The sequence below is a fragment of the Mobula hypostoma genome, chromosome 10 (assembly GCF_963921235.1).
Source record: "Mobula hypostoma chromosome 10, sMobHyp1.1, whole genome shotgun sequence".
Classification (NCBI taxonomy): domain Eukaryota; kingdom Metazoa; phylum Chordata; class Chondrichthyes; order Myliobatiformes; family Myliobatidae; genus Mobula; species Mobula hypostoma.
In genome coordinates this window covers 29,388,090-29,453,896 of record NC_086106.1, presented here as the reverse complement: position 1 = coordinate 29,453,896, position 65,807 = coordinate 29,388,090, and the positions used below count along the sequence as shown (strand labels likewise).

General features: G+C 43.6%; 1 protein-coding gene across 1 annotated transcript; it reads right to left on the bottom strand.

Moving 5' to 3' along the window:
• Positions 1-46,913: 46,913 nt before the first annotated feature.
• Positions 46,914-47,432, bottom strand: LOC134352471 (gastrula zinc finger protein XlCGF17.1-like). Its single transcript, XM_063059749.1, has 2 exons — positions 47,166-47,432; positions 46,914-47,093 (listed from the first exon to the last, which is right to left on the bottom strand). Exons 1-2 carry the CDS (start codon positions 47,430-47,432, stop codon positions 46,914-46,916), a joined length of 447 nt encoding a protein of 148 aa, XP_062915819.1.
• Between the last annotated feature and the right edge of the window lie 18,375 nt (positions 47,433-65,807).

Genomic DNA, 65,807 nt, shown 5'->3' with positions numbered 1-65,807 from the left:
GCCACAGTGTGGGCAGCAACGTCTCTAGTTCCATTACACTGAGCACTGGCATTCCCCAGAGCTGTCTTCTCAGCCCGCTGCGTTTCACGCTACTGAGTCTTGACGGTGTCGCAGGATCTAGATCAAACCGTCACCACGTTTGCGGATGACACAACAGTGGTTGGCCTGATCAACAACGATGACAGATACAGATAGGAAATGGACTTTCGAGAACAACAACCTAAGTCTGAACGTGGAGAAAGCCAAGGAAATGATTTCAGGAAGGACTTTAGGTAGGTGCAGATGAACCATTCCCCTGCGCATACATGGCTCCTCCGCAGAGAGAGTTAGGTGCACCACGATCCTGGGATGATCTCGCCTGGTCCCTCAATATCTCCTCCCTGACTAAAAGGGCACAGCAACGCCTCCACTTCCTGAGGAGATTGAGGTTCCATCCACCGCCCCCTATCGTAACTGAACTTTTCAGGGGCACTGTTGAGAGCGCCTGGCAAGCTGCAGCTCCATCTGGTATCGGGCCGGAAGAGCCTACAAAGGACTGTGAACACGGCTAAGAGGATCATAGGGGTCTCCCTACCATCCATGGGAGCATTTATCAGGAGCGCTGCGCACGCAGGCCCTTAGTGTTAACAAGGATCCCACCCATCCACACACCATCCTCTATGACATTCCACCATCAGGCGGGAGACTACGATACATGAAAACGGTCAGGTTGCGAAACAGCTTCTACCTTAAGGCCATTAGGTTTCTGAGCTCCCTGCCGCATCGCATTCGAAGTGTCACCGAATAATTTGTACTGTACCCTACAATACTTAATTTATGTACTTGACTTTGTTTATCTATGCGTAATTCATTTGTAGGTTTAATTCTTATTTTCTCCAGTTATTGTGTGTTATGTGTACAACTGTGCTTTACACCCTAGTCTGGAAAAACATTGTCTCGTTTGACAGTATGCGTGTATATAGTTAACTGATAATAATCTTGACTTGAAGTCAAACACACACTTATATACGTTATGCTGACAGTGATATCCTAAATATTTTCCACGTTAAACTGTGTCTTTCCCAAAGATCTCAATTCAGCAATTAGATGTTTCCTTTGCACCTCATAAGATCTGCATTCTGACAATATATGCTGCACCAGTTCCTAACAGGTACACTCCCTACAAATAGCCTGTATCATGCATATTATTTCTGAACAAGTATGTCCAAAATTCAACATGGTATGTCCAATATATAAACGTGTAAGAATAACTTCTTCCCTCATATATACCCATCTCCCAGCTGAGTTCTCACCATTCTCTGAATTTTGTATAAATGCCGTCCTTTCTTTTCCTTATCCCAACTTTGTTGCTAATGTGATCGAATAGACTATTTAATTATTGCTTTCATCTCCCCCTTATACAAAAGCACCACTTATATCAAGTTTTAAATGATTGCTTGTTCTGAGACATAGTTTTCTTTAACCCCAACATGGGCAGGGACCTATATGAAATTATGTTTTTCAATTCTCTAGAATTTTATTTGCATGCACCTTCCATGTAACCTTGCGTCATCTCCCATCAGTTAATCAATGAATCCCTCAGCTACTGCCTCCTACTTATCCCTGAAGGAGCATCCTAATACGCTCCATGATCTCCTCACTACAGCTTTCAACCTCACTTCTCGCAAGCCCTGCGCTGTTTCTACCTCCTACTGTAAATCTACAAACCTAACTGCCCTAGTTAGCCTATTGTTTCTGCAGCTCCTGCCCCGTTGAACTTGTATCCATGTATCTTGACACTGCCTTGTCCCTCTTGGTTCAGTCCCTTCACATGCACTCCACTTCAACACATCCAATGCGCTGACCCCGATTTTGCACTACAGATGTCCTGTCCCTGTACAGTTCTATTCACTATCAGAAAGGCCTTTGGGTTCTCCAATTTTATTCTGGGTAACAGTCCCAAACACTTCCTCTCCACCATCACCTTCCTCCGCCTGGCTGAACTAGTACCTGCCCTCAAGAACCTCTCTTTTGGTCCCTCTCACTTTCTCAGAACCAAAGGTGTAGCCACTGGCACTGTCGCTGGCTCCAGCTATACTGCTTTTACACTGGCTATGTGGAGCAATTCATGTTCCATGCCTGGACCAGAAGTGCTCTCCAACTTTCTCCGCTACATCGACAATTGTATTGGCATTGCCCTCGGTAGCAGTTCAGAGCTTGTCAATTCTATCAACTTCACTAACATCCACCCTGGTTTCAGGATCACTCGGTCCATGTCTGACATCTCTCCCTTCATTCTCGCTTTTTTGGTCTCCATCTATGGAGACAGATCTTCTAGCATCTCCTACAAAGCCACTGTATCCACAATTACCTTGACTACGCCTCTTCCCACCCAGTCAGATGCAAGGATGCAATTCCTTTTCTGAGTTCCTCTTCAGAGTTTAGAATAATGTTGGGGGGGGGGGTGGATGTGGAATCCCATTAAGAGCTATTGAATATTGAAAAACCTAGACAGAGTGGACATGGCGAGGATGGTTCTACTGTGGGCAGGTCTAGGACCAAAGGGGACAGGCTCAGAATTGAAGGACGTCCCTTTAGAACAGATGAGGAGTTATTTCTTTAGGATGGTGAATCTGTGGAAATCATTGCCACAGACAACTGTGAGGGCCAATTCAATGGGTATATTTAAAGTGGAATTTTAAATACTCCAGCCATTCTTAAGAACATCACTTGTCAGCCTCATGCATAATTCCCGCCCTCTTTTGTCCACCCCACCCACCTGCCTATCACACCATCCAACCTGGATCCATCATAAAACAGCCAGACTTTCCCCACACCATTTTATACTAACTATCTCCTCTCTTTCTGTCCAATTCCTGAATGTCAGCTATATTTCCCTCTGTAGATGCTGCCTGTCCTGCTGAGTTCCTCCTGCTTTCTCTGTGTTGTTCAGTGGTGAGAGATGTTGGAAAAGGTGTGATATCACACATCAGTGACTGCAGGAATCTCAGGATGAGTCAAGGGACAGGCTGGTGGAATTCCTTCTGCTTACAAATTATCCATCTCCTTCCATTCTCTGCATATCCAATGCTCTAAAAGATCAATGCCTCTATCACGTTTGTTTACACTGTCACTCTGAGTAAATAATGTGCCCCACACCTCTGTTTTGAACTTGCGCTCACACTTTAGATATCTACCGTACCCTGCAAAAATCTTAGGCACAAACTGGGATGCTGAAGACTTTTGCACAGTGCTAGTAACTTAATGTTTTGCACTGTACTGCTGTGGCAAAAAAAAAACTAATTTCATGACACATGTGAGTGATGATTAAACCTGATTCTGATACGGGTCTCCATTATGGACTGAGTGGGAAGGGAAGCAGGGAGAGGGGAATCATTGTTAGGCAAAGGGAAAGAGGAGGGAGCAGGAAACACCAGAGAGACATTCTGTAACCAGAATCGGGTTTAACATCACTGGCATATGCCATGAAATTTATTGTTATGTGGCAGCAGGACATTGCAATACATAATAAAACTGTTACAGTAAGCATATATTTCAAAAGTTAAATAAGCAGTGCAAAAAGAAAAACAAGTTGCAAGGTGGTGTCCATGGGTTCGATGTGCATTCAGAAATCAGATGGCAGAGGGGAAGAAGCTGCTCCCTGAATTGTTGAGTGTGTGTCTTCAGGCTCCTGTATCTCCTTCCTGATGGTATCAATTAGAAGAGGGCAGGACCTGGGTGATAGGGATCCTTAATGGTGGATGCTGGATCATTTTGACCTAAGGCCTTCCTGATGGGGCATCAAAGTGAATAGGGATAGGATGCCAGGACCAAGGGGGACAAGATGGAGCCAAAATGAAGATCGAGGATAGTATAAGGAACAAGACAGTCTCCGCAAAACTTGAGTGCAGCATTGTCATTTAACGCTATTTTACCCTTGATATATTTTGAGTTTTCCAATGCCATCCCTGAAAATTACAGTATCTTTCTTAATTTGCTTTCGGTTGTCTCTGCTTCAGGGGATGTGGCATGCCGATGGATGAATCGCCAATCTAGTTGTAGTTGTCTTAGCCCATCACACCCACAAGATGCCTGTCCTTCTCTTTTTACTACGTACAGGCTCAAAGCGGCTTGTTGGTTGTGTATTTCACAGTTATGGATGTCATTCCCACAGGAGCAATCTAAGTTCTTAGTTGAATAACTGCAGGCTTGAGCTTGGTATCTTTGAAATGCTGTTCAAACTCATTTTGTGAAATGACTGAAACAGCTTAACGAATGCTATTTACTCTTCACTTCTGGTATAAACCAGATTCCTTGTCTATTATTATTTTTCACACTGTAAATCTCGAGGCTGCACAATCCAGAGTCACTCTCATCATGATCAGATCTTTAATCAATAGCATGCAGATTATTACTCTTTTTGAAACTCAACTTGAACTTTTATGTTCTCTTATTTGAGAAGTCCATTTATCTTTCTCTGTCCGATATGGTCTTTGCTTGTGTCCTGCTTTGTTGCATTTTCTGCATTTTGCCTTTCAACCTGCATTTGTTTGGTGTATGTGAGCCCCTGCCACAACAATAATGCAATTTGTTTGGCCAAGCCAATTTCTGTTTAGACAATGCAATTTTCTTCACACTCACTTTCATTTCTGACTGCAACTTAATTGCCTCTCTGTCTGTAGTTTCCATTGAAACATCAATTTCCAGTGCTCTTATAAATGTAAGCTGTTCTTCAGTTAGGAGCTGGTTTTGAATGCTTTTGTTTAAGATTCTGCAAACTAAATGATGTCTTAGTGTATCAATAAGCCCATTACCAAACTGACAGTGCTCAGACAATATCTTCAATTCAGCCACATACATGGAAATAGACTCCCCTTCCTTTTGATTCTGCTTATGAAACCTAAAGTATTCTGCAATCAACAATTGCTTCAGTTCTAAGTGTTCCTGCATCAGATTTTACAACAGCAGCAAAGGTCATTTCTGATTACTTCGTTGGAACAGTCAAACTTGAAGCAAACTGTATGCCTTTAAACCCATGAACTCAGCAAAATTGGCACTCACTTCTCATTGGCTACTTCATTTCCTTCAAACTACTGTTCCAGTAGTTCAGTATACATGAACCAATTATCCATTGTGTAATCAAACTCAGCAATCCTTCCGACGTAGTCAGCCATTTCTCCTGGTACTCACTCTTAATGAACCTGGAATTCTTTTGCTTACAGCCTTTTTAAAATACTTGTAGATGCATTCCCTTCTGAAGAACACGTGCTGCTCTGTTTCAACATTCCTAGCTGCGCTTTTATTTAAAACTTGAATGCCTCGCTGCATTTCAACAGTTTGATAGCTATCTTTGGTTCATTTTAAAAATGCCTCATCAGCAGTGTTATATTTTGAAACTTTAGAACATTAAACTAATTCAACAAAGACATGGGAGCCGGGGAATTTGAGTGAAACTTTGAGTTTACTTTAAACGAAGCGCACATGGTAACGTGATGACGCATGCCTTTCATCTATTTGTACATATAACCAATAATGAACTATTTAACCAATGAGAATGCTTATATGACATATGTTTATATACACACAAGATTACTCAAACATTACTGAAATATTATATACACATCAGAAGGTTGTAAACTCAGCCAGCTCCATCATGGGCGTTAGCCTGCCAAGCATCCAGGACATCTTCGAAAGGTGATGCCTCAAGAAGGCAGCGTCTATTATTATGGACTGCAAGGCATGTCGTCCTCTCATTACTATCATGAGAGAGGGGGTACAGGAGTCTCCACGCATACTGAACATTTTACGAACAGATTTTTCCTTCCACCATCACATTTCTGAGCAGACAATGAACCCAGGAAAAAGAGAGAGAGAGGGGAGAGAGGGGGAGACCTTCCTTTCCCTTATCCTGCAAGGTACTTCCACACACTTGAGGGAAAGCAGATCTCATGTCATCTCTTGAGCGCTAACCAGGTTCAGGAAGGACAGAAGCAAAGGAATGGTGATGCATAAAAGCCTGTTTCCAAAAATTCTGTGAACCCCCTAAACATTCCTTCTTGCAGAAGCCCAGATCCTACATTGTTCCTTGTTCCGTTCTCACAAACAGAGGAGGCAGTGTGAGAACACATCGGTCTTCTCAGTGTGCACTGATTATGACTGAGAGGAGTTTTTCACCAGCAGATTTTATTCATAATGATCCTATTTCAATCTTTAACACTTAGTTGGAAAAGTTTTCTCTTATCATGGGTGGCACAGTAGCACAGTGTCAACCAAATGCTTTACAGCACCAGAGACTGGGGTTCAATTCCCGCCACTGTGTGTACGGGGTTTATATATTCTTCCAGCGACTGTAGGTGTTCCTTCCTAAATTCCAAGATATACAGTTTAGCGTTAATATGTTGTGAGCATGCTAGATTAGCATTGGAAGCATGGTGATAATAGAGGGCTGCCCTCTGTACATCAGACTGTTTTGGTCACTGAAGTGAATTTGGCATTTCATGGTTATTTTGGGGTGGCGTGGTGGCATTAGTGGTTGGCATAATGCTTTACAGAGCCAGCGACCCAGTTTCAATTCCCTCCACTGTCTGTAAGGAATTTGTACATTCTCCATGTGTCTCCTCCGGGTGCTCCGGTTTCCTTGCATTTCCCAAAGATGTATGGGTTAATAGGTCATTTTGTCACATGGTGTAATTAGGCAGTGCAGGCTTGTTGAGCGAGAAGGGGACCTGTTGGGCTGGTAGGACCTGTTACTGTGCTGTATCTGAAATAAATCTCCAAATAAATAAATAACACCCCCCACCCCCGTTACAGCAGTCTGGGGTATAGAAATTCACCCTTCTGGAATTCACAAATCACTACCCAAACATTTGAGATACAGGATAAAACATTGCCCTTACAGAACCTATGGTAGAAAGAATAACCCACATTTACTGAGTTTTCAATTTGCCATTTCTTGACGTGTGTCCTGATGACACAGATGTGCATTACAATAAATCACAATATGGACCATTTTCTGGGATTACAATCCCACCATCAATATTAGGGGTTGTCTGCTCACATCACTATTATCCCTCCTTAACTCGCTCCTTCTTCAGCTCTCTCTCATGTTGTAATGAGGTCACTTAGAACATTTGGCCCACGATGTTTTGCTGACATTATAACCTACTCCAAGATCAATCTAACACTTCCCTCCTACATAGCCCCCCATTTTTCTACCATCCAGTGTCTATCTAAGAGTTTCTTCAATGCCCTTAAGTACCTGCCTCTACCACCATTCCTGACAGGTTGGTACAAACTCTCACCATTATCTGTGTAATAACTTACAACCTACACCACTCTGTCCTTTCCTCTAATCACCTTAAAATAATGCCACCTTGTATGGGCCATTTCTGCCTTGGGAAAAAGTCTCTGGCTGTCCACTTGTGGCGTTACTGTGCACATGGACAGTGTACTGTGTTGATGCTCAGACCACAATTTCATTGAACATGTGAGTCAGGTGGTGTGTTGACCTACATTGACGTTAATGCAAAGCCTGCGCTCCTTCAAGATCCCTTAATCATTTTAAAACTGGACGGAAAGTTCCTTAATTGTGCCATCAGATTTCCAAGCTGGACAGAAGGGTGAAGTCTTGGACTGAACATTTTCCAGGTGTGAAAAGACCACGGCCATTGTGTTAGTCCAGTGCTGATTATGGGGAAAGACCATTAGACATAGGAACAGAACTGAGCAATTTGGCCCACTGAGTCTACTCTACCAATCGATTATGGCTGATACATTTTACCTCCCAAACCCACTTTCCTGCCTTCTCCCCATAACCTCTGGCGCCCTTACAAATCAAGATCCAATCAACCTCCACTTTAAATGCACTCAGTGACATGACCTCCTCAGCCATCCCTTTCATTGCCACAGATTCACCACCCTCTGGCTAGGTAATTTCCTCCTCCCCTTTCTTCTAAAGAGATGACCCTTGTATTCTAAGGCTGTGCCTTCTGATCCTGGACTTCTTTACTATTGGAAACACCTTCTCCATGTCCACTCTTTCTCGGCCTTTCAATATTCCATAGGTTTCAATGAGATTACCCTCCTCATTCTTCTCAACTCCAGCAAGTACAGGCTCAGAGCCATCAAATGCTTCTTATACATTAACCTTTCATTCCCACGAACCTCCTCTGGACCCTTTCCAATGCCAGCACATCCTAAGGGGCCCAAAACTGCTCACAATACTCCGAGTGTAGAATGACCAATGCCTTATAAAGCCTCAGCATTACAGTCTTACTTTTATATACTAGTCTTCTCAAAATGAATGCCAACTTTGCATTTGCCTTCCTTAATATGTTACTCCAAAAGGATCAGATCTCAAAAATTGAGAGGTAACACCATGCTAGCAGCTAGGGGCTGCTGCCTCGTTGCTCCAGTGATCGAGGCCAGTAGGAGGTTAGAGGAATTCTTTTGGAAATGACACAAAAATTGGACAGTGAGTAAGGTTGCCTGTGGTCTAGGAGAGGACACAGATAAATTAGAAAGCTTGGTGGATATTGACAGAAAAGTTTTACCTAAACCAGCGATGTGTTACAACGGAGGAAAACGCACAGCTGGTGCACATGCGGGCTAAGGAGTTGGAAGACAAGGAGACTGACCTGTTGGCTAGTATGGGTGTAGCAGTTAGAGACTGTCTGCAGGACTAACTGGTGACCAAACCCCATTAAGGTTTGAGCCCTGACATTGTGGGGAGGCAACTCTGATATGCGGATGGGGGCATTTTATTAAGAATGGTGTAGAGAGTTTAGAAGAGAGCTTTGGGAGTGAGCACCTCCCCAGCATGCAGCTGTGCCACTGCAGGCTAGAATGGAGGCCACCCGCTCCCAGGCGTGGCAAGGGTCCGCCAGCCCGGAGCTCCTTCAGCCTCCACGGAATACTGTGAGGACATGCAGCAGGCTGGGGGCGAGCAACAGGGTGAAGGAAAGAGATCTGGGGTGGTTAACACAGCAGGTCACACCGAGATGACTACTATCAGAGAGTTCTCTGTTAAGGAACTGGTGGAGTTGGGAGACAAGTACAGGCTGAAGCCAGGGAAGCCTTTGCCCATTTAGTTGCTGAGGATCTGGGATGCTGGGGGTGCTGGAGTGAGTTTATCCAACAGGGAGAGGGGTGTCCTGGCGTGCCATTTATCCCACCCTGTGATTAATAACACCCTAGGTTTCAGTAACCCTGGTGGAGTATGTGGTTTCAGGGCTGGTACTTCCATACATATGATTTGTCTAATCCCAACGTCCTTCTGCCAACAAGGAAGGGGGAGGATGTTGGTGCAGGTGGCATGACGAGCTCAGGAGAGGCACAGTGAGTGTGAGCAGGTGCCCGGGATGACTGTGTCAACGCTGAATAATGCTGTGAAGGTGGTCACTCCCTGGACACCTGATAGCCTGGAAGAACACCTTGCCCATGAGGGTTGGTGCAGTAAAAGATGCATCACAGAGGCGAGAAGGTTCTGAATGCCAGCCTTTCCCCTGTATGGAATGGTCAGGCTGTCATGGGAACGGATACGCATGGCCACTATGATGGAGACATTGGCCGACGAGACGATTTGCATACAAAGGATGCACTGACTGGAGTGGCATTTTAGATTATGGCTATTCGTTGGTGGCCTTGGACTACCTGATCACAAAGTAAGGTAAAAACTGTGCTGTGGTTAATCAGGAGTGCTGTACCTACATCCCCAGTGATTCTGGGAACATTACACACCAGGCTGATCATATCTAGCAGGCAGTAAATAAAATCAGGAAAGTGTGTGTCCAACATATCTGCTATACCATGGGGAAGTTGGTGGCATTTTGGAGTATTGGGAGGTTGGTGGCCTACTGTAGTAGACAGGGTAGCAACTGGCTGATAATTCTAAATAATTCTAGGTGTCATAGTATTATGTTTTGTGTATAGTAAGCCTGTGGGTCAAGAGCCATGGTCTTGCGTCTTTCAAGCTGTGAAATTTTCTAGTAAGTGTCAATCTTACCAGTTCTTTGAAAGCCCCTCTCCTGTGCTACTACTAATGTTTAACGGTGGTTGGCAGACCAACATAAGGTGCTTTACTGCCACCTACTGGACAGCATTCAAGCACAACAAAATACTTTTCTTCCAGAAAGTCTTCCACCACTGTTCCTTTCACATTTGTGTCACTACAACTCTGAGCATTAAAATCTCCTGACCTTTAGCTGACTAACTTCTAGCATTCCACTGTATGATTTAAACAAAAGAAACAAGAAAAAAAAACATTAACAGCCCTTCTCTGATTATTAGCGAATAAACATCAAACATTCCATTGTAAAAAAGGAAAAAGAAAAACATTACCAACCTTTTTTTGAAGTCTGAACATTACCTCTCATTGTAAAGCATCATTAATAACCTATAATTAAGTATTTTTTCTCTGAATGCTTCTGCAGCTTTTAATATAATTTTAATATTTTTCTGTCTTACTTTTAGTTAGTACTGTACAATTGACCACTTCTGCCATGACAGTGACAATTTGTACTTTATCAACAATCACTGATCCATTTGTTATAAAATCATGCATCTTACACACTGACTTTAATCTGTCTGTAGTCTGGATATTACTAGGTCCCATTGACACTGTGTAGTGAACTTTCTGAAGAGTCTCTGCATATGAAATGCCCAATTCTACCCAACCACACTGCATATCCATAACTTTCTTATATACAGGATGCCTTGCATAAGCAGAGCTATGTTCCCTCCACAATTGCTATATTTTAGCCTAATGCTCCTCCACAATACCATACTCATGTTCTGCACCACATCGCTCTTTATCCCTACACACACTGCTACATGAGCAAACTTCTGGCATCGAAAACATCTCAGAGGGGTCAGCACATAGACTTGAATGATATTACTCATATAACCAAAATTAATCCCATCCGGCAACTTTTTTTCATTAAATTTAATCAACACCAATATGCTATATGTTCTAACTCCACCATGAAACAACTTTAAAGATTTAGCATCCACAACTTTTTCCCGACTAAGTTATGTATAACTTGCTCTATGGACACATCTAGAGGCACTCCTGTGATTACTCCTCCAAACCACTGTCATTTAATATAATTCCTTGGTGTTACTTTCCTTCCTCCCACAGCTTTAAACCCTAACACTTCTCATGTTGTTTACTATCTTTACAAAACACTGAGTGCCCCATCTTCTTTTCAGAATCAGAATCAGGTTTATTATCACTGGCATGTGACGTGAAATTTGTTAATTTAGCAGCAGTTCAATACAATACATAATCTAGCCGAGAGAAAAATAATAATAAATTAAATAAAAACATAATAATAAATAAATAAATAAAGATATACTGAATAGATTTTTTTAATAATGTGCAAAAGCAGAAATACTGTATATTAAAAAAAATGTGAGGTAGTGTCCGAGGCTTCAATGTCCATTTAGGAATCGGATGGCAGAGGGGAAGAAGCTGTTCCTGAATTGCTGAGTGTACCTTCAGGCTTCTGTACCTCCTACCTGATGGTAACAGTGAGAAAAGGGCATGCCCTGGGTGCTGGACGTCCTTAATAATGGACACTGCCTTTCTGAGATAGGACCTGACAGGGTGTTCCCTCGGACCTTGAAGGAGACTAGTATTGAAATTGCAGGGGCCCTGGCTGAAATATTTAAAATGTCGCTGTCTACAGGTGAGGTGCCGGAGGATTGGAGAGTGGCTCATGTTGTTCCATTGTTTAAAAAAGGATCGAAAAGTAATCCGGGAAATTACAGGCCAGTAAGTTTAACATCGGTAGTAGGTAAGTTATTGGAGGGAGTACTAAGAGACAGGATCTACAAGCATTTGGATAGACTGGCACTTATTAGGGAGAGTCAACATGGCTTTGTGCGTGGTAGGTCATGTTTGACCAATCTATTGGAGTTTTTCGAGGAGGTTACCAGGAAAGTGGATGAAGGGAAGGCAGTGGATATTGTCTACATGGACTTCAGTAAGGCCTTTGACAAGGTCCCGCATGGGAGGTTAGTTAGGAAAATTCAGTCGCTAGGTATACATGGAGAGGTGGTAAATTGGATTAGACATTGGCTCGATGGAAGAAGCCAGAGAGTGGTGGTAGAAAATTGCTTCTCTGAGTGGAGGCCTGTGACTAGTGGTGTGCCACAGGGATCAGTGCTGGGTCCATTGTTATTTGTCATCTATATCAATGATCTGGATGATAATGTGGTAAATTGGATCAGCAAGTTTGCTGATGATACAAAGATTGGAGGTGTAGTAGACAGTGAGGAAGGTTTTCAGAGCCTGCAGAGGGACTTGGACCAGCTGGAAAAATGGGCTGAAAAATGGCAGATGGAGTTTAATACTGACAAGTGTGAGGTATTGCACATTGGAAGGACAAACCAACGTAGAACATACAGGGTTAATGATAAGACACTGAGGAGTGCAGTGGAACAGAGGGATCTGGGAATACAGATACAAAATTCCCTAAAAGTGGCGTCACAGGTAGATAGGGTGGTAAAGAGAGCTTTTGGTACATTGGCCTTTATTAATCAAAGTATTGAGTATAAGAGCTGGAATGTTATGATGAGGTTGTATAAGGCATTGGTGAGGCCGAATCTGGAGTATTATGTTCAGTTTTGGTCACCAAATTACAGGAAGGATATAAATAAGGTTGAAAGAGTGCAGAGAAGGTTTACAAGGATGTTGCCAGGACTTGAGAAACTCAGTTACAGAAAAAGGTTGAATAGGTTGGGACTTTATTCCCTGGAGCGTAGAAGAATGAGGGGAGATTTGATAGAGGTATATAAAATTATGATGGGTATAGATAGAGTGAATGCAAGCAGGCTTTTTCCACTGAGGCAAGGGGAGAAAAAAACCAGAGGACATGGGTTTAGGGTGAGGGGGGAAAAGTTTAAAGGGAACATTAGGGGGGGCTTCTTCACACAGAGAGTGGTGGGAGTATGGAATGAGCTGCCAGATGAGGTGGTAAATGCGGGTTCTTTTTTAACATTTAAGAATAAATTGGACAGATACATGGATGGGAGGCGTATGGAGGGATATGGTCCGTGTGCAGGTCAGTGGGACTAGGCAGAAAATGGTTCGGCACAGCCAAGAAGGGCCAAAAGGCCTGTTTCTGTGCTGTAGTTTCTATGGTTTATATGTCTGTACAGATTTGGTGACTGAGGGCCTGCTTCGATGGTACATGACTATGCTCAGGATTTAGACTCCTCAGCCAAGGTAGCTTCCTCCCTGCATTCACCACATTGAGCCCTGTAACAAAGATCAGTTTCAATTAGATCAACTCTCAGTCCTCCTACCTACAGGGAATACAGGCCCAATCTACTTAATCTGCCCTCGTCTTGCAAACCCACCATCACTGGACCCAGTTTGGTGAATTTTTGTAGAAAGGGTTTAGAGGAGGAGACCAAGACTGTACATGATACAGACTCATAATTGGAGAGCTTCATCTTTGAATGCAGATAGAGTTATAGAATAATACAGCACAGATACAGGCTTCTCAGCTCAATCAGTCTATGCCAACCATAGTGTCCATCAATGTAGACTCATTGCCGAGATTTGACCCTATCCCTCTAACCCCACCTATCCAGGTACTTATCCAAATGTTTTCTATATCAACATCAGGCAGGAGATACAGAAGCCTCAAGTCCCACACAACCAGGTTCAAGAACAGCTACTTCCCTACTGAACCAATCGACAAAGCCCTGATTGCTACTGTTTAACAACACTATGATCACATTGCTCTAAAATGGACTTTTTGTTCTAATTATGCTATTTCTTGTAAAAGTTTGTGTATAGTATATGTTTTACTTGTGAATGCTGTTATTGTGCCTGTGATTTTGTTGCATGCAAGTTTTCCATTGCACCAGTGCATGCATGTAGTTGTGCACCAGACCAAGAACTTGACTTTGCCTCTTTTCATACACACTTCATCCTCTGTGTGAACAAGTTGCCTGGCGGCTCAATTTTAAACCCTTCAGCTCTCAATACATGCCTTTAGTTTTTAGTTCCTCTTCCCTGGAGGAAAAGATCGTATGGATTCACCCTGCCTCCACCCCCTCATGATTTTATTCACCTCTGGAACGTCACCCTTCAATTTTAACTCCTGTGCTCAAATCCCCTCATCTCGAAGGCCAATGAATTCTTGCTGCCCTGCATGACAGCTTTCAGCAACTTGTGCACAGGCCTACGAGGTCTCTTTGAACATCATCATTTGACAGTCTGTTGCAGTTGTAACATTATACTCTGTTTAGGGGCCATAAGGTTCTCTTCATAGTCAGGGAGTGGTGAAGCCTGCAGTTCAACCCCTCACATACCTGGCCTGGCCTCCCTGTACCTATGGCTGCCAAGGTGAAATTCACTGATTCACTGGGTCAATATTTGAGTAACACAGAGCTACCCACCAGTGAAGTGTGTTGGGGTAGGTTTTAATGCTCTTAAAACAGAACAATACATGATATAATTACTTTAAGTGTAGTCATCTCAGTTTTTTTTTGTTGTTCTGTCGAGGTGGCATTAGCACAGTTCACAGTATGCACTGAACACCAAGGTTCTCAATATGTAATCTATAGAATCATGTCTGGTGCATCTACAAGTCACTCAGTGTCAAATATTGACCGTTCTTTCATATTCATACATCTCATGGAGGTAGGCGGCCATTCAGCCAATTAAACCTGTGCCACTCTCAGAACAGGTATACCAATCCTGTTCCTAATTCCCCCAATAAATTCCTGGTAGTCTGATGTCCCAACATACATAATCTGCCCCTTGATTCTCTACTATCCACATATACTTGGAGCAATTTAAAGTGGTAACTAGCCTACCAGTTAGTATTGCTTTGCTATGTGGGAGGAAATCTGAACAACTAATCCAGTAGGATGGTGGTGTATTCAATGGCAGCAGCTTCTGGTCAAACAAAGGTGTTATTGTCCTTTTTAAATGCATTTTTTATGACCACAAGGTTCTGCTGAACATTAGGAACTTGGAGCACTGCAGGTTTACCTCAAATGCGAGCTATTTGTTGGCAGAGAAGGTGAAGGAGCTGGACTTGGTGTGGATTGGCGGAGGAGTCAGTACGCAAAGACAGTGTGCAGTCCAAGAACGAATGATCATCTCAGTTGGTTTTCTTATGATCGCAAGACTCTGTTGGATAGTGTTAACGTGGAATGCTGCATGGCCAGTTGGCTGATTTATTGGCGGGCAGATGGCAGAGGAGCTGCATGGCCTTGGTCAAGGTGAGGACTAGGCTTCGAGCCATGGTGTCGCCTGTTTACAGCCACTCAGGAGAGGGGCATCAGAATCACTAGAGGTGGTGTGATGTGGTGTCCAAGCTGGAATCAGTGATGCCCCCACTGTTTGTTCAACAGAAGACAAGCTGTATTTGTTAGTTTGCAGACTCCTGCAACATTCACGGACTCAGGGCCAATCCCTTCAGCAACAAGTATACTCCTTGGATAATGTTGAGGGGATGACCTGACAAGGCACAGCAGTAACAGAAAGGCCAGTGGCATTATGGCCAGCTCTGAGGATCGGCAGGAAAGGCTAAACTCAGGCAGGGCAACAGTGATAGGAGAATTAATAGTCAGGAGATTCTGTGGCTGCAAAAATGATGCCAAGATGATGTGTTGCTTCCCAGGTGCTCAGATCCAGTATGTCTCACAGCCGTTGCAGAAGGTTCTCATGAGGAAGGATGAGCAGTCAGAGATTGTGGTGCCCATAGGCACCGATGACATAGGAAGAAAGTGGGAAGAAGTTCTGCACAGTGAGTATAGGGAGTTAGGAAAGAGGCTGAAGAACAGGACCTCCAAGGTAGTAATCTCTGAATTACTCTAAGTACCATGTGCTAGACAGGGGAGCAATATGATGATAGTGCAGGTGAATGAGTGGCTGAGGGAGGGAGGCAGGGATTCAGATTTCTGGATCACTGAGATGTCGTCTGGGGAAAGTATGACCTTTATAAAAATGACCGGTTATACCTGAAGCCAAGTGGGGCCAATATCCTTGCAGAAGGTTTGCTAGAACTGTTGGGGGAGGTTTAAACCAATTCGGCAGGGAGATGGGAACTGAAGTGATGTTAACATGGAGGCAAAAATTCAGAAGTTTGATAAATACAGGACTGAAGGTGTTATATTTGGACGCATGTAGTATATGGAATAAGGTCTTGTAGAGCAGTTAGGAATCAGCAGGTATGACGTTCTGGGCCTCATTGAGTCACAGCTGAAAGATCATAGTTGGGAGCTAAACATCCAAAGATACACATTGTATCAAAAGGACAGGCAGGTAGGCAGAGGGGATAGGGTAGCCCTGTTGATGAAAAATGAAAACAGATCCTTAGAAGGAGATGACATAGGATTGGATGGTATATAATCCTTGCGGGTAGAGTTAAGAAACTGCAAGGGTAAAAAGAACTTGATGCAAGTTATATACAGGAGTCTGAATAATATCCAAATTACAATGGGAGATAGAAAAGCTATGTAATAAAGGCAATGGGGGATTTCAATATGCAGGAAATTGTGAAAATCAGATTGGTGCTAGATCCCAAGAGAAGGAACTTGTAGAACCTACAAGATGTGTCTTTGGTGCAGGTTGTGGTTGAGTTCACTAGGAATAAAGGCAATTCTGGATTGGATGTTGTGTAAAGAACCAGATTTGATTAGGGAGCTTAAGGTAAAGAAACCCTAGTAATGTACTTTCAAGAATCACTGGATTGCAAATATTACTCCAGTCTTTAAGAAGGGAGGGAGGCAGAAGAAAGGAAATTATAGGCCACTTAGCCGGACTTCAGTGGTTGGGAAGAAATCCATTATTAAGGATGAGGTTTTGGGGCTACTTGGAGGCACATGATAAAATAGCCAAAGTCAACATCGTTTTCTTAAAGGGAAACCTTGCCTGACAAACCTTTTGGAATTCTTTGAGGAAATAACAATCAGGATAGACAAAAGGGGAGTCGGTGGATGCTGTTTACTAGGATTTTCAGAAGACCTTTGAGAAGGTGCCACACATGAAGATGCTTAACAAGATAAGAGCCCATGATATTACAGGAAAGAAGACTGGCAGAATAACAGAAAGAAATGATGTTCTGCAGCAGTCGGTTTTGAGACTGCATCTTTTGAAATACTATGTCAATGATTTGAATGAAGGAATTGATGACTTTGCATACAATACAAAGATAAGTGGAAGGGCAGGTAGTGTTGAACAAGCAGGGAGTCTGCAGAAGGACTTATAGAGATTAGAATCGGCAAAGAAGTGGCAGATGGAATATAGTGCAGAGAAGTACATGGTAATGTTCTTTGGTGAAGGAATAAAGGGATGGATTATTTTCTAAAAGGAGAAAATTCAAAAATCAGAGGTGCAAAGGGATTTGTGAGTCTTTGTGCAGGATTCCCTAAAGGGTAACTTACAGGTTGAGTTAGTGGTAAGGAAGGTAAATGTAATGTTCGCATTAATTTCACGAGGACTAGAATATAAGAGCAAGGTTGTGATGCTGAGGCTTTATAAAGCATTGAACAGAGCGCACTTGGACTATTGTAAACAGTTTTAGGCCCCTTATCTAAGAAAAGATGTGCTGGCATTGGAGAGGTTCCAGAGGAGGTTTGTGAGAATGATTACAGGAATGATGGGGTTAATGTATGAGCAGCGTTTGATGGCTCTGGGCCTGTACTCCCTGGAGTTTAGAAGAATGAGGGGTCTGGGGGATATCACTGAAACCTAGTGAATATTGAAAGGCCTAGATAGAGTGGATGAGGAGAGGACATTTTCTATAGTGGGTGAGCCTAGGACTAGAGATGATGAGGAATTTCTTCAGCCAGAGGGTGGTGAATTTGTGGAATTCATTGTGATGGAGGCCAAGTCATTAAAGTACATTTCAAGTGGGGGTTGATTGGTTCTTGATTAGTCAGGGCATCAAAGGTTACACGGAGAAGACAGGAGAATGGGGTTGAGAGAGATAATAAATCAGCCACAATGGAATGGTGGGGCAGACTTGATGGACTCTTTTCTTCTCCCTGCTTCATCACATCCTTCCATTCCTTACACCGTTGCATTTTTATCTAGCTTCACTTGCATATGATTTTCACCAATCACCAAAACACAACAAATCACTATCCAAACCTGGCTAATGTTTATTGCGAAGTCTGGAGGACCAGAGGGGAATGCAGGGTCCAGGCTTCTCACTGTCAAACACTTACTTCCTGAGATCACAGGAACAGGAGGGGACTATTTGGCAGAGGCTAGCAAGATACACACAAGAGAAATAGAAAGGACTCTTCAAGTTACCATATACTACTTCAAGCAGTGAACATATACTGAGCTTCCCAGCGGTCCAGTAAACAATTTCAGTGATCAGCAAGGGCAAGTAGCACTTCTGTTATAGATTACTGTACATCCAGAACAGCAGAAAAATACTTTATTATTTAATAATCTATTTGTATTAGAAAAATACGGATCAAGCTTGTTTTCAACATTGGGACATTTCTGGTTTTCATACATCTTAGTTAACCCACATTGGGAGTCCAGTGCACAGTTTTGGTCTCCATATTTGATTTGCCCACGCATAGCAGAAATGCCGGCTGGTGGCGTAGTGGTATCAGCGCTGGACTTTGGGGCGGGAGGGCCTGAGTTCAAATCCGGCCAGCCCCTTTGCATGCTCTCCATCCGTGCCTGGGTTGAGTGTCGAGCTAACAACTCAACCCTGTAAAAAAAAATTGGACAACGCAAACAACAGGAATTCTGCAGATGCTGGAAATTCAAGCAACACACATCAAAGTTGCTGGTGAACGCAGCAGGCCAGGCAGCATCTCTGGGAAGAGGTACAGTCGACGTTTCAGGCCGAGACCCTTCGTCAGGACCTGGAGGTTTTTTTTAAAAAGCCAGGTTTCAGATGTCCAAGACATGCCGTACGATGTGCATACCAAAAAGATCGGTGCAAAAAAAAAAGCTTGTCATGACGGCGCCCCAACGACTCCATTAGGAGTTAAAGGTACAAACACACACACGCACACACACACACACGCACACAGTAGAAATAGAATAGTTCTAGTCTTAGTACATGATACTAAAGAATGAAATGAGGGCAGTAGAGAGGAAGGAACTAGCTCAGAAAGTCTCCAAACCGATGCAAAAGTAAAACAGTAAGGGCAGAAAACACATGAGAGTTGTACAATGGTCTCAAACAGCAGCGGTAATGTAAGGCATGTTGTAAATCAGGAAATCAGAGGTGTCTACAAAAAGGGTAATACAATAATGATAGGTTCTTTAATCCAGTTATAGATTGGTAAAACCAAATGAACTGCAAGTGTGGAGAATGAATTCACAAATTGAATTATAATTCATTTTCTAGATGAGTAACACAGCATATATTGTTTCAGGCATTGTTGAAACATGACCCAGCCACGACTAACAAGAGAAGTTAAATGGGAAAGGCTGAAGAAGCTGTAAACATGTGAATTAGAAAAAAAAGTCAATAAAGGAAGATTAAGGCATTAATAGAAGAAAAAGTTGAAAAAGATACTTTTCATCAGGGTAGAAATGGCTAATGGGGGGCGGGTGCATAATAATGTAGTGTTTGGAGCAAAGCATGCGGATGGGGGTGATGTCAGAGATAGTTTTTTCCTCTACACAGAGTACGGTGCATGCATGGAACACCCTGCCAAGGTTGATGATAGAGGCAGGGACAGTAGGAACATTTAAGACATTTTTTGGTGGGCACATGAATGATAAAAAAAAATGGGGGGCTATGTAGGAAGATTGATTTCAAAGTAGGTTGAAAGGTCAAAAGGCCTGTATTATGCTGTAATGTTCTATGTCCTAATATGAGAATTGACTAGAGTGTAAGATACAAGTCAATGGTAAGAGCTTCTGTAGATGTGCATAAAGGAAAAAATTAGCTGAAATTAATATTGGTCCTTTATACAGATAGGATAAATTATTATGATTAATATGGAAATAGAAGAGAAAGTAACAAAATATTTTGTGTCTGTTCACAATAGACACCAAAACATCTCCAAGAACTAAAAGATCTCCAAAGAACTCAATGAAAGTAGCATTATAATCACTTTATTATCAACAATACCGTCAATCTTTGTATCACCTGCAAGATTGCAACTATGCTTCCTAAGTGTCTTCATTTGCCAGGACAGAGAGGTTATGACACTACTTTATAAAACATTTGGTCAGCTACATCTGGAGTAAAGTGTACAGTTCTTTTCACCACGTTATAGGAAGGATGTGATTCTATTGGAGAAGGTGCAGAGTAGATTTACCAAGATGTTGTCTGGGATGCAGCACTTCAGTTAGGACAGACTGAATAGGCTGCCGGTTTTTCTTGGAGTGGAGGAGGCTGTGAAAATGGTACCTGACGCAGGCACACAAAATTGAGGGGCACAGATAGGGAACTAAGGAACTTCTCCCCATTATATAGGTGTCTAAAACTAAAGGGCAGAGCTTTATTACAAGCAAGATGAAATCTGCATATGCTGGAAATCTGAGCAACACACACAAAAGGCTGGAGGAATTCAGCAGGCTAGGCCTAAAATGTTGTCTGTACTTTTTTTCCATAGATGCTGCCTGGCCTGCTGAGTTTCTTCAGCATCTTGTGTGTATTGTTGGGCAGAGCTTTATAGTAAGTTTATAGGGATCTGAGTGAGAATATTTTCTCTGGAGGGTGATGTAAATCCTGGGAGGATGATAGAGGTAGATACTCTCAGAACTACCTAAATGAGTAGGGACCTAGCACTTATAAATGGAATCACTGTACACGACATGCATGGACGTAGTAGGTCCAAAAACCTACTTTTATGTATTATGGGTGTATTATAGTATTCCTTTTCCACAGGCTAGGACATACAATCCCATTATTTAAGGAAAGAGAGAAACAGAAAACTACAGGTCAATTATCCAGACATCAAAGTGAAAAAGTTAAGATTCATTAAACTGGGAACTGGTGGCAGGGCACCTAGGAAATATTGATTTATGAAAGAGGAATCATGTTTGACTAATTGCACTCAACAGCAAATTTTTTGAAAGTGTTGCTTTCTGAGACATTCCTTTTCCTTGAAGCTGGACACAAATATAATTTCAGACAGCTTGTATTACATAGCAATTTGGAGAAACAAAAAATAACTTTTATTGAATATACTGTAATGTGCTTAATAGCATAATGGTGCTGATGCTTTGCAATAGTTCAACTAAGCTAAAAATGTTTTATTGATGATTTTCATTTGTAAGATAGAAACATAGAAACAAAGAAAAACTACAGCACAATACAGGTCCTTTGGCCCACAATGCTGTGCCCAACATGTACTTAGCCCTCTATTTTTCTAAGCACCATGTACCTATCCAAGAATCTCTTAAACAACCCTATTGTATCCACCTCCACCACTGTTGCCGCCAGCTCATTCCACGCACTGGCCACTCTCTGCGTAAAAAACTCATCCTTGACATCTCCTTTGTACCTACTTCTAAGCACCTTAAAACTGTGCCCTCTCAGGCTAGCCATTTCAGTCCTGGGAAAAAGCCTCTGACTATCCACACGATCAATGCATCACATCATCTTATACACCTCTATCAGGTCACCTCTCACCCTCTGTCGCTCCAAGGAGAAAAGGCCAAGTTCACTCAATCTATTCTCATAAGACATGCTCCCCAATCCAGACAATATCCTTGTAAATCTCCTCTGCACCCTTTCTATAGTTTCCACATCCTTCCTATAGTAGGGTGACCAGAACTCAGCATATTACTTTAAGTGGGATCTGACCAGGGTCCTCTATAGCTGTAACATTACCTCTAGGCTCTTGAACTCAATACTATGGTTGATGAAGGCCAACACACCATATGCCTTCTTAACCACATAGTCAATCTGCGCAGCAGCTTTGAGTGTCCTATGGACTCGGACCCCAAGATCCCTCTGATCTTCTGCACTGCCAAGTCCTACCATTAATACTATATTCGGCATCATATTTGACCTACCAAAATGAACCACCTCACATTTATCTGGGTTGAACTCCATCTGCCACTTCTCAGCCCAGTTTTGCATCCTATCAATGTCCTGCTCTAACCTTTGACAGCCCTCCACACTATCCACAACACCCCCAACCTTTGTGTCGTCAGCAAATTTAATAACCCATCCCTCCACTTCCTCATCCAGATCATTTATAAAAATCACAAAGCGAAGGGGTCCCAGAACAGATCCCTGAGGCACACCATTGGTCACCGACCTCCATGCAGAATATGACCCGTCTCTAACCACTCTTTGCCTTCTGTGGGCAAGCCAGTTGTGGATCCACAAAGCAAGATCCCCTTGGATCCCATGCCTCCTTACTTTCTCAATAAGCCTTGAATGGGGTACCTTATCAAATGCTTTGCTGAAATCCATATTCACTACATCTACTGTTCTCCCTACATCAATGTGTTTAGTCACATCCTCAAAAAATTCAATCAGGCTCGTAAAGTACGACATGCCTTTCACAAAGCCATGCTGACTATTCCTAATCATATTTTTGCCTCTCCAAATGTTCATAAATCCTGCCTCTCAGAATCTTATCCATCAACTTACCAACCACTGAAGTAAGACTCTCTGGTCTATAATTTCTTGGGCTATCTCTATTCCCTTTCTCTTTATTTAAAATTTTTAAATTTTTATTTGGATAAGGAATTCACAAGTATCATGAACTTTTTTCACATGTATAACCTTTTCCATTTTTTTATATATGTATAAATCTATAATTATTTATACATTCCTAAGTACACATTGAGATGATATAGAAAGTAATTAGGCACTTAATAGATAATTATGTGCAGTTGTAATTCTACCCTATTAGGCTAAGTAATGACATTAGTTGTTAAGAAAAATAGTAATAATAGTGGATTAATAATAATTTCCATATATCTCTTCTGGACCATTTCTTTCTGGTCCAAAATATTGACTTGGATAGGTTGGGTGAGTGGGCAAATTCATGGCAGATGCAATTTAATGTGGATAAATGTGAAGTTATCCACTTTGGTGGCAAAAATAGGAAAACAGATTATTATCTGAATGGTGGTCGATTAGGAAAAGGGGAGGAGCAACGAGACCTGGGTGTCATTATACACCAGTCATTGAAAGTGGGCATGCAGGTACAGCAGGCAGTGAAAAAGGCGAATGGTATGCTGGCATTTATAGCGAGAGGATTCGAGTACAGGAGCAGGGAGGTACTACTGCAGTTGTACAAGGCCTTGGTGAGACCACACCTGGAGTATTGTGTGCAGTTTTGGTCCCCTAATCTGAGGAAAGACATCCTTGCCATAGAGGGAGTACAAAGAAGGTTCACCAGATTGATTCCTGGGATGGCAGGACTTTCATATGAAGAAAGGCTGGATGAACTAGGCTTGTACTCGTTGGAATTTAGAAGATTGAGGGGGGATCTGATTGAAATGTATAAAATTCTAAAGGGATTGGACAGGCTAGATGCAGGAAGATTTTTCCCAATGTTGGGGAAGTCCAGAACGAGGGGTCACAGTTTGAGGATAAGGGGGAAGCCTTTTAGGACTGAGATTAGGAAAAACTTCTTCACACAGAGAGTGGTGAATCTGTGGAATTCTCTGCCACAGGAAACAGTTGAGGCCAGTTCATTGGCTATATTTAAGAGGGAGTTAGATATGGCCCTTGTGGCTACGGGGATCAGGGGGTATGGAGGGAAGGCTGGTGCAGGGTTCTGAGTTGGATGATCAGTCATGATCATAATAAATGGCGGTGCAGGCTCGAAGGGCCGAATGGCCTACTCCTGCACCTATTTTCTATGTTTCTATGTTTCTATGTAAGCCTATGTAACTACCATTGTAGGTGTTTATATCCCAACTCGTTCATGTTTGCTCCTACCCCCAAACATAATTATCCAATCCCTATGTACTTATTTACTTAATTTTATCATTTTTTTTTCCCTTTCCCAAATCTTTTCCTTTACTTGTGTTAATTCTCCGTTCTCTACTCCCTTTCTTGAATAAGGGAACAATACCTGCAACCCTCCAATCCTCCAGAACCTCTCCTGTCCCCATTGATGATGCAAAAATCATTGCCAGAGGCTCAGCAATCTCCTCCCTCACCTCCCACAGTAGCCTGGGGCACATCTTGTCCAGTCCCGGTGACTTATCCAACTTGATGCTTTCCAAAAGCACCAGCACATCCTATTTCTTAATGTCTGTATGCTCAAGCTTTTCAGTCCGCTGTAAGTAATTCCTACAATCACCAAGGTCCTTTTCCGTAATGAATACTGAAGCAAAATATTTATTAAGTACATCCGCTACCTCCTCTGGATCCATACACACTTTTCCACTGTCACACTTGATTTGTCCTATTCTCTCACATCTTATCCTCTTGCTCTTCACATACTTGTAGAATGCCTTGGAATTTTCCTTAATCTTGCTCAGCATGGCATTCTCATGGCCCCTTCTGGCTTTCCTAATTTCATTCTTAAAGCTCTTTTCTGCTAGCCTTATAATTTTCTAGATCTCTATCATTACCTAGTTTTTTCAACCTTTCATAAGCTTTTCTTTTCTTCTTTACTAGATTTTCAACACCATGGTTCCTGTACCCTACCATCCATTCCCTGTTTCATTGGAACATATCTATGCAGAAAATATCCCCTGAACATTTGCCACATTTCTGCCATACATTTCCCTGAGAACATCTGCTCCCAATTTATACTTCCAAGTTCCTGCATGACGGCTGCATTTTCCCTTTACTCCAATTAAACATTTTCCTAACTTGTCTGCTCCTATCCCTCTCTGATGCTATGGTAAAGGACATAGAACTGTGATCACTATCTCTAAAATGCTCTCCCACTGAGAGACCTGACACCTGACCAGGTTCATTTCCCAATACCAGATCAAGTACAGCCTCTCCTCTTGTAGGCTTATCTACATATTGTGTCAGGGAACCTTCCTGAACACAGCTAACAAACTCCTCCCCATCTAAACCCCTTACTCTAGGGAGATGCCAATCAACATTGGGGAAATTAAAATCTCCCATCACGACAACCCTGTATTATTGCACTGTTCCAGAATCTGTCTCCCTATCTGCTCCTCGATGTCCCTGTTACTATTGGGTGGTCTAGAAAAAACACCCAGTGGAGTTATTGACCCCTTCCTGTTCCTAACTTCCCCCCACCGAGACTTAGTAGACAATCCCTCCATGACTTCTTCCTTTTCTGAAGCAGTGACACTATCTCTGATCAGCAGTGCTACGCCCCCACCTCATTTTCCCCCCTCCCCGTCCTTTCTGAAACATCTGATGCCTGACACTCGAAGTAACTATTCCTGCCCCTGAGCCATCCAAGTCTCTGTAATGGCCACACATCATAGCTCCACGTACTGATCCAGACTCTAAGCTCATCTGTTTTGTTCATGATACTCTTTGCATTAAAGTAGACACATCTCAAACCATCAGTCTGAGCACATCCCTTCTCTATCACCTGCCTATCCTCCCTTTCACATTGCCGACAAACTTTCTCTATTTGTGAGCCAACTGCCCCTTCCTTCATCTCTTCAGTTCAATTCCCACCCCCCAGCAATTCTAGTTTAAACTCTCCCATATAACCTTAGCAAACCTCCCTGCCAGGATATTGTACTCAGTGTCTGAGGCTTCTTGCTCAAGTGTCCAACAGTAATCAGCCAGCATTGATGGATTCCAGTTGCCCGATACCATTTCTCCATAACCACAATGTCCTGGTGAAACCTTGCTCGTCACTGACAGTGCCAAGATTCACAGAGAAGAAGTCTAAATGGGAATGCAGAAAATTAATCTTTAGCAACTTCAGATTTTGTACGTTTGAAGCATGTAGTTTGGTGCTTTGTAGTTACCAAGAAAATTTTCAACAATATCCTTGAATGCCTTTCATGCGATTTTCTCTGGACTCACTCAAAGTTCTTTGAATTGCAGAATTTGAAAGCCATTACTTCCTATAAAGCAAAACCCAACATCATGAACAGCAGTGATGCCTCACTACCAGAAGAGCTCAACACCTTTTGGGCTCGCTTTGAAACGGAGAATAAAACCACAGCTATGAGGATCCTTGTAACAACTGGTGACCCTGCGATCTCTGTCTCACAGGCCAACGTAAGGCTATCTTTCAAGAGGGTGAACTCTCACAAGGTGGCAAGATAGAGTATCTGGTACGGCTTTGAAAACCTGTGCTAACCAACTGGCAGTGGGATTCAAAGACATCTTCAATCTCTCATTCCTACGGTTTGTAGCTCCCACCTGCTTCAAATGGGCAACAATTAAACCACTACACAAGAACAGCAGTGTGAGCTGCCTTAACAACTGTCATCCGGTAGTACTCAAATCCATGGTGACGCAATGCTTTGAGAGGCTAGAATCAACACCTGTCTCAGGAAGAGTCTGGACCCATTGCAGTTTGCCTACCACCACAATAGGACTACAGCAAAAGCAATCCCAAAGGCTCTCCGTGCAGCTTTGGATCACCTGGACAATGCAAATACCCGTGTCAGGATACTGTTCATTGACTACAGCTCAGCATTTAACACCATCATTCCTACAGTCCTGATCAGAAAGCTACTGTGTTAGGCCTTTGTACTTCCTCTGCTTTCTGGAACCTTGACTTCCTAACTGGGATCAGAAGTGGAGAGAGTGAGCAATTTCAAGTTCCAGGGTGTCAATATCTCCGAGGACCTTATCTGGATGCAACATATCGATGGAGCTATAAAAAAGGCAAGACATTGGCTATATTTCATTTGGAGTTGGAGAAGATTTGGTTTGTCAACTGAAACAGTCGAAAATGTCTACAAATGTACCAGGCAGAACATTCCAAATGGCATCACCATCTGGTATGGGGTGGGGGTGGGGGAGGATGTAGCTACTGCACAAGATTGAAGTATATTGCAGAAACTTGTAAAGTTAACCAGCTTCATCATGGGTAATAGCCTCCATGGTATCCAAGACATCTTCAAAGAGTAGTGCCTTAGGAAGGCGGTGTCCATCGTTAAGGACCCCAGCCTCCCAAGACATGCCCTTTTCTCATTGTTACCGTCAGTAAGGAGGTACAGACGTCCAAAGGCACACACTCAGCAATTCAGGAACAGCTTCTTCCCCTCTGCCATTCCATTTCCAATGGACAATGAACCCATGAACACTACCTCACTACTTTTTAAAATTTGTTTTTTTGCACTACTTATATTAATTTAATTATTTAATAGCCATATGTATACTTACTGTAATTCAGTATTTTTCTCTATATTTATCATGTATTTCATTGTACTGCTTCTATAAAGATAATGAATTTCACAACATATGCCAGTGATATTAAACCTGATTCTGATTCTAATTCTGCATTGCCGGTCATCGATGACCTGTTTGATATATGGACCAACAAAAATGTCTTCCTTAACCTTGAAATCAGTTATTCTGGGAAATATCTGTCTCGAAATCAAAATTCTTCACAGAATTTTTTGTGCCTGGCAACAGCAGATTCCATCCATGCTGTCTTGAACCCAGTAATTCTGCTTTTGCCTTTGACAAACACAAGTCTCTGACCAGGTTATTTAACTCGGATTGAGTCATCAGATGAGGGTTACTCCACATAAAGGGTTCAAAACCTGTATCAATATCATGTCATTTTCCATTCCTGGCTCAAGCATCATGGTATCTTTGTCTGCCTCCTCTAAACTCCATGGTGGCTTCAGTACTGGAAGACTATTGTCATGGCTGAAGGGAGATTTGGGTATTCAATGGATTTCTTGCTTTTAAGCAGAGAAAACTGTCTGTCACATGATCTTTCTGCTCTTGCTATATCATCAGGACAGCGAACAGCATTGACTTCCGAACCAAACTCTAAGATCGACAGCACATGTTGCACAACAAATGTGAGGACACCAAGCTTTGTCTTGGTCACCAATTTTGCACCCAAGTAGAGCTCATAGGCTTAATAAGAGGAGTCATGCTCTGTCTTTGAGATTTAAGCGAATGTTTGCCACAAATATAACAGAAAGTATTGTGGCTGTTGTAACATTAGTCAGACATTTTGTTATCACAAATATTCCTGAAAATACAATTACTTTATTATGAGTTTATACAATATACTATGTGTGTAGAGCATGTGCATGTTGCTTTTATAGCCTTTTAAAATCCTGTTCTGCCATGTAGCATCTGCCATGCCTAAGCAAACTCAGGTATGCCTGGACAAGATTGAAAAGCTGAAAGTTTTCTAGATTTTAATTGACTTGAATTATGAATTGAAATAACAAACACTGGCGATTTCAAAACATGCTGCGTGATAGGGAAATTTTGTGGTGATTTTCATGATCAGCAGCCCAAAATCCCAAAAGTATTCAGGAAGCAAAATCTTTCTTGCCCGGTGATGTCAGAGTAACTTTAGGTTGTAAGTAGAAAAATAAGAATGCAACTCAATGGTGGATAAGCCCTGAGTATGCTCCACTACCCAAGATCACTGTCAATTCATTCATGGCCTCAACACCGTTTTTCCCACTCTCTCCTATACCCTTCAACTCCCTTTGTACTTTAAATGTATTAGAGGTATGAATTTACAGATATTTGATGAATCCACTTTCACAGCTCCTGGATAGTCTCAATCCTCCAAGAGAAAACATTCCTCCTCATTGTCTTAATGAGCAAGCACCTATGCTGCCTGATTCTAGAAGTCTTCATGAGGAGAAATATCTACTCAACATCCATCAACCTCCCTCAGAATCTTACAAATTTCAACAAGATCACAATCTAAACTTCAATGGATATATGTTCAATGTCTCTACATGTCATTTCATCCAAATACTATTTAATCTTTGCTGCACTCCCTCTATAACAAGTTTCTCTCCCTCTCTTTTTACTAAGGAAATCAAAGTTGTACATAATCTCCAAGATGTAATTTCACCACTCTGCCCTGCACGTTTTCCATCCGTGCTGGGTTACGAGCTGGTGATCTCTTTGGAAACTCAGCTGGCAGAAGGCAATGGCAAACCACTGCTGTAACTTGCCTCGTACGCGGTTCCCCAGTATGTCAGAGAGGCGTGGAGGGAAATCGTCCGCTAACCGGAGAAACTCCGGAGGCGATGTACCTTTCCTTTATATGCACAATGTCTTTACTTTTATATTCAAATTCTCCAGCAACAAAAAAGGCAAAATACCATTTGCCTTACCAAATGCCACCAACCACACCAGCTGTATCAGCATTCTTTTATATTTCTGTCATTTCTGACATGTCTAAGTTTAGCCAGTTTCCTTTGAGCATCAACATCTCCTAATCACTTATCATTTAAAAACAATTTTGTTAATTGCACCAAAGTGGACATGATTTAGAAAGACATTGCTTTCCCAGAGAGTGAGAGAATGCTGAACACTCACTCAGGGAAATCTTTCTTCATCTTACCAAATATATTTTCTAAAACACAAGCAGATTTAAATCATTTTCACATTCACAAAAATACTGACTCTAACTATATGCAGTTTACTGTGGTAAATATTATTTACTGGATTTGATTATAGATTTTCACTACATCTAGCATCTGTCCACCCTTAACGGTGGGAATAAAGTGGAAATGCTGCCTTGAACCATTTCACCACCACTGATGTGAATCAACTGAAAGCATTTGATATCAAAACTCAGGGCCCCCAAGGGAACATTACTGTTTCCTCTGACACTCAACTGTTCAAACTTTGTTGCGTGTTTGTTTGACATCCCAGAGGCAAAGCAACAGCAGACGGCTTCTTGATGCCTTTAAGACAGAGCAGGATCCAAGGACAGCAACATGACCAAAGCAAATCTATAGTTTCCATGTCAGCTGATTTGACAAATTGTACGCAATTATTCTGGATACACTATTAAGCAGCAGAAAGTAAAAAATGACAGATATATAAAAAACCCACACAATTGTGTTATTTAGGCCACATATCTTTTTTATGACACAAAATAAAAGACATACAGCTTATTTATATCTTGTTAAAAAAGGAGGTACCTAGCTAAATGCCACTTTCCAACATTAGGTTCATGCTCCCCTACAGGTTAAAGTTTAAAGATCCATCTAAATACCATCAAAATATGATGAGTTATTGCCTCAACTGTTCCAGAAACTTACCACACTCAGCATCAAAAACTCTCTCTCTCATTATTCTAAATCTACACAGCCTGGTTTTGAGCTCTCTGCCCAGGGAATGGGTCTTTTCAGCTTATTCTAGAGCAGGGATGGCAAACCGATGACTCTCACAGAATTTTGTTGACATGCAACATGCAGTTCCACCCCTCGATTCTTTATAATCCACTCATAACAAAGAGATACTTAATTATTATCTTTACCGCCAAATGAAGTAGCAAATGATTTTTTACAACCCGAGTGCAGTGAAATGAGTTTTCACAAGAAATGTTCACACAGGCTTGGTGCTAGCTGGATGCTTATGAAAACACGTGAAGTTGACTGATAAGTTTTAAGATCTTTTTAGAAGATTTGATTGTCATTTTTCAATTTTAGAATTAATTATTGAACAATTTCTGTAAATTGCTCCATTTATTTCAATCTGTTATACTTACATTAATAGTCAAACAATGAATAGTAATAGTCATACTTTATTGGTCCCGGGGGAAATCGGTTTTCGTTACAGTAGCACCATAAATAATTAAATAGTAATAAAACCATAAATGGTTAAATAGTGATATGTAAATTATGCCAGGAAATAAGTCCAAAACCAGCCTATTAGCTCAGGGTGTCTGACCCTCCAAGGGAGGAGTTGTAAAGCTTGATGGCCACAGGCAGGAATGACTTCCTATGACGCTCTGTGTTGCATCTCAGTGGAATGAGTCTCCGGCTGAATGTACTCCTGTGCCCAACCAGTACATTATGTAGTGGATAGGAGACATTGACCAAGATGGCATTCAACTTAGACAGCATCCTCTTTTCAGACACCACCGTCAGAGAGTCCAGTTCCATCCCCACAACATCACTGGCCTTACGAATGAGTTTGTTGATTCTGTTGGTGTCTGCTACCCTCAGCCTGCTGCCCCAGCACACAACAGCAAACATGATCGCACTGGCCACCACAGACTTGTAGAACATCCTCAGCGTCGTCTGGCAGATGTTAAAGGACCTCAGTCTCCTCAGGAAATAGAGACAGCTCTGACCCTTCTTGTAGACAGCCTCAGTGTTCTTAGACCAGTCCGGTTTATTATCAATTCATATATAATCCTCCACCATGTCCACACTGACCCCCTGGATGGAAACAGGGGTCACCAGTACCTTAGCTCTCCTCAGGTCTATCACCAGCTCCTTAGTCTTTTCCACACTAAGCTGCAGATAATTCTGCTCACACCATGTGACAAAGTTTCCTACTGTAGCCCTGTACTCAACCTCATCTCCCTTGCTGATGCATCCAACTATTGCAGAGTCATCAGAAAACTTCAAAGATGACAAGACTCTATTCAGTAGTTGAAGTCCGAGGTGTAAATGGTGAAGAGAAAGGGAATGTAAAGAAAATGTTTCTTTACATGTAAAGAAACAACAGGACTCATCCCTTTTCTTTAAAAACATCATTATTGTAATTAATTTATTAATCAATGATCATCTCTGCTCAAAATTACCCTGGCACGTGAGAGAATTTTTTTGAAGATTATTGCCAATTTGGGAACACATTCCAATAAAGATTCACCACCCAGTTCTGGACAGCCAATTGTCTACACCAATTAAATCTGCCTGCACCATCTTCCATTCCAATGAAAACAACTTTTCTACTCTCTCATAGTTAACAATTTAAAATCCCAGTAAAGCCTTTGTACTATCTCCATCTGCAGTCTGCTGTGCAACCATATCTATCCAGTAATACACAGATTAGCCTTTACAACTACTAGTGTTATACAGTTATGGCATAAAACATAGGAGCATCAAGGGTATGTCTGCTAAGAAGCTTCCCACGCATCTTACAGAACTGCCTGCATTATTATGCTACCATTAAGTTAAAGATCAAAATAAAATGCAGATGCTAGAGATCTGAAAGAGAAACAGAGTTAATGTTTCAGGTCAAAGACTAAAGATCATTTGGGTTTCTAATTGAAGCCACCTGAGTATTTCTATCATTTCTATTCTTATTTAATATCCAAAGTCAAAGTTGAGCTTACTGTACATGTATGCACAGAAGCAATGAAACACGTACAGCCACATTACATCAGGTACACAATATTCATAAGGAAAACAAACAACACAAATCATACGAAAAAGGTGCACAATTACAGCAAAAGGAACAGTCATTGTAGTACGAAGTGGACATAGTGTTCCTATAATCAAGTAGTGAATAAGGACATACAGGTTGAGGAGTTGTGGGGGTTAAGCAAAGTAACTGTTCTTGAACTTGGTGGTGTGGGTCTTTATGGTAGCTGTGAGAAGATGGCATGTCCTGGGAATCTTTACCAGATGTTGCCTTCTTAAGGCAGTGCCTCATATCATAGAAACATAGAAACATAGAAAATAGGTGCAGGAGTAGGCCATTCGGCCCTTCGAGCCTGCACCGCCATTTATTATCATCATGGCTGATCATCCAACTCAGAACCTCGCCCCAGCCTTCCCTCCATACCCCCTGACCCCCGTAGCCACAAGGGCCATATCTAACTCCCTCTTAAATATAGCCAATGAACTGGCCTCAACAGTTTGCTGTGGCGGAGAATTCCACAGATTCACCACTCTCTGTGTGAAGAAGTTTTTCCTAATCTCAGTCCTAAAAGGCTTCCCCTTTATCCTCAAACTGTGGCCCCTCGTTCTGGACTTCCCCAACATCGGGAACAATCTTCCTGCATCTAGCCTGTCCAATCCCTTTAGGATCTTATACGTTTCAATCAGATCCCCCCTCAAACTCCTAAATTCCAACGAGTACAAGCCCAGTTCATCCAGTCTTTCTTCATATGAAAGTCCTGCCATCCCAGGAATCAATCTGGTGAACCTTCTTTGTACTCCCTCTATGGTGAGGATGTCTTTCCTCCGATTAGGGGACCAAAACTGCACACAATACTCCAGGTGTGGTCTCACCAAGGCCTTGTAGAACTGCAGTAGTACCTCCCTGCTCCTGTACTCGAATCCTCTCGCTATAAATGCCAGCATACCGTTCGCCTTTTTCACCGCCTGCTGTACCTGCATGCCCACTTTCAATGACTGGTGTATAATGACACCCAGGTCTCGTTGCACCTCCCCTTTTCCTAATCGGCCACCATTCAGATAATAATCTGTTTTCCTATTTTTGCCACCAAAGTGGATAACTTCACATTTATCCACATTAAATTGCATCTGCCATGAATTTGCCCACTCACCCAACCTATCCAAGTCACCCTGCATCCTCTTAGCATCCTCCTCACAGCTAACACTGCCACCCAGCTTCGTGTCATCCGCAAACTTGGAGATGCTGCATTCAATTCCCTCATCCGAGTCATTAATATATATTGTAAACAACTGGGGTCCCAGCACTGAGCCTTGCGGTACCCCACGAGTCACCGCCTGCCATTATCAATACTATCAATGGTGTGGAAGCATGTGCCTGTGATGTACTGGGCTGAGTCCAGTAATCTCTGTAGTTTCTTACATTCTTGCTCAATCAAATTACCATAGCAGACTATGATGAGACCAGTCAGGAAACTTCCAACAGTAAATCTGTAAAAGTTTGTTAGTGTTTGGTGACAAGCCAAACCCCCTTATTCTAAGAAAGTAGACACTGGTGTGCCTTCATCTACTGCATGTGCCAGACCCCAAACAGGTCATAAAGCTGCTGCCCTTCTCCACCATTGATTCATGAATGTAGGCCAAAGACACTCTCTCAATATAGTTCATTACGGTGAATGTAAGCACTACCAGCCAGTAGTCATTGAGAAAGGTCTCTATGTTTTGTTTTAAACACTGGTACATTAGATAATATTTGAAGCAGGTAAGAACCTCAGACCGCAGAAGTGAAAGGCTGAATATTAGATTAGATTATGAGGACACTCAGTCCTCGTTTATTGTCATTTAGAAATGCAATGCATTGAAGATGATACAATGTTCCTCCAGAATGATATCACAAAAAAAACAGGACAAACCAAGACTAAAATTGACAGAACCACATAATCATAACATATAGTTACAACAATGCAAAGCAATACTGCAATTTGATAAAGAGCAAACCATGGGCACGGTAAAAAAAAAGTCTCAAAGTCCTGATCGACTCATCATCTAACACAGGCGGCAAGAGGGAGAAACTCTCCCTGCCATGAACCTACAAGTGCTGACAACTTGCCGATGCATTGGAAGCACCCGACCGCAGCCGACTCTGAGTCCATCCAAAAACTTCGAGCATCTGACCAGCCCATCCGAGCACCATCTTCTGCCCAGTGCTTCAACCCTGCCCCGGCCGCCGAGCAACAAGCAAAGCTGAGGACTTGGGGCCTTCTCCTCCAGAGATTCCGGACCACACAGTAGCAGGAGCAGTGAAGAAGGCATTTCAGAAGTTTCTCCAGGTGTTCCTCCCTGCTCTCACGTCCATCTCCATCAAACGAGGATTGTGCATGGCACCCTACTTGACAAATAACAGACATCACCACTGGAGTGGCTGTTGCGAGCTGCGTTGCGTCGCCATCTTCAATACCCCAGTTATTTGGTCTGCATAGTTTAAATACCCAGGCATGCTTCCTGAACCAGATGACCTTTGTGGTGTTGGCCAAAAAGAACTACAGTCTACAAATCAGTGAATTCGAATGGATCAAGGACAGTAGAAGCAGACAGACCAATAGTCTATGCTCTTGCCATGAGGTTGAAGGTATGGAGGTTGCCATTTTGTGAAGCTGAAGTTGCTTGGCTTGATTAATATTTTATAATAGACGTAATGATGCTTCAGGTAATCTGCTGGGCTACAGATCATTTCCAAATAAGAAGTTATTTGTGAAGTATTCTTTGGTTCAATATAACATGCAGTGCAGTTTTGTAAATGTTGAGGTCTGTGTCTTCCCCGAATGATTCGAGCTGGATACTGGTTTGGTTACTGATTTAGAACAAACAGTCATAAATTACTAGTTGTCACTTGCAGAAGGGCAATAAATGGATGCTGGTCTGGACCAGAGCCAATAAAAAGGTTTTAGTAGTTCAGTCAGATGATCCATAGCCAACGGCACTGAATTGCAACATTTGAACTGATAAGGAATGAATATCAAAGTAGAGGTTTTTGAAGGCAAAAACAGCGATAACAAAGATTAATCATCACAGATACAAGGGTGAGTAACCCTATGTGGAACACATGGAGAGAGTGACTGGGACTATGAGGAACACCTGGCCGATGCAGATTCTTTTGACCAGGTATTACCTTTTTTTTTAAAACTATTCAGGAGAGTCAGGAAAACCTAGTGGGTGTGTGCACACAGGTACTCAGTATTTGAATTCATGTGTTTGTCAGTAATTATTGACTCTCTCTGATCTTTATTACAATGGGTGATCCCTATAACAGTGGATTTACCCTCTTAAAAGATGCATGGACATTGGTCTCAGAAACTGAGTTTACAGGGCCATCTGGAGATGTGGAAGCTCATATGAGTGTGTCATATTTCTCCCTATCAAACGCATCGAGCTCATCTGGGAGAGACGAGTCATTGCCACTTAGGCTAACTGATTTCATTTTGCAGAAACCAATATCGTCTAAATGCTCATGCACTCATTTGTGGTTCCAGTTTAGTCCAAAATTGCCTCTTGCACTCACAATTGTCAGATGTCATACCTGGGCTTGTTATGTTTCTTAGTTGCTAGCCCTAAACAGACCCAGCCTTCAGCCAATTACAAATCTCCTGGTTCATCCAGGACATCTGGTGGGAAGGGCTTGAATGTTTTTGTGGGTACATACTCTTCAATGTACGTCTATCAAGTCAATGACAACTGTGGCATATTTATTTAGGTAAGCTGATGAATTCTTGAACATGGTTCAATTACTAACTCAAAGCAGTCTTCTGTCTCTGCTGTTCAGTTCTTCACAGTCCTCTTCACCAGTGCCATTGTCTTCAGGGTCTGTCTGCATGCAGGCAAATGCAGCACAGCCAGGCGGTCAGGTTTACTGAAGTGCTGGCGAAGGATGTTGGTAACATAGATTGAGTTGTGTGTTGGGTCCACAAGTGCTGCAGATGATGTGCTGATAGTCGTGAGGCATTAAGGTCTACATTCATGCTACATTAAGGTGTTGCCAAAGAGCTTTGGTTTGTTCCTCGACAGCTCTCAGTACACCCTCACGACTAATGTATATTCCTCTGCCTTGTTGTTCCAACTCAAATACATTCTCCCACATCTCTCTTAATTCCATTCACTTCTTGCTATCCAACTGACGAGCCCATTAATACTCTACTGTAGTTGAAAGCTTTCTTCCATATTGACCACATCATTAACAATCTACTTGATCATATTCTCTATACTGATTTTAGTAATATGTATTACAAAGCAAGAAATATTTTGTGCCACATAAAACTGAATTTGTAACAGACTCCAATCACAAAAACATGCCAAGTATTATCCTTTGATTCCTGCTACTGAGTCCATTTTGGAGCCAATTCATCACTTTTTCTTGGATCCTATTGGTTTTGACATTGTGTTTTTTTTTCCCTGAACATCCTGTCATACAAGCCCTGATTAACAGCTTTGATGAAACCCTGAGACAATAAGTACACTGCCATCACTGAACCTCATCACAATATTGAATGAGAAACAATGGTAGAAAAGAATCAAAAATTTGCTGACGCTGGAAATCTGAAATGGAAATAAGTCAGGAAGCATTTGTGGTAAGAGAAACAGGGTTATTGTTTCAGGACTAAAAAATATAATCACAACTAACCTGTCATAAACATGTGTATGTAGACTGTTGTCAAATCATCTGTGCCTTGATAAATGAAGGGTGAAACTGTCCATCAGAATTGGTTCCAATAATTTGCCCACTATTAACGAGACTAATATTACTTTGTGTATCCCTCTCTCCCTTGTCAATAGACAATAGGTGCAGAAGTAGACCATTCGGCCCTTCGAGCCTGCACCGCCATTCTGAGATCATGGCTGATCATATACTATCAATACCCGGTTCCTGCCTTGTCCCCATAACCCTTGATTCCCCTATCCATAAGATACCTATCTAGCTCCTTCTTGAAAGCATCCAGAGAACTGGCCTCCACTGCCTTCTGAGGCAGCGCGTTCCACTCCCCCCACAACTCTCTGGGAGAGGAAGTTCCTCCTCAACTCTGTCCTAAATGACCTACCCCTTATTCTTAAACCATGCCCTCTGGTACTGGACTCTCCCAGCATCTGGAACATATTTCCTGCCTCTATCTTGTCCAATCCCTTAATAATCTTATATGTCTCAATCAGATCCCCCCTCAATCTCCTTAATTCCAGCGTGTACAAGCCCAGTCTCTCTAACCTCTCTGCATAAGACAGTCCAGACATCCCAGGAATTAACCTAGTGAACCTACGCTGCACCTCCTCCACAGCCAGGATGTCCTTCCTTAACCCTGGAGACCAAAACTGCACACAATACTCCAGGTGTGGTCTCACCAGGGCCCTGTACAAATGCAAAAAGATTTCCTTGCTCTTGTACTCAATTCCCTTTGTAATAAAGGCCAACATTCCATTAGCCTCCTTCACTGCCTGCTGCACTTGCTCATTCACCTTCAGAGACTAATGAACAAGTACTCCTAGATCTCTTTGTATTTCTCCCTTACCTAACTCCACACCATTCAGATAATAATCTGCCTTCCTGTTCTTGCTCCCAAAGTGAATAACCTTGCACTTATTCACATTAAACGCCATCTGCCAAGTTTCTGCCTACTCACCCAGCCTATCCAAGTCACCCTGAATTCTCCTAACATCCTCATCACATGTCACACTGCCACCCAGCTTAGTATCATCAGAAAACTTGCTGATGTTATTCACAATGCCTTCCTCTAAATCATTGACGTAAATCGTAAACAGCTGTGGTCGCAATACCGAGCCCTGTGGCACCCCACTAGTCACCACCTACCACTCCGAGAAACACCCATTCACTGCTACCCTTTGCTTTCTATCTGCCAACCAGTTTTCTATCCATGTCAATATCCTCCCCCAAATGCCATGAACTCTGATTTTACCCACCAACCTCCTATGTGGTACCTTATCAAATGCCTTCTGAAAGTCAAGGTACACCACATCCACTGGATCTCCTGCGTCTATCTTCCTGGTTACATCCTCGAAAGACTCCAATAGATTAGTCAAGCATGATTTGCCCTTGGTAAATCCATGCTGGCTCGGCCCAATCCTATCACTGCTATCAAGATATGCCGCTATTTCATCTTTAATTAATGGACTCTAGCATCTTCCCCACTACTGATGTTAGGCTAACAGGGCGATAGTTCTCTGTTTTCTCCCTCCATCCTTTCTTAAAAAGTGGGATAACATTAGCCATTCGCCAATCCTCAGGAACTGATCCTGAATCTAAGGAACATTGGAAATGATCACCAATGCATCCACAATTTCCAGAGCCAAAGAACAGTATAACGCAAGGAGTCATCAGTGATCTAAGATGGATTGTAAAATGTTCAGAACTTCCAGAACTCTTTCTCTGGCTCCTTTTAGCAACTTTGGATACACTTATTTGGGTCTGGAGATTTACTGGCTCTCAAGGATGCTAAACTTAATACCTCCTGAACTACATGGTCATTCTTGTTTTCTTCACAAGTGGATGAACCACCTTCCCCACATCCTCTGCCTCCATGCATAGATCAGAATCCTTGGTCCTAATATCCTTTCCAATTGCAAATTTAACTTTTTCTTTGGCAAGCAACACACATAAAATGCTGGAGGAATTCAGCAAGCCAGGCAGCATCTACAGAAAAGAGTAAACAGTTGACATTTCAGACCGAGACCCTTCGTCAGGACTGGAAGAAAAGATGAGAAGTCAGATTAAGAAGATGGTGTTGGGGGTGGGGGAAGAAGTACAAGATAGTAGGTGATGGGTGAAACTGGGAGGGGGGTGAAGTAAAGAGCTGGGAAGTTGATTAGTGAAAGAGATAAAGGGCTGGATAAAGGGGAATCCGATAGGAACAAGTAAACCATGGAAGAAAGGGATCCCACCACCAAACACATCTTTCCACCCCCACCAACTTTCTGCTTTCTGCAGGGATCGTTTCCTATGAAACACCCTTGTCCATTCATCTCTCTCCACTGATCTTTCTCCTGGTACTAATCCTTGCAAGTGGAAAAGTGCCACACCTTTCCCTACACCTCCTCTCTCACTACCATTCAGGGCCTCATTCCTACAGGTGAGGCAACATTTCACCTGTGAGTCTGTTGGGATCATCTACTGTATTCGGTGCTCCTGGAGTGGCCTCTTGTATATTGGTGGGACCCGATGTAGATCGAGAGACTGCTTCGATGAGCACCTACAAAAAAGTCCACCAGAAAAAGTGGGATCTCCTGGTGGCCACCCACTTTAATTCTACCTCTCATTTCAACATGTCCTTGCCACAATAAGGCTACTCCAATCTGATGGCAACATCGATGTCTCTAACTTCTGTAATCGCCTCCCCCTTCACCATTCCTCTCTCCTTTCCTGCCCATCACCCTCCCTCTGGTGCTCCTCCTCTTCCCTTTCTTCCATGGTCTTTAACCCTCTTACCAGATTCCCCCTTCTCCAGACCTCTCTCCCTTTCACCAATCCACTTCCCAGCTCTTTACTTCACCCCCTCCCAGCTTCGCCTATCACCTGTCACCTTCTACTATTCCTCCTCCTCTCCCCACACCTGCTCAGTCTGCTTTCTAATCTTTTTTCCCCAGTCCTGATAAAGGGGCTCAGCCCAAACCATCAACTGTTCAGTCCTGTAAAATTTGCCTCACTTCAGAGAAGAACATCGACTCTAATTTTATCTTTGTCCTTTGCCCGCAAGTGGTGAATCCTAGCCCGTTCCCTCAGAATCGCTCTCCGCCCCTCAGGGCTTCTTCCAACCATGACCCTCTAATTCTGCCCCCCGTCCACACCTCCCCTCACAACTACGTCCCCTCACGCCTCCCAATTCTCTGCCACCATCTCAGACCATCCCCAATCCCATTCCCTGTCACCAAACTCGCCCCTCCCGACCCACCTACCCTCAGACCGCGCAAACCCAGGCGGCCCCGGCCAACAGTACCCGGCGCCCCTGCGCAATGCCGGTACCAGCGGCAGCTGACGGAGTAACGCAGACGCAATGCCCTCTCTCTCTGTGCCGTCACAGACATGTGTCCTCCGTCAGAAGCCGGCTGAAGATGCCGCGCCTGCGCACTGCGGGTGAAGCTCCCTTCGGCTCTCACTGATCTGGGGTCTGTCGACTCTCCCGGTTGGTCCTGCTCTCTCCGGAATATTAAATCCTCACCTCTGGGATTCTCGTTCCCGCAGAGTTGAGTGGGGGATTTGGTTTTGGTAAACGAGACTCACATAGAAGGGAGATGCGACAACTGCTGGTCGAGGTGAATGGTTTCCACCCGAAACACCGACTGTCAGTTTCCCTCACGGACGCTGAGTTGCTCGTTCATTGTTCCCAGGGAATGGGGCGCGGGTTGTTCAGCGTTGAAGATAGTGTATGTGGCTTTAGTAAGATCTGTGTTGGACTATGGAAATATGGCATATGGATCAGCAGCTAGGTCTCTTATAAGGAAACTGGGTGTGATTCAGTCTCAGGCTTTGAGAGTGTGCAGTGAGGCTTTTAAAACATCACCAGTGTCAGCCCTACAGGTAGAAATGGGAATAATGCCTTTGGAACTCAGAAGGATGCAATTGATGGCAAACTACTGGGCTAATTTGTAGGGACACAATGATTCTCACCCTGCAAAAGGAGTGTTGCAGGAGTGCTGGGAAAATGGGAGGTTTCAGATGGATAATTTTAGTTGGGTAGGGAATGATATTGCTAAAGAATGTGGAGTGTTTGATCTAAGGATAAGTCCTCCAGTAGTTTAACCCATTGTAGCTCCATGGAAGCTTGTATGGCCTGACCATATAGAATGACATTTGTTAGAAGTAAAAAGGAAAGGAAAATACAAATGTGATTTGGTAACATACATCAAAGTTGCTGGTGAACGCAGCAGGCCAAGCAGCATCTATAGGAAGAGGCGCAGTCGACGTTTCAGGCCGAGACCCTTCGTCAGGACTGACGAAGGGTCTCGGCCTGAAACGTCGACTGCGCCTCTTCCTATAGATGCTGCTTGGCCTGCTGCGTTCACCAGCAACTTTGATGTATGTTGCTTGAATTTCCAGCATCTGCAGAATTCCTGTTGTTTGAATCTGATTTGGTAAGTGCATTTAACTGTCATGTGATGGAAAAATATAGTGATTATACTCAAATTCATATGGATGGTGCTAAGGAACCTGAAACAGGAGTGACAGAGTTTGGGGTGGCTGTACCAGCAAAAGAAATTGAAATCAGCAGAAGAACATCTAATAAATTAGGAGTGTATACAGTGGAGATGCTGGCAGTGTTGGTTGCGTTGCGATGGGTGGAGAAAGCTAGACAAGTCAAGGTATTGATATGCTCAGATTCATCCTCAGTTCTAGCAAGTTTATGGTCTTTTCACTCAAACAGTCGGCAAGATGTACTTTAAGTCCTTTAGTCCTTCAAGAATTCGAAATCTGGGAGGTCAGGTAAAATTTTTATGGGTTCCAGCTCATGTAGGGGTGAAGGGGAATGAGAGGGTGGATGAGTTGGCAAAGAGGATGTTAAAGAAAGAAAATATAGAAATGCACATTAGTATCAGTAAAGCAGAGATTAAGTGTGTAATCTGGGAAAAAATCAACCAAATGTGGCAAGAAAGATGGGACAAGGAGGGGAAAGGGAGGCATTTATATCAAATACAAAAAAGTGTTGCAGGGACTAGGGTAGGTAGTGGATACAGAAGGGAGGAGACTGTGTGGACTAGGTTAAGGCTGGGGCACTGTATGTTAAACAAAACATTGAAAATGATAGGGAAACACCAGACAGGATTGTGTGAGGAATGTCAGGAAGAGGAGTCAGTAGAACATGTAGTTCTGAGTTGCAGGAAGTATGGGATACAGAGAGAGATGATAATCTAAGGGAATTTGGGGTGCAGGAATTCACATTAAAAGGGTTGCTGGGCATGGGTGAGAGAGCACAGGTCAGGGTATTTTTAGCTTTCTTAAGGGGTACAAGGGTTTTATATAGGATATGATGAATAAGCAGGAATAGGGTACTAGGATAGCCAAAGATGGGAGGATAAAATGTAGGTTAGGGTATGTGTGTGTGTGTGTGAGATTGGGTGAAGGAATTTGGAATGTAAGTCTATTGCACATTCCGGAGCAGAAGGTGACAATAATGCACCACTAAGCTGGGTGCCAACCGCCGTAAAACAAGAAGAAGAAGAAGGGCACGGGTTACTGTTGACTGAAGGCCCAAGATTTCCGAGAGTTTCTCGCCTTTTCACTCAGACAGGCTGGTTCCTACATGCCGATGGGCTCGGGTTCTGTTTCTATCTATGGATCTCTCCAGTAAGCCCAAAATCCACACCACTTGTTACACTGCTCATTCCGCAAGCGAACTTCATGTATTTGTTCATCCTTTTAATCAATGTTCGAATCTGACCGCTGTGTGATAAATCCAATCATGTTATTACATTAGGGTTAGTAAGGATGTTATATTTATCCTGATTAGGAAATATCCTCGACTTCTCTAACGAGGGTTTGATATAAATACCAATTCAGCAATACTAACAGACAATGATATACATATATACAGATATATACTAAATATTGCTATATTATCATAATTTCCCTTTATCCTGAAAGTGTCAACACCATTGGGATCACTCTAACAAAGGATTCTTTACAGCATTTAGAATTTCAATTCTGTGTTGTGGAACATGTAATCTTCCACACATACAGCATAACATACAAATTCTAACATTAAACAATATAATTACAGGATGAATTGCTAATTTCAAAAATATATTGACCTTAGGAGTCCAGTCCTTGAAAATATCTCACCGGGGGAGTACTGTGAGTTCTATTTGGTGTAATTTTCCCTATTCATAAACATTTAACTGCCTTACTTCACTGTTCCTTGGCAATTTTACTCAATTCCTTAGTTATCTCTGGTGATTTTAACAGATTAGATTAGATTATTAGATTATGAGGACGCGCAGTCCTCTTTTATGGTCATTAAGAAATGATACAATTTGTTCCTCCAGAATAATATCACAGAAACACAAGACAAGCCAAAACTAAAAAAACTGACAAAAACCACACAATTATAACATATAGTTACAACAGTGCAAAGCAATACCATAATTTGATGAAGAACAAACCATGGGCACAGTAAAAAAAAAAGTCTCAAAAGTCTCTTGAAAGTCTCATTATCTCACACAGACAGTTGAAGGGAGAAACTCTCCCTGCCATGAGCTTCCAGCGCCGCAAATTTGCTGATGCAGCATCCTGGAAGCACCGACCACAGTCTGACTTTGAGTCCGTTCGAAAACTTCGAGCCTCCGACCAGCCCTCTGACACCGAGCACTGAGCACCATCTCTGCTGAGCGCTTTAACCTCAGCCCCGGCAACAGGCAATAGGCAAAGCCGAGGATTTGGGGCCTTCCCCTCCGGACATTCTCAATCGCACAGTAGCAGCAGCAGCGAAGCAGGCATTTCAGAAGTTTCTCCAGGTGTTCCTCCGTGCTTCTCACGTCCGTCTCCATCAAATCAGGATTGTGCACGGCCCCTATTTAACAAATACGATATCAATTCGGAGCGGCTGCGTGTGCTGTGTTGCGTCGCCATCTTCTCCTCCCCTCCCCAAATATTACTCTATAACTCTAATATTCTTAGAGTTATAAGAGGTACACGTTGGAATGGGCTGTTTGATAGAACCTCCTTAAACACATCAGCGGTTACCAACCTGGCTGAGGAGCGGTTATTCAGTTATTGAATGTATTCCAGATGGAAGTCAGTGCTTTTTGAGATTGTGAATGGGGGGATGCGGGATGAGCTGGGACAATAAATGAGGCACAGGATCCATCAGCACAGTTCTGAATTGCAGTAACTCGACTGCATGATACCCATTCCTTTGAGAACTGATACTGTAGGGCTGCTACGGTTAGTGCATTGCCATAACATCTTGGGGCATAGGGGAGTTTGGAATTCAATTCTGGCTTTTGTACATCCTCTCATGTGCTCATGGGTTTCCTCTGGGTGCTCCAGTTTCCCCCCATAGACCAAAGACGTACCAGTGAGTAGGCTAATTGGTCATTCTAAATTGGCCTTGTGATTAGGCTAGGTCTAAATCAGTGGGTTGCTGGGTGTCATGGATTGGTGGGCCAGAAGGCCTGCTCCATTCTGTACCTCTAAATAAGTAGATAGATAGATTAAAAAATGTAAAGTGGCCCACAATCTTGAAGCAAGCTCAGAGAAAAGGGTTGAAATGGTTCCATTTAATATCAGAGAATGTATACAGTATACGACCTGAAGGTCTTGTTCTTCGCAGATATCCACGAGAAACAGAAGGGTGCCCCAAAGTAAAAACATTATGAATCCAGCTGAAGGGTCTCAGCCCAAATCGTCGACTGTACTGGTTTCCATAGATGCTGCCTGGCCTGCTGAGTTCCTCCAGCATTTTGTTTGTGTTGCTTGGACTTCCAGCATCTGCAGGTTTTCTCTTGTTTATGAACCCCAAAGCTACCTCTCCCCCTTTCCACCCACAAGCAGCAGCAAAACATAAGCCTTCCCCCACTTACGTCTGCAAAAAACATCAGCACGCACCACCAAGCAAGCAATAGCAAAGTACCCAAGGAGACCATCATCTGCAGTACAACAAAAACTAATTGTTCACCTGACAATTCAACATGCCACAGATTATCTCTCTCCCTAATAAAGGGACAGAAAGGCGTCTCACACAGCAAGAGGGGAGACTAACAAAACAAAACAACTCACTGAATGTGATGTTAAACTCTGCCACGACACTTTTATTCCGAGTTCTCTGACTCAAGAATCGGCGGCAAACTCTCCCCCAACACTGAGGAAAAAGACAGAGCGAGCAATCCGAGTACAGAGGCCTTCAACAGCCGATCCGCTGATTGCAATGTTCCATTTCTCCCGTGACACTTCAGTCAGCAACACTGGAATCCACAAGGCTGCAGAGCCTCAGAATCCTGAAGGCGTGTTCTTCTTCCAGGCCTCATCCTTGGGATATCAAAAAACAGCCAGTGAGTGAGCCCTGGGAGTGGAAACCATTGCCATAAAGAATATAGTTTGAGTGCATCTGCAGATCAAGGACTCCAACACAACCCCATCCACCCTGAAAAAAGAGAAAAAAAAGACATTAAAGGGAAGAAATATTAAGCATTACATTAGCTCTTGACCTCATTTTTGGGGTCTGGGGAATGTGATAGTGCAGAAACTGCGTCCACAATGATCACCAATCATGCACTTACACTAACCCTACATTAGCCCCTCTTTGCATTCATTCACAGGATGCCTGACTCACCTACACACTGGGGGTAACTAACAGCAGCCAACTAACCTACCAACCAGCACATCTTCAATACATGAAAGGAAACTGCAACTCATGTTAGAAACAGGGAGAGTGAGCAAATTCTACACAGATTGCACCCAACATCAAAACCAAACCATGAGTCTCTGGCACAGTGAGGCCTTGGCCCCACATTGCAGTGAGCTTTCTCCATCATCAGTCTGCTGAAAGTCCTACAGGAATTTGAAAAAAAAAAGACACTCCACCCAGACAGCAATGATAATTAACTCCTCACTGCAGGTTGAGGTGGAGGTGAACAACAGAAATGCATTACTTTGGAAACTAGGTTAAAAAAAAACAAGAAAGCTAGAAGAGTGCAAGAAAGCAGAGGCTTCACAAAATCAGAGGTCATAAGATCACAAGACATAGAAGCTTGATTAGGCTATTCAGCGTATCAAGTGTGCTCTGTCATTCCGTCATGGCTGATTTATTTTTCCTTCCAACCGTATTCTCCTGCCTTCTCCCCGTAACCTTTGATGCTCTTACAAATCAAGAACCCATCAACCCCTGCTTTAAATATACCCAATGACTTGGCCTCCACATCTGTCTGTGGCAATGAATTCCACAGATTCACCACCTGCTGGCTAAAGAAATTCCTCCTCATCTCTGTTATAAGTGGACATCCTTCTGTTTTCAAGTTTTGCCCTCTGGTCCTCCTTCAAGAGAGTCAAAGCCTTGTCGTGATGCGGAGTCTTGCGTGCCTCAATGCCACAGAGAGCAGTGCTGGCTGGAGTCAGAGCTTTATGCTTTGGCTGTTGGTAGGGTTGCCCATGCCAAACAGGTCAAAGGCTAGAGGTCAGACTAAGAGTGGTCCACCAGTCCTCCAGGTTTGGGGGTTCAGCTCAGGGCTAACAACCCTGACTGGTAAAAGAAATTTGTTTAGAAACAGCAATGAAGAATGTTTCCACATTTGAGTGAGATGATATTCCTGAATCTCCACCCAGGATTTCATGACAGACAGTAGTGAAAACCAAGAGGAAGCTACTGACAATATGAAAGAAGCCCTGAACACCGTCAGAGATGTATCACCTTCATTGTGTGCCCTAACCACCAGCAGCGTAATGGGCAGTAAGACTTCTGGTCCTGGAATCCTCCCATTATTAGAGACATCTTCTCTATCCATGATCAATCCCAACAGCGTGGAGTTTGTACCTTCTACCTATGACACATGGGTTTCCTTCAGGTATTCTGGTTTCCTCCTACATCCCAAAGACATGTCCTGATAGGTCAACGAGCCTCTGTAAACTGCCCCTGATGTGCACATAATAGTTGGATCTGATGGGGGCAAGATGAGAGGTCAATGGGTATGTGGGGAAAATTTATAATAATGGGATTAATGGAGCATTTGAGTAAACGGAAAGTTGATGATCAGTGTTCACTTGCTGGGCCAAAGGGCCGGTTTCCATGCTGCCTCTGCCTGCAGCAAGTGTTCACTGGTGTAAGCACAGCTCAGATGACGGAGTGAACCTCTTTCCACACTCGGGGCAGATGAATGTCCTCTCCCCATTGTGAATTCGCTGGTGTGACTGCAGGTTAGATGACTGAGTAAATCTCTTCCCGCTTTCAGCGCAAGCAAACGACCACTCTCCAGTGTGGATTTGCTCATGTGTCTGCAGACAGGATGACTGAACAAATTTCTTCCCACACTCAGAGCAGGAGAATGGCCTCTCCCCAGTGTGAACTTGCTGGTGTCTCAGGAGGCTGGATGAATTAATGAACCTCTTCTCACATTCAGAGCAGCTAAACGGCCTGTCCCCAGTGTGCCTTTTCCTGTGTAAGTTCAGGCTGAATGAATGAGTAAATCCTTTCCCACACTCGGAGCAAGTGAAAGGCCTTTCGCCAGCGTAAATTCGCTGATGTACCATCAGGCTGGATGCCCGAGTGAATCTCTTCCCACATGTAGAGCAGATGAACGGCCTCACCTCAGTATGAACTCGCTGGTGTGCCATCAGTTTGGATGACTGAGTACAACTCCTTCCACACTCAGAGCAGGCAGATGGTCTGTCCCAGGTATGGACTCATTGGTCTCTCACCAAGTTCAATAAGAATGAATTTCTTTCCACATTCAAAACAGGCGAATGTCATCTCTCTACTCTAAATTTATTGGTGTAGCATCAGGTCTAATGAACGGATTCTTTCCTGTACTGATGCTAACAGGAAGGTGAGCTTGCTGTTCTTAGAACTCTGTTGTGTATTTAATATTTGAATAATCATATATATATAGTTTAATTAAGTATTCTTGTTTGGTTAAATAATTATGGGTTATAAGAAAAAACTGTGGTCGAGTGGTCGGTGACTTGGGCCGGCTCTCCCTCCAGACTTAGTCCGGTGAGGAGGGTGTGAGGACATCCAGCAGGACTGAAAAAAACAAGACCTGACAAAGGGCAGAGGAGCTCCTTGTGAGCCAACAGTCATCTTCTGTGGAAGAGATTAAAGCCTCACCACGTATCTACGAATCGTATGCTATGCACCTAGTTAGAAGAGACATGATGAACTTGGGCACTGCACCGTGTGCCTGGACCTGCCCAAGGCCTCCGCCTAAGGAAGGGCCGAGCTCGAAGAATAGACTGCGGCTGGAGACCGACACGGCCTCGGGCTCGAGTTCAGCGGGGGCGGCGGTGGGCAGCGCCAGAGTGTCCAGCGAGAACAAACTGGACTCGGTGCTGTCACAAGATCGAAGAAGATGGAGGTGCATAGCCGCCAACCCCAGATTCGGGACAACACCCACTGACTGACAAGAAAAAAATACAATAATTGCATATGTCATCATGCTACTATGTAATATGTGGGCACCTCTCTTGAAGTAAACACAAAGTTACAACTGCATTTTTGGTCACCCTGCATCTTCCTTTGAATTAATTTAATGTTTTGAAGTTACAAACCATAACATTCGTGATGAGGCATTTTCCCAAATGAACTTGGCGTGGCCACTGACCTGTTAAAACACAGTGAGATGTTGGAACTAAAAACACACAGAAACAATGGTGAGTCAAAAGAAACAGCCAGCATGTGCACAGATGGGTCAAGTTCTTTTTTAAGAAAACAGTGATCTTCAGAAGGGAAGACACAACTGATTTTTTTTTTACAAAGAAACTCAGAAAATGGAAGAATTCAGGGTTCATAAAGGGTGAGTACTGGATGATGGTAATAATAATAAATCAGCAGTGGCTGGCTCCATCGGAAAGATTGATGAGTTTGATTACACAACAGGAAATTGAATCGTGTATACTGAGCTATTGGGACAGTAATTTGAAGCAAATGAAATAACCAACGAGAAGCGAGTGCCAAGTTTGCCAAGTGCATTAGGCATACTGTTTTCCTTGAAGTTCGACTCCTCCAACCAAACCTGCAGAAATGAGCTTACCTGATATCGTGAAAGTAATGCGGGGACATTTAGAATCAAAGCCATTGTTGATTGCAGAACAATCATAGTGGAATCAAAAAGGAGGGGGCCTACGTGGCCAAATTGAAGAGATTCTCTGAGCATTGTCCATTTGGTAATGGGCTTAATGATACAATGAGAGATCGTTTAGTTTGTGGAATCTGAAAAGAAAGCATTCAAAAACAGCTAACTGAAGCATAACTTACATTTAGAAGAACAGTGGAAATTGCTGTTTCAAAGGAAACAGCAGACAGAGATACATTTGACTTGCAGTCAGAAATGAAAGTGAGCGAGAACAAAATTGTGTTGTCTAAACAAAAACCGGTCTGGCCAAACAAACGTGTTACCATTGTGGCAGGGGCTCACATACTCCAAACAAATGTAGATTTAGACAAAACTTGTAGAAAATCCAACAACGTAGCATGCATACAAAGAGTATGTCGGGCAGACAAAAGTAAATGGACTGTTCAGGGAAGAGAAAATGCAAAAAGAAAGTCAAGCTGCAGTTTCAGAAAGAGCACTAATCTGCATGCCATTGATGAAATATTTGATAATGAAGAGTGTGACACTGCATTGTGTAACCTTGAGATTTAGTGTGAAAATTAACAATAGACAAGCAATATGGATTATGCCAGAAGTGAATGCCATATTAATTAAAATGGCACTCATTAAGCTGTTTCAGTCATTCCACAAAATGAGTTTGAACATCATTTCAGAGATACCAAACTGAAGCCTGCAGATATCTAACTTAAGAACTTATACTGGAGAAAAGATAACTCCTGTGGGAATGACATCCATAACTTGAAATACACAACCAACAAGCCACAATGAACTTGTATGTGGTGAAAGGAGGAGAACCAGCATTGTGAGGGTGTGATTGGCTGAGACAACTACAACGTGATTGGAGATCCATTCACAATTTGCATGCTACATCCCATGCAACAAAGCCATCTGAGAGTGAATTAAGAAAGGTACTGGATGATACTACAACTGTCTCCATGCCGAACATCATGAACCATTCCTCCACAGAGGACAAGCAGGTGTTGGTGTCAACCTCTGTGTCTCTGGTTGGAAAGCATATTGGACCAAGGAAAGACCATGCTGCTCAGAGAAAGCATGAAAGTGATGAAGACACTGCTCCGACTACAGAGGTCTTGGTAGGCAACATATTTGAGAAAGGTTCCGATATGTTAATCAGACAGTTACTTGCAAAATGTGGCTTGGTTTTAAACTGGAAGAGACTTCAAGAAGCTTCAGGAAATTTGCAAGCATTCAGCTTTAGTGAGTGTAAAGATCCAGAATCTACTCTGTGTTCATTCAGGTTATTGTATGAACCAAGTGGGTGACAAAAAGGTGCTTGTAAAACTAGATGCCCAATAAAAGCCCAGTTGGATGGGAGTCAATGGAGATAGGGTAACAGATTTGTCAGATGAGAAAACCAAGAGGAGAGATCAAATCATGGAGGGAGCAATAGGATTAATAAGAGAATAATCCAGTGAACTAAATGGACCTTCCCATGATCAAAATGTGACAACTAGAAAAAGAAAAAGAAGGGAAAAGATGGAGAGAAAGGATGTGATCAAGAAAGAGAATGGTGTGAAAGGGAGGAGGAGCATGAGAAAGAAAAAGAAAGGGATTGAGGTAGACCCAGAGAGAGAAAAGGACAAAAAAAGGTGTCCAGAGCTATCGGAATCACTTCCTGCAGTTTCAGAGTCAGCTCCTACAACCACCATGGAGGAGACCCCAGAATGTGGCTGTGAAACAAGCTCAGAAGTCTCACCTGCCAGGCAGAGTGATCCCCCTCGTCAGGAAAGACAAAGGAAGAAATCCCACAGCGATTACATCTTCAAGCCTGAATGGACAATTTAAATTTTACTCTGCTGTGGATGTCTGTATATCCTGATGAAGGGTCTCGGCCCGAAACGTTAACTGTACCTCTTCCTAGAGATGCTGCCTGGCCTGTTGCATTCCCCAGCAATTTTTATGTGTGTTGCTTGAAATTCCAGCATCTGCAGATTTCCTCGTGTTTGCGTTTTTAAAAGGAAACTCGTGGATCCATTTTTATCTTTCTGTTGCAATTTATTGTTCTCAAATGGTTGCTTCAGTACCCTGAAATCACCAGTACTTCCTCGATGTTGATGGGAAGTTCAGCTGTTCCAAGTGTGCCAAGGTCGTGCTGTCACAAACAAGAGAAATTATGCAGATGCTGGAAATCCAAGCAACACATACGAAATGCTGGAGGAACACAGCAGGCCAGGCAGCATCTATGGAAAAGAGTACAGTTGCCGTTTCAGGCCAAGACCCTTCAGCAGAAGGTCTTGCTGTGTCATCTGACCCAGTTACACAGCAGCAAGCTTGCACTGGGAAAAGGCATTAACCCACCCCAAGTGTGAGGCAGGGTTCACTCATTCATCCAAACTGATTAGATACTGACAGGTTCACCCCCAAGAAGAGGCCATTCACTTGCTTGGAATGAAGAGATTCATATGGTGTTTGGACCTTCTGTTACACCAGTGAGATCACAGAGAGGAGAAGACATTCACTTGTTACTAATGTAAGAAGAAATTCAGGATCATACAGACTGACAAGACTCCAGAATTATCACATTGAAGAAAGACTGTTCAGCTGATTGTTCATGAGGAAGGGATTCATAGAGTCATCCAATTGTTGGATATCTGCACTGGGGAGAGGCTCATTCAGTCACCTTACTTGCTGCAGCAACAATGCCTTCATTCTGGGGAGCATGTTTAAACACATTATACAATGAACATTTAACCATCATAGCTGCTGAAACCAAAAGCAACTTCACGGGGGAGGTTGGTGTTGGATCTGCACTCATTGCCAATGGCCATCACATCTTGTATTGAACCTGAGCCCTGATGAAGGATCTCAGCCCGAAACGTTGACTGTTTATTTATCCCCTGTACTGCTGAGTTCTTCCATCGTTTTCTGTGTGTTGCTTGGAATTTCCAGCATGTGCAGAATTTCCTGTGTTTATTGTTATGTACCCTGTAACTGGGTTGCCAAACCAGCAGAAATGGACCACTTAGTTGGAGTCTGGATTACTGGAACTAAGAAAGTTTTATTAAAGAAATAAGCAACACAGTACTCTAATCAAAAGGATATAAATGCAACAGTTTAGCAATGATAAAACACACATATACACAGAACTAGGATAATAGGATCAATCAAGCTCTATCGCAGTCTCGGGGTAAATGGTCAGTTTCAAGTGATGCAAAGTTCAGTTCAATTTAGTTCAGTTCAGTTCGCAGTAATCGCTGTTGTGCTGTTGGCGCGGAGAGAAGAGAGAGAGCGAAAGCGAATGAATATTCAAAATGGATTCCAAACAGACCTTCGATATTCCTTGCAGTTAGCTTTCGGGCGAGCCCTTTGTAATGTCTTCTGAGGTCACCGACTGTGACTCCTCTGTTCCAGATACGATCGTTCTTCTGCGGTGAACCCGGCACCCAGGCAAGAGCGGACACACACACCAGGTTCCCGCCCGACCGTATCTTTCCACCCTGTGCGTCTATGGCTTGGTCCCGCGACCAGACCTCCAAAACTCCCACCAACTTGTGGGGGCACACTGCTTCCAGGGTCTCGTTACCTCGTGGTGTCGTGTGTCTGTTGCCTTAGCGAACCTGTCCCTTTTTGTCCCCCTGCTGGGGTATCGCCTGTCCATCAAACTTCAAACAGTTCAGGGTTCAAAGCCACCAGTCTCTGACAATACTCAGAACTGTGTCTCCTTTTCGTTAATTCCTCTCGTCTCTCATTAACATTTCTGAATGTTCCCTCATTGTCCTCTTATCGGCATCAATCATCTGATAATTTGGCCTGTCGTCACATTATCATCAGGCACAACGTAAGATTTCTTTTTGTTAATGTTAGGAACCCCTAAATCTGGCCTTGGGTTTAATATTCTTGATCTGTAACAAATAATTTCTGTTTTAAAATGAGTCTGGGTTCCTTAAAGCCTCTGCGATACGCACACAGTGCAGTGGGAGAGAGTATTCAGCCCCAGGTGGTCCCTGTTACTGTTTCTCCTCCACCCCAGCCTCCTCCAATCTCACTCAGTCCAATATTGTATTTTACTGGTACAGCCTGCCTAGCCATTCAGCACAGACTTTTGGATCCTTGACACTTTAATGTTTTCCAGCATTATACTTTCTGTATTTTCTAAACAAGGAGTATATTCAGTAATCAAAGGTGCAAAGGGACCTGGGAAACCTGGTGCAGAATTATCTTGCAAGTTCAGTTGGTGGTATGGATGGCAATGGCAATGTTCACATTCCTTTCCTGGGGACTAAAATGTAAAAGCAACGATCTAATGCGGAACAACACACACAAAACACTGGAGGAACTTAGCAGGCCAGGCAGCATCTATGGAAAAGAGTGCAGTCGATGTTTTTGGATCATGACCTCTCATCAGGATTTGGAGGGGAGCCTGGTTCAGCTGGAAGAGTTTCCTTTAAAAATTAAGCTTGCTGAAGGATGATGGGGATGACAAAACAATAAGTATTTGGGATAGGATGAGCAGGAGGACAAATATAGTCACAGAGCCATAGAACACTACAGCACAGAAATAGACCCTTCAGCCACCTAGTCTGTGCTGAACCACTAACCTGACTATTCCCATTGATCTGCACCTGGACCATAGCCCTCCCTAGCCCTCCTATTCTTGTACCTATCCAAACTTCTCTTAAATGTTGAAGTTCAACACACTTCCACTGGCAGCTCATTCCACACCCACACCCTCTCAGGTTCCCACTGAACATTTCACCTTTCACCCTTAATCCATGACCTCTAGTTCCAGTCTTGTCAAACCTCAGTGTAAAAACATGCATGCATTCGCCCTATCTATACCTCTCATAATATTGTATACCTCTATCAAATCTCCCCTCATTCTTTTATGCCCTGGTGAATAAAGTCCTAATTTGTTCAACCTTTCCCTATTACTCAGGTCCTGAAGTCTTGGCAACATCCTTCTCAATTTTCTCTGCCCATTTTCAATCCTATTGATATTTTTCCTGTAGGTAGGTGACCAGAACTGCACACAATACTCCAAATTAGGCATCAGCGGCATCTTATGAGATTGGTTAGACATGACCAACCCCACACAAGGCCATGTTGACTATCTCTTCTCAGTCCTTGTCTATCTAAATACTTGTATAACAGTCTCTTAGAATACTTTTTAATAACCTACCCACTACTGATGTCAGGCTCACTGGCCCGTAATTTCTCAGCTTATTCTTAAAGTTTTCTTAAACAGCATCAGCTATCCCCCAATTCTCTGATACTTTGCCCATGGCTAATGATGTTTTAAATATCGCAGTTGGGGCCGAAAGTATGAGCTTGTCATAGGGCAGTGGCTGGGAACGGACCCAAATGCAAGACACAGACACTGAAGTACTAGGGACAGGACTAGGATACAGGGTGAGGGTAAGGACATGGACACGTAAAGTGGGAACCTGGAACAGGACTGAATAAGAGAGCTAGGAGCCCAGGCTTGGACTCCGAGCCAGAGACTGGACAAGGACCCAGTACCTGGGTCTTGCCTCTGGCTCGGACCCCAGAACTAGGCAAGTACGAGGCTTGGCTGGCAGGCAGGACGAGGCTGGGGTCTTCAGGCTTGAGGCTAGAGACTAGAGACTCGAGGTGAGGCTTGGCAGGAGGCAGGAGGCTGGAGTCTTCAGGCTTGAGGCTAGAGACTAGAGGCGAGGCTTGGCAGGAGGCAGGAGGCTGGAGTCTTCAAGCTTGAGGCTAGAGACTCGAGGCAAGGCTTGGCAGGAGGTTGGAGTCTTCAGGCTTGAGGCTAGAGACTAGAGGTGAGGTGAGGCTTGGCAGGAGGCAGGAGGCTGGAGTCTTCAGGCTTGAGGCTAGAGACTCGAGGCAAGGCTTGGCAAGAGGCAGGAGGCTGGAATCTTCAGGCTTGAAGCTAAGCAGGAAGATGGAGACTCGGGGCAAGGCTTGGCAGGAGGCAGGAGGCTGGAGTCTTCAGGCTTGAGGCTAGGCAGGAGGCTGGAGTCTTCAGGCTTGAGGCTAGGTAGGAGGCTGGAGACTTGAGGCGAGGCTTGGGGCTGGAGGCTGGAGGCTCCTCCTGGGCAGGGCGCAGAATTCCTGGGCAGGGAGTGGTACTCCTGGGCAGGGCGCGGTTCTCCTGGGCAGGGCACGGTACTCCACCCAACGGAGGCAAGGGGCAGGAAGGTTCAGAACCAACCGAAGGTAACGGCAATACGGCCTGGCTTACCCAACGGAGGCAAAGGACAGGAAGGGAGCTAGGTATGGGGTGGCTCCAGGACAAGACAGCAAGACAAGGCAAGGCTTCAAGCAATGCAAGGCAAGACAGAACTTCAGGCGAGGAGAGAGTTACCGGCAAGACAAGGCAGGGCTTCAGGCCAGGAAACAGAAGGCAGGGGAAGGGATACAAGGAGTAAGGACGAGAACAATCCAGCAGCCACACCCTGGTCTCTGAAGGTATTTATGCAGCCAGCCCCAACGAGAATCAGCTGCCTCAATTAGAGCTCAACAGGAACAGAAACAGGGTAGACAGGAAAACCTGGATTAAGGGTCGATGGACCGGACCATGAATCGGAATATGGACTTCATGGACCGGACCATGACAGAGCTTCCCACAAGCTCTGAGAGAACACCTTGTCAGGCCTAGCGGATTAATTCAGTCTCATTTGCCACAAGACAGCAAACACCTTTTCCTCTGTAATCTGTATATGGTCCATGACCTCACTGCTGTTTTGCCTCACTTCTGTGTACTCTATGTCCTTCTTCTGAATAAATGCAGATACAAAAAATTCATTTAAGGCTTCCCCCATCTCTTTTGGCTCCATGCATAGATGACCACACTAATCTTCAGGGGACTAATTTTGTCCCTTGCTATTCTTTTGCTCTTAATATATCTATAGAAGCCCTTGAGATTCTCCTTCACCTTGTCTACTAAAGCAGACTCATACCTTCTTTGAATCTTCCTGATTCCCCTCTTGTGTTCTCTTGCATGTCTTATACTCTTCAAGTACCTCCTTTATTCTTTGCTACCTTTACTGCTATGCACCTCCCTCTTCTTTTTAACCAAGGTCTCAATATCTGTCAAAGCCAGTTCCCTAAACCTGTTAGCCTTGCCTTTTATTCTGACAGAAACATACAAACTATGTACTCTTAAAATCTTACTTTTGAAGGCTTCCTATTTATCAAGCACCCTTTGCCAGAAAACAGCCTGCCCCAATGCACACTTGCCAGATCCTTTCTGATACCATCAAACTCGGGCCTTCTTCAATTTAGAATCTCAACCCAAGGACCAGACATATCCTTCTTAGTAACTATCTTGAAATTTGTGGCATTATGACCACTAGATACTGTTACGTACCCCGTAACTGGGTTGCCAAACCAGCAGAAATGGACCACTTGTTGGAGTCTGGATTACTGGGAACTAATTAAGTTTTATTAGAGAAATAAGTAACACAGTACTCTAATCGTAAGGATATAAATGCAACAGGTTAGCAATGGTAAAACACACATGTACACAGAACTAGGGTACTAGGAATCAAACAAGCTCTATCGCAGTCTAGGGGTAAAATGATCAGTCTTAAGTGACGCAGAGTTCAGTTCAGTTTAGTACAGTTCGCAGTAATCGCTGTTGTGCCGTTGGACAGAGAGAGAGAGAGAGAGATGCAAGTTGATTCAGGCAGACCTTTGATGTCTTCACAGGTGATTTCGGGTGGACCCTTTTATGTCTTCTATCCTGCTGTGGTCACCGACTGTGACCCCTCCGTTCTGGATACGACCGTTCTTCCGCGGTGAACCCGGCACCCAGGCAAGGGCGGACACACACACCAAGTTCCCACCGATTGCACCTTTACACCCTGTGAGCCTATGGTCGGTTCCCACCATCCAGACCTCCAAACTCCCACCACTTGTGGGGGCACACCACTCGTTATCTCGTGATCTCGTGGTGTCTGCCGTGCCTTACCTGTTCTCGTGGTGTCTGCCGTGTCTACCTGTTCTTTTCATCCCCCTGCTGGGGTATCGCCTGTCCATCAAACTTCAAACAGTTCAGGTTCAAAGCAACCGGTCTGTCAATATTCTGAATTGTGTTTCTTTTCCGTTATCTCTCTCTCCTCTCTCATTAACATTTTGAATGTTTATCCATTGTCTCGCTTATCTCTCTCATTAGCATCAATCGTCTGATAACTTGGTTTGTCATCACAATACAAAGTGTTCCCCTACACACATTTCTGTCACCTGCCCTGGCTCATCCAGGAACAGGAAATAAAGAGGGGGAGTGGGTTCAGAACACAGAGAGATTGGTTCATGGAGTTATGAGAAGATATAAAGCAGAAATAAGATGTTCATAGCATAGACTAATATCGTCATCTGCCTGCTCGAGGTCCATTCCCTATCTGTCATCTGTATATATAAGTGGCTCTGAAACATTGTTCATATCTGATTCTTACACCTCCCCTGGCAGCATGATCCACATACCTATCACTCTCAGTGCAAAAAAAAGGCCTCATAAATCTCCTTTAAACTTACCACCCACTAATATCTAAAACCTCTGTGACCTCTATTCATTTTTTCCACCACGTGCCCTATCCATTGTCTCTCGTAATTATATATAAATCTATTAATTTGCCCTTTGGGCCGTGATACTCCACAGTGAACATTATAGGTTCCTCCAATGTCCACTTTTATCTCTCCACTCTAATCCAGACAATATCTTGATGAGCTTCTTCTGAAATTCAAAAGCTTCCAAATCCTTCCAGTAGTGTGGCGACCAGAATATTCCAAATTTAGCCTAATTAAAGTTTTATACAAAGTGCAAAGTAAAATTATTATCAAAGTAACTTCAGTACCTATATGAGGTATTTACCTCCTTTGGAAATTTTCTTGTTTTATTGTTTTACAGCATTGAATCATACTGAATTTAAATTGGCTTTTATGGCACTGATCAACAGAAAAAGACTTTCATATCAAAGTAAAAACAGATTTCTGCAAAGTGATTTAAGTTAATTACAAATATAAAACACAAAATAATTGATTGTAAAAGTATTCACTCTCCACCCTCCTTTAATATGACACACCAAAGTATCACTGTTGCAACCAGCTGGTTTTAGAAGTCATATGATTAGTTAAATGGAGATCTATTTTTGGAGACAGGTGTGCAGTTAAGGTGTTTCAACTGATTGTAGTAAAAATACACCTGTATCTGGAATGTCCAACTGCTGGTGAGTCAGTATCCTGGCAAAAACCACACCATGAAGACAAAAGGACACTCCATGAAACTCTGTGAAAAGATATTGAAATGCTCACGTTAGCAGCTGGATACAAGAAAAATTCCAAGTCACTGAATACACTTGGAGTACAGTTAAGTCAATCAACAAGAGTGGGAAGAATATGGCACAGCTGTAAATCTGCCTGCAGCAGGTTGTCCTCAAAAATTGAGTGACCGTGACCGTTCAAAAAGGGGACTAGTGAGGGAGGCCACCAAGAGAACCATGACAATCTGGAGGAGTTAAAAGCTTCAGTGGCTGAGATGGAAGAGACTGTGAATGCAACAACTGTTACCTGGGTGCTTCACCAGTTGCAACTTTATGGGAGAGTGGCAAAGAGAAAGTCACTGTTGAAAAAAAAACTCATATGGAATCTCATCTAGAGTTTATCAGAAAGCTTGCGGAGACTCTGAAGTCAGGTGGAAGAAGGTTCTGATGAAACCAAAATTGAGCTTTTCCGCCATCAGACTAAACGCTATGTTTGGCATAAGCCAAACTCTGCACATAATCAAAAACACACCATCCCTACTGTGAAACATGGTGGTGGCTGCATCATGTAGTGGGGAGGTTTCACTGCTGCAGGCCTTGGAAGGCTTATGAAGGTAGAGAGTATAACAAATGCAGCAAAACACAGGGAAATCCTGGAGGAAAACCTGACAACAGTCTATAAGAGAACTGTGACTTGGGAGAAGATTTGTTTTCCAGCAAGACAATGACCCTCAGCATAAAGCCAAAGCAACACCAGAATGGCTTTAAAACAAGAAAGTTAATGTCCTGGAGTGGCCAAGTCAGTGTCCAGACCTCAATCCAATTGAGAATTTGTGGCTGGACTTGAAAAGGGCTGTTCATTCACCATCCCCATGCAATCTGACAGAGCTTGAGCAGTTTTGTAAAGAAGAATGGGCAAAAATTACAGTGTCCATATGTGCAAAGCTAATAGAGACCTATCCACACAGACTCAAGGCGGTAATTGCTGCCAAAGGTGTATCTACTAAATACTGACTTGAAGGGGGTGAATACTTATGCAATCAATTATTTTGTGTTTTATATTTGTAATTAATTTAGATCACTCCATAGAGATCTGTTTTCACTTTGACACCATAGAGTTTTTTTCTGTTGATCAGTGTCAAAAAAAAACAAACTAAATCTATAATGATTTAATGTTGTAAAACAGTAAAACATGAAAACTTTCAAGGGGAGTGAATACTTTTTATAGACACTACATATGTTACCATATCAACACACACAAAAATGGTGGAGGAATTCAGCAGGTCAGACAGCATCTATGGAAATGAATAAACAGTTAGCATTTCAGGTCAAGCTCCTTCCTCAGGACTGAAAAGAAATGGGGAAGACACTAGAATAAAGGTGGCGGAGGGGAAGGAGGATAGCTAGAGGTGACAGGTGAAACCAGGTGGGTTGGAAAAGTAAAAGGGTTCGACGAAGGAATCTGATACGGGAGGAGAGTGAACCATAGGAGAAAGTGAAAGAGGAGGGGACCCAGGGGGAGGTGATGGGCAGATAAGAAGAGGTAAGAAGCCACAGTGGGGAATAGAAGAAGGGATGGGAGGGAAGTTATTTTTTACCAGAAGGAGAAATTGATGATCATCCCATCAGGTTGGAGGCTATCCAGATGGAATTTAAGGTGTTGCTCCTCCACCCTATACTATTCTGAGATTTATTTTCTTGCAGGCATTTACAGGAATAAAGAAATACAATAGAATCTTATGAAAAGCTAGATATAAACTGATGAAGACTAATACACAACAAATGCGCAAGCAAAGACAAACTGTGCAAATGCAAGTTGTACTGAGAAAACGAGTTATAAAAAGACTTTGAAAGTGAAGCTATAGGTCATAAAATCAGTGCAGAATTGAAGCCAGTAAAGCTATCCACAGCTGCTCAGGAGACTGATTGTTGAAGGATAACTGGTCCTGATCCTGGTGGTGTGGGACCTAAGGCTCCTGTCCCTCCTGCTCGATAGTAGCAGTGAGAGGAGCTTACAGTTGGATGGAGGGCACCCTTGTTGATGAATGATGCTTTCTTGTAACAGCACTCTATATAGTGGTGGCGAAGCCTTTGCCTGTGATGGACTGGGCTGTATTGACCATTTTCTGCAGACTTTTCAATTCCTGGGCATGGTATTTCCATACCTATCTCCAATGCAACCAGTCAGGATACTCTCCACTGTACATCTGTAGAAGTTTGTCAAAGTTTTAGGTGACATGCTAAGTTTTTGCAAGCTCCTAAGAAAGTAAAAGTTCTGCCATACCTTCATTGTGATGGCAAGTGGGTCCCAGGACAGATCTTCTGATCTGATAATGCCAAGGACTTTCAAGCTAATTACCCTTTCCACCTCCGATCCCCAATGAAGAAGGCTCATGGATATCTGACTTCTTCCTCCCGTAGTCAATAATCAGCTCTTTAGTTTTGATGATGTTGAATGAGAGGTTGTTGTCGTGGCACTATTCAACCTGATTTTCAATCTCCCTTCTATCTACCAATTTCTCACCTGGAACATCACTTTCTGACTGTAATACTCCACAACCTGACCAATGAAGTCAATTACACCTAACACCTTCTTTACCACCTTATCCACCTGTGTTGCCACTTTCACAGAGTTATGGACTTGCACCCCAAGATCCTCTCGTATAACAGAGCTCTGAGGATTCTGCCATCTACAGTCTAGCTTTGTCTTGAATTTGACATCACAAAATGCAGCAGCCCATACTTGTCTGGATTAAATTCTGTTTGCCATTCCTCAGCTTAATTCTCCAGATGATCTATACCATGTTGTAGCCTTTTGACAATATTTATCACTACCTACAATTCCACCAATTTTTACATCAATTGAACACACCAGCTACATTTTCATCCAAATCATTAAAATATATTACAAGCAACAGGCCCCAGCACCAAACATTGCAGAGCTGGTCATAGACTTCCAGTCACAAGAACAGCCCTCTGCTACAACCCCTGGTTATCTGTGACCAAGCCAATCGAAATTCAGTTTTCCAGTTCATCATTGATCCCATGTGACATAGTCTTCTGGACCAGCCGACCATGATTGACTAAAATCCATATGCCCTTCCTTTAATCACCTTTGTCACTTCCTCAAGAAAATTAGATTTGTGAGGTAGAACCTCCACCATACAGAGCTCTGCTGACTTCACAATAAGCCCATGCTTTTCCAAATGCAAGTAAATTCTTTCCCCAAGAATCTTCTCCAATAATTTCCCTACCATTGATGTAAAGGTCACCAGTCGAGAATTTCCTGGTTTCCTTTCTTATTCAAACAAACAGTTTTGACTATTCTGTCTTCTGGTTCTTTGCCCCCAGCTAAAAAAGATACAAAGATCTCTGTAAAAGCCCCAGCCACCTCCATCCTTGCCTCCCTTATTTTCCTGGGATAGATTACCTCAGACACTGGGAACTTGTGCATCCTATTTTTTAAGGCATTCAACACTTCGCCCTTCTGAATATCGACATGCCCTCTAATCTGTCTCTTCCCTCATCTCACCTCCATCCATGTCCTTCTCATTTGTACTGATATGATGTGAAGTACTCATTAATGACCTCACCCCTTCCTCTGGTCCACAAGAGAACACAAGAGTTTCTGCAGTTGCTGGAAATCTGGGTCAGCACACAGAAAATGCTGGGGGAACCAGATTCAGGTTTATTATCACTGACACACCGTATGCTGTGAAGCTTGTCATTTTCTGGCAGAATACAGTACAATATATAAAATATACCGTAAATTCCAACAAGAATTATCTCAGAAAATTAAATAAGTGGTGCAGAAAGAGCAAAACAAGTGAGGTAGTGTTCATGAGTTCATTGTCCTTTCAGAAATCTGGTGGTGGAGGGCAAGAAGCTGTTCCTAAAACATTATAGACAATAGGAACACTTTCAGTACGCTGGATGAACTCAGCAGGTCAGGCAGCATCAGTCAGAAATGATAAGTCGACATTTCGGGCCGGAAACTTCATCAGGACTGAAGAATGAAAGATGGGGAAGGATTTGAAGAATGCTTGTAGCTTCAGTTGAAAGGCCAGTAATTTGAAAGACAAAGGGGTGGGGGAGGGGAAGCATTGACGTCATAGCCCTGAAAACAATGGGTGGTAGAAGAAGGAGGCGGAACCATGAGGGAGTTGGGGGAGGGGGCAGAGTGAAATAGGGATAGAGGAAGGGAGGGGGAGGGAATTACCGGAAATTGGAGAGTTCTATGTTCATACCAAGGGGCTGGAGACTACCTAGACAGTATATGAGGTGTTGCTCCTCCAACCTGAGTTTAGCCTCATCATGGCAGTAGAGGAGGCCATGTATGGACATATCTGAATGGGAATGGAAAGCAGAGTTGAAGTGGGTGGCTACCGGGAGATCCTGTTTTGGTGGACGGAGCGGAGGCGCTCGAAGCGGTCCCCCAATCTGTGTCGGGTTTCACCGATGTAGAGGAGGCCGCACCGGGAGCACCAGATGCAATAGATGACCCCAACAGACTCACAAGTGAAGTGTTGCCTCACCTGGAAGGGCTGTTTGGTGCCCTGAATGGTGGCAAGAGGGGAGGTGTAGGGACAGGTGTAGCACTTACGCTTACAGGGATAAGTGCCAGGTGGGAGATCCGTGGGGAGGGACGTGTGGATCAGGGAGTCGTAGAGGGACCGATCCCTGTGGAAAGTGGAGAGGGGTGGAGAGGGAAAGATGTGCTTAGTGGTGGGGTCCTGTTGAAGGTGGCGGAAGTTGCCGAGGATAATGTGCTGGATCCGGAGGCTGGTGGGGTGATAGGTAAGGACAAGGGGAACTCTGTCCCTGTTGTGGTGGCGGGAGGATGGAGTGAGGGCCGAAGTGCGGGAAATGGAGGAGATGCGGGTGAGGGCATCATTGGTGACGGCAGAGAGGAAACCATGACCCTTAAAGAAAGAGGACATTTGAGATGTCCTGGAATGGAAAACCTCATCCTCGGAGCAGATGTGGCAGAGACAGAGGAACTGGGAATAGGGAATGGCATTTTTGCATGTGGCGGGGTGGGAAGAGGTATAGTTGAGGTAGTTATGAGAGTCAGTGGGCTTGTAGAAGATGTCAGTGGACAGTCTGTCTCCAGAGATGGAGACCGAGACATCGAGAAAGAGGACAGAAGTGTCCGAGATAGAGTAAGTGAATTTGAGGGCTGGGTGGAAGTTTGAGGTAAAGTCGTTGAAATTGACGAGCTCAGCATGGGTGCAGGAAGCAGCACCAATGTAGTCGTCAATGTACCGAAGGAAAAGTTGGGGAGCAGTACCAGAATAGGTCTGGAGCACAGACTGTTCCACGTAACCAACGAAGAGGCAGGCGTAGCTGGGTCCCATGCGAGTTCCCATAGCTACACCCTTAGTCTGAAGAAAGTGGGAAGAGCCAAAAGAGAAGTTATTAAGTGTGAGAACCAGTTCCGCCAACCAGAGGAGGGTAGTGATGGTGGGGAACTGGTGAGGTCTGTTGTCTAGAAAGTAGCGGAGGGCTTTGAGGCCTTCTTGATGGGGAATGGAGGTGTATAAGGATTGGACATCCATAGTAAAAATGTAGCGGTTGGGACCGGGGAACTGGAAGTTATTGAAGAGGTGGAGGGCATGGGATGTATCCCGGATGTAGGTGGGGAGGGACTGAACTATGGGTGACAAAATGGAGTCCAGGTAGGCAGATACAAGTTCGGTGGGGCAGGAGCAGGCACAAACTACGGGTCTACTGGGACAGTCAGGCTTGTGTATCTTTGGGAGGAGGTAAAACCGAGCGGTGCGGGGTGTGGGAATAATGAGTTTCTGGCTGAGGATGGAAGGTCTCTGGAGTTGATAAGGGCGGTGATGGTGTGGGAGACAATGGTTTGATGTTTTTTGGTGGGGTCCTGTTTCAGGGGTAAGTAAGAGGAGGTGTCAGAGAGCAGTCGTTTGGCCTCAGTGAGATAGAGGTCCGTCTACCAGACTACTACAGCACCACCTTTGTCAGCAGGTTTGATGGTGAGGTTGGGATTAGTGCGGAGAGAGTGGAGGGCAGTGCGTTCAGAGGGAGTGAGGTTGGAACAGGAGAGAGGAGTGGTGAAGTTGAGACGGTTGATGTCTCGGCGACAGTTGGAGATGAAGAGATCGAGTGCAGTTAGAAGGCCCGGGCGGGGTGTCCAGGAGGAGGAGGAGGGTTGAAGACGGGAGAAGGGGTCCTCAGTAGGAGGAGGGGAATCGTTGTCAAAGAAGTAGGCTCAGAGACGTAGGCGACGGAAGAAGAGTTCAGCGTCATGGCGGGCACGGAACTCACTGAGGTGTGGACGGATGGGGACAAAAGTGAGGCCCTTGCTAAGGACAGAACGTTCTGCCTCAGAGAGGAGAAGGTCAGAGGGAATGGTAAAGACACGGCAAGGGCTGAGGCTGGGGTCGGAGGATGGTGAAGAGTGGGAGCTATCAGGAGGGAGAAGGGGGTTGGGATGTTCAGGGAGAGCGGGATTAGGGAAGGATGAGGAATCAGAGGAATGGAGGGGCGATGAGAGGTAGAGGGAAGTTTGGGAGTCGCTGGGTGGAAAGAGGGTAGTGGGGGAATAAGGTGGGCGGTGGGACCCAGGGTCCGTCCTCAGCTTCGTCGAGCACCTCCACTCCGTCAAATGACCGCTTCGTCGAGCACCTCCGCTCCGTTCGCCACAACAGACAGGATCTCCCGGTAGCCACCCACTTCAACTCTGCTTCCCATTCCCATTCAGATATGTCCATACATGGCCTCCTCTACTGCCATGATGAGGCTAAACTCAGGTTGGAGGAGCAACACCTCATATACCGTCTAGGTAGTCTCCAGTCCCTTGGTATGAACATAGAATTCTCCAACTTCCGGTAATTCCCTCCCCCTCCCTTCCTCTATCCCTATGTCACTCTGCCCCCACCCCCAGCTCCCTCATAGTTCCGCCTCCTTCTTCTACCACCCATTGTTTTCAGGGCTATGACGTCAATGCTTCCCCTCCCCCACCCCTTTGTCTTTCAAATCACTGGTCTTTCAACTGAAGCTACAAGCATTCTTCAAATCCTTCCCCATCTTTCATTCTTCAGTCCTGACAAGGTTTCCGGCCCGAAACGTCGACTTATCATTTCTGACTGATGCTGCCCGACCTGCTGAGTTCATCCAGCATACTGAAAGTGTTGCTTTGATCACAGCATCTGCAGATTATTTTGTGTTTATAGACAATAGGTGCAGGAGTAGGCCATTCAGCCCTTCGAGCCAGCACCACCATTCACTGTGATCATGGCTGATCATCCACAATCAGTACCCTTTTCCTGCCTTCTAAGTGTGTGTGTGTTGAGTGTGTGTCTTCAGACACCTGAACCTCCTCCCTGGTAGTAGTAAAGGTAAGATGGCATGATGGTGGATACCACCTTCTTTAAGCATCTCCTTTTGAAAATGTTCCTCAAGGGTCTTGTCTGATTGCAACTTCTGAATTCTTACATATGCTTCCTTTTTCTCATTGACTACACTTACAATAACCTGATCCTCGCCATCTTTATCTTCCATCCTCAAGGCACATACTGGTCCTGAACTCTAACCAACTGGCTGTTAACAGACCTTCACATGTCAGGTGTGGGTATATCCTCAACAGTTATTCCCAATGTACTCCCTCTAGTTGTTGACTAATGTAGTTTTAATCGGCCAACCCAAATGAG

Excerpts from the sequence above, each read along its gene's own strand:
- LOC134352471 (XM_063059749.1), bottom strand. The coding sequence starts at position 47,432 with ATGGCACACCAGCGAGTTCATACTGAGGTGAGGCCGTTCATCTGCTCT. Across the intron at positions 47,094-47,165 it reads GCCTCCTGAGACACCAGCAA|ACACATGAGCAAATCCACAC; the intron begins GTTCACACTGGG and ends TCCTGTCTGCAG.